The sequence below is a fragment of the Giraffa tippelskirchi genome, chromosome 5, assembly GCF_054371585.1.
Source record: "Giraffa tippelskirchi isolate mGirTip1 chromosome 5, T2T-mGirTip1v1.2.pri, whole genome shotgun sequence".
NCBI classification, from domain to species: domain Eukaryota; kingdom Metazoa; phylum Chordata; class Mammalia; order Artiodactyla; family Giraffidae; genus Giraffa; species Giraffa tippelskirchi.
Genome location: NC_137279.1, coordinates 177,118,938 through 177,191,026, shown reverse-complemented (window position 1 = coordinate 177,191,026; position 72,089 = coordinate 177,118,938). Strand labels below are relative to the sequence as shown.

Sequence of the window (72,089 nt, the reverse complement as noted above, 5' to 3'; positions counted from 1 at the left end):
GCATTGTACCTTTCTCAAGATTCAGCCACGGGTCATTCCCCAATGCTCATTCCTCTGTTTCAATCAAAGATTTTAATAGCTCAGATACCCTTCTTTTGTAAACCACCGAGACTAGAACAAGATGAAAATAAAAGACTGATATGCCTGGAAGACATTACATGGCAGGTTTGTCCCCCAAGGGCCTGAATAAAGTTGAGACTCTGGGCTGGGCGGGACGGGGGTGTACTGGTGCTGGTGGGTCATATGAATGAGTGTTTAGTGCATTGACTGTGTATCATGAGTCTTGTTCCTCTGACCCTCAGCACCTCTTTCACAGCCTCATTCTGGGCCCCTGTCCCAGCCCATCACCTTGAGGAAAGCCCTCTTCACGTCTTTGTTACGGAGGCTGTAGATGATGGGGTTGAGGAAGGCAGAGATGACATTGTAAAACAGGGCCAGCTTCTTGTCCTCTTCTGGGGAGGCCTCTGAGCCAGGCTTCATGTACATGACCATGGCTGGCACACAGAACATGGTGACCACAGCGATGTGGGAGGCACAGGTGGAGAAGGCCTTCAGCCGACCCTGAGCTGAATGAATCCTTAAGATGGCAACGAAGATGTTGATGTAAGTGACAAGGATAAGGGAAAGTGGAACCAGGATGACACTAAAGCCAAGAATGAAGTCTACCTGGTCATTGACTGAGGTGTCTGCACAAGCCAGCTTCAAGACAGCAGGGACTTCACAGAAGAAGTGGTTGATCTTGTTGGGACCACAGTAGGGCAGACGCATGGCAAAAACAGTGTAGACAAGAGCAGAGACGACACCCCAGAGTCCACAGAACAAGACCATTACCCTACACAGCCATGGACTCATGATGACCTTGTACCTGAGTGGGTGGCAGATGGCCACATACCTGTCTATAGACATGATGGCAAAGAGCCAGGACTCAGTAATGCCTAACACCAAGAAAATGTACATTTGGGCCACACAGCTGGCAAAAGAGATAGTCTTTTTCTGGCTTGCCAAATGTGCCAACATCTGGGGCATGGTTGTGGTGGTATAGCCCAGATCTAACATAGAAAGGATGACAATGAAGAAGTACATGGGTGGGTGGAGGTGCGAGTCCAGGGAGATGAGGATGATGATTAAACCATTGCCCAGAATGATCAACAGGTAGGTTGTCAGAAAAGCTGAGAAGAACAGAGGAGTGGTTCTGGGGCTGAAGGAGAAACCCAGAAGGATGAATTCAGTCACAGAAGATTGATTAGTCTCTTGCATTGTTTTCTACTTCTGAATGAAAAAGAAAGACACCAATTTAGACAGAAGATTAGCTAAACTATGTACCAGGATAAGGGTTGCCGATGGAGTTGGGGTAGTGGTCAGTGTCCAGTTATAATGAAACATCATGATCCCCCATGACAGGTTATTTTACCTCCCCTTGTCCACTGCCACCACTTTCAGGAAATTTATGAAGAGGAAAGGGCTTCCACATCTGGCCTGGCTCTGCCTCTGACCCACCAGCAATTGCCCATCTCAGCCTTACTTTACTCGGCTATGAAGTGAAAGCACTGGGTAGGTGATCTCTACCTCCTCTTAGCATCCTCTTCTCCTTAGTAAGGCAGCCAGGTGTTTAGAGATAAGCATTGTGATACAGATTATGCAAATTATGCAATTTGGCAAATTACAGTGAGAAAAACTACTTGCTCTTGTTGAGGACATCAATTTATTTTTTCATTTCAATTACACCCTCAGATTGCTCCTGGCAAGGACAGCTCTCTGACCATCACATACTCCATCACAAGTCATGGCGTGTTAGAAGGCACACTGAGTTCTAAGTCCGGGTTTTAAAGTTTATTAAGAGAATGACCTTGAGTAAGCCCTTTACCCTGCCCTCTAACCCTTTGAGGCCACTTCCTTGAGTACAAAATGAAAGTAATTATCTCTTTGTTACAAATTTGCTGCAAAGATTGAATGATGCATGAAAGCATCACACAGAGGACCTAATGTGATAGATACATAATAAATGTTAATTGCATTTCTGGATGGTTCTCTATATACAGGGACTGGAATTCAGGTCCAAGCTATGCAAGCAAACATCTCAAGAACTACTTCACCATATTTGATGCTCACAATCAATTTTCACTCCCCTAGATGCTTACTTTCTGTTTCTTCTCCTGACAAAAGCCAGCATTTCATTTTGTCCTTTAGCTTCTTACTGACTCTTAGCTCTTCCCCAACTTAATCTTCCTGAACCTTCATTTCTTCATGAAGAATAGGAAGAAGCCAGCATCACTGAAGAGGTGTCATGTGTATTGACTATACTCAGGGAATGAAGCAATCTTGATGCTGTCAGTATTATTCCTTCTCCTGGCACCGTTTTATTTGACTCAACCTACTTGTTCTCCAATCTGCTTGTTTTCCTTCAGATACCACGAATGAGTCTTCACAAGAACCTCTGTCTACATTCACTGCACTGGATGGTTTCTTGACTTTGTTTAAAGGACTGCACGCAGTTGGAACCTCCCATATGCTAGGCCCTTTTCTAAGACCTTCACAGATATTATCCAGTAGCTGACAGGTAATTATTCTTATTAAATCCCTTTCACCATAGAGACTTTGTAGGTCACATTGTACCCACAGTTGGCCTCAGTTTCCATATAAAGTATTATGTATTGCAGGCAGGTGGTCTCAAAGAAGAGAAACCACACAATAGTGTGGAAAGGGCAAAAGATTTAGAGACAGCAGGTTCTATTTGAATCCTGTCTCTGGCTTTACTCTTTATGTGAACTTGGGTAAACTAATGGTTTACTTCCTAGGCCTCAGTTACCTCAACTGTAAAATGGGAATAAAAATATCTACCTTACAAGCCACGTTCTTCCTTAGAGGAATTCCAAAGATATGAGAATATTCACTCTTGGGGCCAAGAGTTGGCAAATGTGCTGCCATTTCTAAGTTTTCAGTTTTCACATATAGTCAATGAATGTGTTTGCTGTTTAAGAGTCTGGTTTCAGCCCATTTTCTCTGCCCTGGCCTTCAGAGTACTCTTTCTAAAACAAAAATCTGACTACCCCCCACCCCCACCCCTTCAATCTTTTGGTGAATCCCTTGCCTACAGGGAAAAGTCTAAGAGAGGTAAACACCCTGGCTTCATTCCTTAAAGCAAGGCTCAGTTTTGTTCACCAGACTCCAAGGTAGATCAGACACTTTAAAGAGATCTCCAGCTGCTGCAAGGACTGAAACAGAGCATCACAGTGGCCCGAGATGCCACGTGCAAGGAGGAGACATAGAAAGGAGATGCATTCCAAGTCACAGTGGGGTTTTGTCACAGAGATGAGGACCCAGAACTCCAGGATGTCAGCTGGCCAGCTCTTTGGGTTCTGTCTTAACTTAAGGCAAGCCCAAAATAACTTGGAAGTTCTGCAGGTCAGATATATCCTCCATTAGCAGTTTGACTTCACTGTGCAAATTTTTATTTTTTTCCTGCAGTAACTTCATTACTTAATGCAGAGCCTTATAGATGGTAAGACCTGGTAAGTGCTTGTTGAATGATCTACAGACAGGGAGATGTGGAGAAGCCAGGGTAAAAAGAGAAAAGAAAGAATATAGACATTCTCTCGCTCCCTACACTTTTCGTTCCTGTTCCTCAGAGATGCAGAGACAATTACCTGTGTCTGGAGGTCACAGTCGCCCAGGAGAAATCAGGGCACAAGGTAGCTGAAGGAGGAAGATTGGGAGAGTTGGCACCAACTGTTCTGCAGTGTGGGAAGAAGAAAAGGAGCTGGGCAATATCACTAGACTGAAAAAGCTTGAAAACTGGAAACAGAATCCATGGGCCAGAGAGCCCCTGGAGCCTACCCCCAGGGAGCAGTGTTGGCTCTCAGGAGCCTCTGGCAGGAAGCCTGGGGCAGCTGCCACCTTCATCCACCCACTCTTGCCAGGGCACACTTTGCACAAATGCCAGAAACTTTCAGCCTCCCCATACACTGCAGGCAGAGGCTGCCTTCAGAGTATGACCCTGACCCAGCCCTGGTCTTCCCCTCCCAGTCAAATAGGGCTCACCCAGTCTTTCTCAGGTCTGTGTCTTGGAGGGGCCTGAGTCTACAGTGGCTGATGCTGAGCTCAGGATAGTTACAGGCCCAGGTCTAGAGCAAGCAGTCCAGAGCATCTTGCTTTGTTGTGTTCTGTGTTGCAGGTCTCTCCCTGAGTCCTCAGTGACATTCAACAGATCTATTCTGGGCAACTTCAGAGATTCATCAGACCTTGGGGCTGGAGGCAGTCTTGGAGGATCCAGCCCCTACCAGGGCACACATCTTCTCTGCAGCCTACCTGGCAAAAGATGCTCAGCTCCTGTTCACATTCTTCCAAGGACAGCAGGCTCATTACCTCCCAAGGAAGCTTCTGTAGCCTTGAATCTACCCTTCATAGAATACTTTCTCATTCTGAGCTAAAGCTAAGTACTGGTCCATTATGACCCTAGTGATGGGCTCTCTGAAGCACCCCTCTGTCTCATACTCTGCCCCTGCACTCTCCCACCTCTCCTCTGTTCTCCTGAGTCCCCAGTCTGCATTTCAATGCCATAGGCTTACCTGTCTCACCTCTCCTTATGAGGGTAAGTGGGGCTGTCTGGGTCATCCTCTTCCCCTTGATAAGCTCTCATGCCCAGATCCCGCCCTTTCTGCTTAAGCTGATCCCTATTCCCATCTCTTGCATCTAATGCCAGGCAGCAGCCCCAGCAGACTTCCCGCTGGCATCACAGGGATGGCCCCACCCCTCTGCTCAGCGGCTACGGGCTCTCAGGAACAACCTCTGGGGAGACATCTGATGCACAGGGATTTGTCGTCAGAGAGACCCGGTCACTGTGACCTGGCCAAGTCATTTAACTTCCTCTCTGTGAAATGGAGCTGTGTTCCCTGTAGTATAACAACACTTCTCATTGGGTTTCTTTGTGTTGAGTAGTGATTATGGGCCAGACATTTGATGTATACTAAATTCATGCAGCATTATTACCCTCATTTTATAGATACAGAAAAGGAAACTTGGAGCACTAAGTAGGCTGTGCGGAGCTGGGATTCTTGTCAGACCACCAGGCTCTGCTCCTAACCAGCACTGCACCCACTGTCATGATCCAGCACAAGTCAGACCAGAGGCAGGGAGCCTCACAGCCTCTTGGGTGGGAAGGACAGAGTCACACATACAGTGGAAAGTGGTTGACTAACTCACTCTAAATCAAGAGCAGCAACTTTTGAAGGCAGCAAGCTCTTTGGGGGCTTCTGGTGGATACATGTTCTCCTGGGGCTAGACAAGGAGGGGGGGAAGGGACCAACATTTACTGAACACCTTCTGTGTGCCCAGCACTTCAGAGGCATCATTCCATTTAGTCCTCCAACTACCCTGTACAGGAAGCACGTTATTTCCACTTTTGAGATGAGGACACTGAAGTTCAGAGCCATGCAATGCCATCTCCAAGGTCAAACAGCTGAGATCCCAATCTAGGTCTGCCTGATTGTAAAGGGCCTCAAGCACACTCTGCTTGAGGTGGGCAGTGGGTTTGGGACATCAGGACCACCCAAGTCTCTCACCTGCAGCCCTTCCCTCGGCTTTACTAACACCCCTCCCCGCAAGTTGGACGGCAGAATTTCCAGGGTCCTGAGTTGTTTCTGCGGCCTCTACCTGAGCTGCAAGGTGGTGGAGGCTAAACAGGAAATCGAGAAATTCTGATTCTCAGTCTGGAGGTCCTTCCCCCATGGATTCCTTCACACCCAGGATAACTCCTGAGAGAGTCTTCCCTTGTTTCTGAGTTACAACAGTGATCATGTTCATCGAGGAAAATTCACAGACCCAAGAAGGTAGAAAGGAGAAAATAATTACCTTCTAGTTCCTTCCACATGACAAAGAAAATTTTAGTTATGACTTGTGGATATTTCTCAATTTTTTTCCTATCCTTAAATGAAAGAGGATTTTTTTCTCACCTCAGTGATATCATGCTTTACATACATTTTATCATGGCAGACGCTAGCTGAATGACTATCCATTTCCTTCTTTGCTGAGAGAACCATCCTCTTGCTGACGACCCTTGTTAGGTGCAGTGAATACATCATGGACCAAGCCCAGACATTGGCTCCATTTCCCCCTTTCCCAGAATTCCTCAGTGAGGGCAGCGACATAACCTGGTCCTTTCCAGTAAGACTCCAGAGGAATTCAGCTGAGGAATGTTAGTGAAATATTTATTTTCCTACAAAAAGGGAATAGACTGACTATGATACAAACCCCTTCCCTCAAACCTCCTTTCTATCACCATGAATGAGACGCCATAAGTGGAAATAGGCACCTGTCTTGAGATCCTGAGGAAAGAGCTCAGAGAATTGCAGGGGTCCTCTCATCAACATTATCCATCTGGGAGCTATTACATGATGCCATTTACCTCAAGTTTTCTTCTTATGTGAAAAAATGAACTGTTGTATATCTGAACAACTGTTAGCTGGGTTTCCTGGGTTGTGCAGGCAAATCCTAATGAATCAAGTATTCTACCTTTTAAAAACTTAATATTATGTGATAAGCATTTTACCCTGATCTCCAACTTGCAGCTTCCAGAACTGCAAGAAATAAACGCTTGTTATTTAAACCACCAAGTCTGTGGTATTCTATTATAGCAGCTTGAGTTGACTAAGACAGAGGTCAAGGTGGCTAGAGTTCAGAGCAGAGGACTAGAGAGGAAAGCGTCACAGAGAGCAAGCCCAGGAGTCTGCAGAAGGCCCCTCTCCAGTCTTCAGATGAGGGCTGATCAGTGCATGCATATGAGGAAACACCAGAGGATCAGGGAAGCTAAAAGATTAATAAGACAATAGTATGAAGAACTTAATTCCAAAAATTTTATATCTTAGATAAAATGAAAAAATTCATTGAAAAGTATTAACTATCAAAGCTCATTTGAAAATACATAAGAAACCCAAATAGCCATACATCTATTTTTTAAATTGAATGTTGAGTAAAATCTTTTCACAGAGAAAACTTTAGACATAGATGGATTTACTTGTGAATTCTACCAGAGCTTTAAGGAAGAAATTCCATTGCCATACCAAACTTGGGTCTGCTCACCTGAGCAGTAAAGCCAATCTACTGACACTGGGTTGTGATAAAGGAAAGTGCAGTGTTTATTGCAGGGGCCAAGCAGGGGGTCCAGGCAGCTAGTGCTTAAAGACCTGAAGTTGGTTTGTGCAGACACATCCCTCAGTGACCGGTGGACTTTATTTGGGGTTTCATCCTGCTTTTGATCCCACTCTCCTTCATTCCGGGATCCTATGTTTGCATCTTTGCCTCCACCTTAAGCATCCATTCTCCTTAAGGAGAAGGCAATGGCACCCCACTCCAGTACTCTTGCCTGGCAAATTCCATGGATGGAGGAGCCTGGTAGGCTGCAGTCGATGGGGTCGCTAAGAGTCGGACACAACTGAGCGACTTCACTTTCACTTTTCCCTTTCATGCATTGGAGAAGGAAATGGCAACCCACTCCAGTGTTCTTGCCTGGAGAATCCCAGGGATGGGGGAGCCTGGTGGGCTTCCGTCTATGGGGTCACAGAGAGTTGGACACGACTGAAGTGACTTAGCAGTAGCAGTAAGCATCCATACATCCCAGGGGAGAGTCAAATCCTTTGCCACTTGTGCTTCCCACATAACTGTGGTCACCATGTTTTACAGGCCAGCCATGATCATGTACATGAGGTCTGGGTCCTGGTATGACCCAGAGAGAGACAAGAAGCTTGCCCTTTTCTACAATGTCATCTCTGCCTTCCTCAACCCCATCATCTACAGTCTCAGGAACAAAGATGTAAAGAGGGCCTTTCTGAAAGTACTGGACCGGAGAGGCACAGCTCAATGACCCAGGATGTTTCAGAGTTGTCCAGAATCATGGGCCGGCCTGATGGGGCTCATATGGTATCATTAAAGTACATAATTTCTGACCAATATGAACCTTTCTGTATCTATGAGATACCCAGAAGAGGTGAGGTCATTCTTACATTGAAGTCTTCTCTATTGGTTTAAAATTTTTCAACTGCTACCATTAATGGACTTGGTTGAGTATTGAAGGCAAAGAATTTCTGTTATAACAAGGATGTCCTTATGGTCCAACACCATTGATTTACTGGTTTTCCTGGGTTCTTGCCTCACCTCTGGAAAATTATTTATCAGTTCAATATAATCATAGTCAAACTTTCAACATGCATATATGCCTTTCTGCAATCTAAAGGGTTGGGGATGAAGATGACATAAAGAGTAGACAGATTACATAGGAACAGTCTTGTGTTTCTGTCTGACAAGTGCTCACAAGTAATATTAGCATTTCTTTTTGCACTTGGTGCTATAAAATGTAAGCTAGAATTATTTTTTAACACATCTGTGGAACAGTGTGGCTAATAATCTGGTCTGACTCAGGTTGTAAAAATGACTCTTACCTGGTTTTACATTTTAAATATTCACTTTTACTCTCAGAAAATAAAAATGTATATTTCATGAAAGAAAAATACATGTATGTTTATCTATCTGCATCTCTCTCTATGTATATTTATATAATGAGAGTCAGAAATATGCAGAAAGAATTTATAGAAAAGAGTATAGCAAAAACATGTTTACTATTTTGCCATATTAATTTGAGCCTTTTTTTTTCTTTAAAAAAGGATTAAATAATTACGGATGTTATGGCATCCAGTCGCAAAACACACCTTGGAGGACACTCAAGACAGTGAAGTACAGTTTATTATGCCAGTGGGCCCAAGGGGAATCCATTCCCAACAAGGACCCTAATGTTTCTGAGAAGCCCAGTTTTATATCCCCACTACATGACTGGTTACATGTTAGCAACCTCTTTGGTGTATATGATTCAGTTTTACAACAAGTAGGTGCTGGGAGAGCAAGCAATTAAGGTTAAAGGGGGGGTACAATGATTATACATCAAGGGGAAATGTCTCCATGGTTAATCTAACAGGGGTAGCCTGACCTCAGTTACAATCTCTGTTTGTCATTTGTAGGGAGGGAAGTCTCCAGGAGACCTGGTTTTCACTAGCAACGATTTCCTTACTCTTGGGCGGGGTTCAGGCCCAGTTCACATCCTGTCTTTAATATGGATAACAGGCTTCAAGATGGAGTCTCTCTTGCTTTCGTCACACTGGCCCCAACACAGATAAAGTTGAAGCGCTCTTTGACTATTCCCAACTGCTCTGAATCTACCAGTATCATTATATCGGTGTCTATTTAGTGTGTCTAAGTTTTTCCTTACATATAATTGTATCCATAAGCAATACACACAGTTGTTTTTGTATGAACTTAAAATTTTATAATGATATCAAGAAATCAGTACCACTCTGAAAATATTTAACTCCGCATCATGTTTCTGACATCTACTTACTGAACACATATAGGCCTAACCCTTTCTCTTTAACAAGCATTTAATGTATGTACCACATTTCATATATCTAATTATTATTGAATATTTGTTTATTTTCAGTTTTTCATTATCTAAACAATTCTGCCACAAATGTTTTAGACATTTCTCCCTATGTAAGTATTGTTTCCAGGACTTATGTGTAACAGTGAATGTGGCAGAGTTTAGAACTTTCAAATTTACTAGATATTCCTAAATTATTCTTCTAAGTAGTTATACAAGTCTAAAACTTTCATTCTCAACACTTGATAGTATTATCTATCTCCACCATTCTAAAGTTTCTATCTCATAGATAGACAGTGGTGACATAATTTCCCATTTTATTCAGAGTTCTCTCATTTTTGGTGAATTTCACATCTTTCCATAAGCTTGTTGGTATTATTGCATAGTGAATTCAGCCCTGGAGTCAGACTGCTGTATTTTGTCCTCAGCTCTACCCGTTACTAACTCAATGATGATGGGCAATTACCTAACTTCTCTAAGTTTCCTCATCTGTTAATGGGAAGAACATACTATAGATCACAGAGGGTTGTTAGAAAGATTAAATGAGATAATATGTGTGAAAGGTTGTTGCTGAGCTGTCAAAGACGCCAGGATTCTTAGTCTCTGAAGGAGAGGAATTGGATCTAGGGCCAGTGATGAGGCTTGATCTCAGAGCTTTTGTGTAGCAAATTTTTATTAAAGAATAAAAGAGAAAGCTTCTGACATAGACACCAAAAGGGGGCAGAAAGAGTGCCCCCCCCTCACCCCGCTAGTCTTCAGCCGATGTTATATAGCTACTAGCAGGCTGCTAATTAGAGAAAGGAAATGTCTCAAAACTCAGAGACTGGCACCAAGCCCCTCACCCACAACATGCATTTTGAGATAACATTGGCACAAGGTGAGTTGTCCGGGGCCATAAAACTATTGACATGAATCTTGAAGAAAGGCAGTTTTTCAAGCAAATACATAGTCTCATTAACATAGCTTAAAAGAATATTTGCAGGAATGAAACATACTGGTTTGTCAAGTCAGTTCTGAGTCTTAGGCAGAACTGACTTGAAGAGTCTAGGGTAAATACACAGTTCATTAACATAGCTTAAGAAAATCAAGGCAATGCCAAAGAATATTCAAACTACCTCACAATTGCACTCATATTACATGCTAGCAAAGCAAAGCTCAAAATTCTCCAAGGCAGGCTTCAACAGTACATGAACCATGAAATTCCAGATGTTCAAGATGGTTTTAGAAAACGTAGAGGAACCAGAGATCAAATTGCCAACATCCACTGGATCATGGGAAAAGCAAGAGAGTTCCAGAAAAACATCTATTTCTGCTTTATTGACTATGCCAAAGCCTTTGACGGTGTGGATCACAATAAACTCTGGAAAACTCTTAAAGAGATAAGAATACCAGATCACCTGACCTGCCTCCTGAGAAATCTGTATGCAGGTCAAGAAGCAACAGTTAGAACTGGACATGGAAAAACACAATGCTTCCAAATTGGAAAAGGAGTACGTCAAGGCTGTATATTGTCAACCTGCTTATTTAACTTATATGCAGAGTACATCATGAGAAATGCCGGGCTGGATGAAGCACAAGCTGAAATCAAGATTACTGGGAGAAATATCAATAACCTCAGATATGCAGATGACACCACTCTTATGGCAGAAAGTGAAGAAGAACTAAAGAGCCTCTTGATGAAAGTGAAAGAGGAGAGTGAAAAAGCTGGCTTAAAACTCAACATTCAGAAAACTAAGATCATGGCATCTGGTCCCATCACTTCATGGCAGATAGATGGGGAAACAGTGGAGACAGTGAGAGACTTTTTCTTGGGCTCCAAAATCACTGCAGATGGTGACAGCAGCCATGAAATTAAAAAATGCTTGCTCTTGGAAGAAAAGCTATGACCAACCTAGACAGCATATTAAAAGCAGAGACATTACTTTGTCAACAAAGGTCCATCTAGTCAAGGCTATGGTTTTTCCAGTAGTCATGTATGGATGTGAGAGTTGGACTATAAAGAAAGCTGAGCGCTGAAGAATTGGTGCTTTTGAACTGTGGTGTTGGAGAAGACTCTTGAGAGTCTCTTGGACTGCAAGGAGATCAAACCAGTCAATCCTAAAGGAAATCAGTCCTGAATATTCATTGGAAGGACTGACACTGAAGCTGACACTCTAATACTTTGGCCACCTGATGCAAAGAACTGACTCATTTGAAAAGACCCTGATGCTGGGAAAGATTGAAGGTGGGAGGAGAAGGGGACGACAGAGGATGAGATGGTTGGATGGCATCACCAACTCGATGGACATGAGTTTGAGTAAGCTCTGGGAGTTGCTGAAGGATAGGGAAGCCTGGCGTGCTGCAGTCCATGGGGTTGCAAAGAGTTGGACACGACTGAGCGACTGAACTGAACTGAAGAAAAGCATTTTCATAAGAAAAACGCATTGGTTAGCTCAAGGTTTGAGAAAAGTTAAGTTGAGGTGGAACCAGGTGTCGTTATGGAGACACAGAATTTTAAAAGAAATCTCCTTTTAAATTTGTATAGGGAAGGGGAAAAAATTCTGACACCTGTTTGTTTCCTCCTGCTGCTTAAGAGAGAGAGAAAAAATGTCTAACACTTGCAGCCTATTTCCTGTGTTTGTAGATCCCTAGCCTTCCAGCCTGTTACCCTCTCACGTGTAAAGCATTTATCATAATAAAAAACAAATAGTAAGTATTCAGTGAATGTGAGATACTGTTTACCTTTTCTTAATTAGTAATTTATTATATATTGGATAATATTCTTTGTCTGTTACATGTGCTGAAGATATCTTCTTTCAGTTTATTATTTGTTTTATTTATTGCAAAAGTCATACATGTTTATTCTTAAAATTTTATAATAGATGCAAACAAATACCCATTATTTTAGACTTGCAGATAACTATAGTTAAAAATTCAGGGTCTAAATTTTTTTAAATTGTCTTTATGAATATTTTTAAGAAACATAACACAATTCTTAAACAATTTATTTTTTGTTTCCATGATTTTTAACATTGAATTACACAGTATTTATTCTTCTGTCACATGATTTATTCACTCAGTACAGGTTTAAACATTTTTCCATTTTCATTTATTTTCACTGTTGAAAATTATTTTTTTCACTTTTTGATGGATAGAAAAGAATAATGACTTTGAATGAATAGAATTCTTAATGAACTTATGAGTCTATCCTTATGGTTTTTCTTAGATGAATGTATGTCAACGATTTCATTGCATTGCAAGAGGAGAGGCTGGGAGGTGGACAAGATTCAGGGCAGGAAGGGTTTTGGCCGCTGGACTAAGGAGCTGAGACTAAATTCCCCAGATGGAAACTTGTGAGGACTCTGAAAGAGGGGAACAAAGGCAGAGTTGCAGGATAGAAAGCCAGCTGTGGCAGCCATGGGAATGCTTATCGACCACACAGTCTGCTTGTTGAATCCAGGCCCTGCCACTTGAGGAGGGAAGTGAATAACAGACCTGGAAATCCTGGTTGCTTGGGGTGGGCAGCCTAGGAGACGAGTTCCAGGCTGGGCCAGGGGAGTGTGGGAGAGGAACAGCCCTCCACAGTTGTGAGGAGGCCCCTCGGGTGGGAAGCAGGCACAGATCTTCAGCCCTGAGGTTCTCAGAGGAGCTGAAGCCATATTCACCAAACTCTGAGCTCCCCTCCAGTGGAGGAAGAGGCCTCCAGGACCTGATCGGTGCTGCAGTGGACTCCACACTGGGATCAGGATCAGAATAGTGGGGAGCAGGAGAGCGACCATCACCCAGGAAGAAGGCTAGTAAGAAGGAGAAAGAAGGGACTTCATCTAGGGAGTGTAAGACACAGTGAGGGCTGGAATGTGCCTAGTGCCCCCGCCTAAGGAGACTGCCTTTCCCAGAAGCCAGGCTCTGCAGACGGGCTCTGCCCTCATCAGTCTCTCCCCTGTGTCTCCCGGCTTTCAGCCCAAGCCCCAGTCTGGCTCCTTTGGGGAAACACTGGGCCAAGAACCAAATGTAACTCCAGTCCCCCTGGGCTGTGCGTGGGCAGGGGACCTTCTCATGCTCAGGAAGAATGGAGCCTGAAGTTTCTTTCCCACCAGGCAGGACTGAACTCCTATGGGATGTTCCTGAGCAGGAACCTAGTGCTTCCTCCCCAGTAGGAAGGGGCTGCAGGAACTTAGCTCCTGGTTAGAGCCCTGGGGCCACATGTCACTAAGGAGTACCCTCCTGAGTCTGAGAGATCTCTGCTCACAGCCCCCTTCCCTGCAGAGTTATAATCTCAGGACAGCAGTGCCCACAGCCATTCTGGGGAGCAAGCCAGGCTGTGGCTGACCCCCCATGCCCAGTCTTGCCAGGAGCTCTGGGTAGGAGCTGGTTCACAGTTCCTGTTCATCTCAGTGTCTCTCCCCATGTCTATGTGAGAGTGTCCACGGTTGTCTCTGCCTCTTTCTCTCTGTGTGTCCATCCTTTCCTTCCTCTGTCTCTGGGTCTGTTATTATCTCTCCGTCTCTGCCTCTCCTTCTCTTTGTTACTCTCCATCCCTCTCCATTTGTTTCCTTCTGCCTCTTTTTCTGTTTGCTAACTCTGGGCTTCTCTGCCTCCAAAGATTTCATCCATCTCTCTGATCCACTTTCTGATTGTGTAGCTCTGGTGTTCTGTCTAACTGGGTCTTCAGCTCACTCTGTGACTTTCTTTCCCTCTTTATGTCTGTTTACTGCTTGCTATGGTCTGGATTGGCCTGCAGCATCGTCCTTTGACTCACAAGGATCTGCCCTTGCAGTGCTTCTCTGTACCTGCCATTGGAACTCTGTTCTCTGCCATCCTTCATCCACTGTCAGCAACTATCCCTCACCTTCCTGCTCCCTCTGCCGTCACCCCTCTGTCCAGCTCTCTCTTGTCTGCAGTTGCCCCATCTTCTTGTTCTTGGCCTCTCTTTCAGCTCCTCTCTCTCCCCTGGAGACTAGCCTTGCTTGGCTGTCTCTATCTGCCCTGTCAATTGCCTGTTTCTCTCTATCTGATTTTTGATGGCTCTTTGCTGCTCCTGTCGCGCCCTGCTCAACCCTCTGGTGCCCCTTTCTCACAGCCCTGGCTCATATCCTACTTTCCCGTCATCTGCGACATCCCTTTCTGTCTCTCCCTTATCTTCCTGCCTCTTTCCCCTTCAGTGTCTTTACCATGCTTTGTCCTTCTGACTCTTTCATTGGGTCTCCATGTCTCTGTGCCTCTTTTCTCTAGTCTTTTGTCTTCTACTTACACAAGAGAAGAAGAAATCTTCTTCCTTCTGCTGAGCCCTCTCCTTCTCTTCCTGTTGATGTTCATGACACTCCCAGCACCCGTTTCCTTCTCTCCTTGTGTGTGCCCCATTTCTCAAATTTTGGTTCTCTATGCCTCTCTCTGTCTTCTTGCCACATATGTTTGTGTCTCTTCCTCCCTTCTGGGGCCTCTCTATATTTTCCCATCATTTTCTCTGCTTCTGTTGCTTTCTAATTTTTATCTGTTTCTCTGGGTCATTCTTAGCCCCTGAAGGTTTGTGCTGATGCTGGGGGAGAGTGTTTGTGGTGGGAGAAGAGCTAAGGAAAAGGGAAGAGAGGAGAAAACATATTTTCAGCACTTGACAGAATCATATATTATTGTAATAAACCTCTCTCTCATTTTTTTTTTTTACAGATAAGAAATAGTTACCTACTCAGAATCATGGCAGTAAATGGCAAAAGTGAAAATTCAAAACTACACTGAGCCTTTTGTTTCTTCATCTGTGCTGCAGAAGGGTAGGTATGTAGTAGAAGATAAATATATGGGGCTTCCCTGGTGGCTCAGATGGTAAAGAATCCACCTGCAATGTGGGAGACCTGGGTTCGATCCCTGGGTTGGGAAGATCCCATGGTGAAGGGAATGGCTACCCACTCCAGTATTCTTGCTCAGAGAGTTTCATGAATAGAGGAGCTTGGTGGGCTATATACAGCCCATGGGGTCACAAAGTGTTGGACTTGACTGAATGATTTTCACTTACTCATGTGGTGCTAGTGGTAAAGAACCCACCTGCCAATGCAGGAGACATAAGAGACATGAGTTTGATCCCTGGGTCAGGAAGATCCCCTGGAGGATGGCATGGCAACCCACTCCAGTTTTCTTGCCTGGAGAATTCCATGGACAGAGGAGCCTGGTGGGCTACAGTCCATAGGGTCACACAGAGTCAGACATGACTGAAACAACTTAGCAGGCACAGCACAAAGTATAGAAGAAAAAAAATTAGGACAAATACACAAACTCATCTTAGGGCAAGGAGTCCTGGGGGGCAGAGGCCTGTCACCCACGTCCCCTTTGCTTTCACCCGAAGGTACAGTTCAGTTCAGTTCAGTCACTCACTCGTGTCCGACTCTTTATGACCCCATGAACCGCAGCACGCCAGGCCTCCCTGTCCATCACCAACTCCCGGAGTCCACCCAAACCCATGTCCATCGAGTCGGCGATGCCATCCAACCATCTCATCCTCTGTTGTCCCTTTCTCCTCCTGCCCTCAATCTTTCCCAGCATCAGGGGCTTTTCCAATGAGTCAGCTCTTCGCATCAGGTGGCCGAAGTATTGGAGTTTCAATTTCAACATCAGTCCTTCCAATGAACATCCAGGATTGATCTCCTTTAGGATGGACTGGTTGGATCTCCTTGCAGTCCAAGGGACTCTCAAGAGTCTTCTCCAACACCACAGTTCAAAAGCATCAATTCTTCGGCACTCAGCTTTCTTTATACTCCAACTCTCACATCCCTACATGACTACTGGAAAAACCATAGCCTTGACTAGACGGACCTTTGTTAACAAAGTAATGTCTCTGCTTTTAATATGCTATCTAGGTTGGTCATAACTTTCCTTCCAAGGAGTAAGCGTCTTTTAATTTTATGGCTGCAATCACCATCTGCAGTGATTTTGGAGCCCAAAAAAGTAAAGTCAGCCACTATTTCCACTGTGTCCCCATCTATTTCCCATGAAGTGATGGGACCAGATGCCATGATCTTAGTTTTCTGAATGTTGAGCTTTAAGCCACCTTTTTCACTCTCCTCTTTCACTTTCATCAAGAGGCTCTTTAGTTCTTCTTCACTTTCTGCCATAAGGGTGATGTCATCTGCATATCTGAGGTTATTGATATTTCTCCCGGCAATCTTGATTCCAGCTTGTGCTTCATCCAGCCCAGCATTTCTCATGATGTATTCTGCATATAAGTTAAATAAGCAGAGTGACAATATACAGCCTTTATGTCCTCCTTTCCCAATTTGGAACCAGTCTGTTGTTCCATGTCCAGTTCTAACTATTGCTTCCTGACCTGCATACAGATTTCTCAAGAGGCAGGTCAGGTAGTCTGGTATTTCCATCTCCTTCAGAATTTCCAGAGTTTATTGGGATCCACACAGTCAAGGCTTTAGCATAGTCAATAAAGCAGAAATAGATGCTTTTCTAGAACTCTCTTGCTTTTCCCATGATCCAGCGGATGTTGGCCATTTGATCTCTGGTTCCTCTGCCTTTACTAAAACCATCTTGAACATCTGGAAGTTCATGGTTCACATACTGCTGAAGCCTGCCTTGGAGAATTTTGAGCATTGCTTTACTAGTGTGTGAGATGAGTGCAATTGTGCGGTAGTTCGAGCATTCTTTGGCATTGCCTTTCTTTGAGATTGGAATGAAAACTGACCTTTTCCAGTCCTGTGGCCACAGCTGAGTTTTCCAAATTTGCTGACATATTGAGTGCAGCACTTTCACAGCATCATCTTAGGATTTGAAATAGCTCAACTGGATTCCATCACCTCCACTAGCTTTGTTTATAGTGATGCTTCCTAAGGCTCACTTGACTTCACATTCCAGGATATCTGGCTTTAGGTGAGTGTGAGTGATCACACCATCATGATTATCTGGGTCACGAAGATCTTTTTTGTATAGTTCTTCTGTGTATTCTTGCTATCTCTTCTTAATACCTTCTGTTTCTGTTAGGTCCATACCATTTCTGTCCTTTATTGAGCCCATCTTTGCATGAAATGTTCCCTTGGTATCTCTAGTTTTCTTGAAGAGATCTCTAGTCTTTCCCATTCTATTGTTTTCCTCTATTTCTTTGCATTGATCGCTGAGGAAGGCTTTCTTATCTCTCCTTGCTAGTCTTTGGAACTCTGCATTCAAATGGGTATATCTTTCTTTTTCTCCCTTGCTTTTCACTTCTCTTCTTTTCACAGCTATTTATAAGGCCTCTTCAGACAGCTGTGTTTTGCATTTTTGCATTTCTTTTTCTTGGGGATGGTCTTGATTCCTGTCTCCTGTACAATGTCACGAACCTCCGTCCATAGTTCATCAGGCACTCTGTCTATCACATCTAGTCCCTTAAATCTATTTCTCACTTCCAGGGCTTGAAACTGGGCTCTTGTCTAACGCTCTTAAATGAATTGTCCAAGGAGACACATATGCTGACAAAGCAAGAGATTTTATTTGGAAAGGGCACCCAAGTGGAGAGCAGTGGGGTAAAGGAACCCAGGAGAACGGCTCTGCCATATGGCTCGTAGGCTCCGGTTTTATGGTGATGGGATTAGTTACCGGGTTGTCTTTAGCCAATCACTCTGGCTCAGAATCCATCCTAGTGGTGCACGCCTTGTTCAACCAAGATGGATGCCAGACAGAATTCTGGGAGGTGGTCGGATGTGTGGTGTCTCCTTTGGACCTTTCCTGAACTCTTCCGGTTGGTGGTGGCTTATTAGTTCCGTGTTCCTTACCAGGACCTCCTGTCCTAAAACAACTCATGCAAATGGTTACTATGGTGCCTGGCCAGGGTGTGCGGTTTCAGTCAGTGTGCTTCCCCTAACAAAACTACTATGGGGATGTATTCGGTAGTGCCCCCATCTAATAATCCAAAATGAAAAATGAGTGAAAATTCGTTGGCACTAAAACCCCAAATACTATATATTCCCCAAACTCTTTAAACAGGCAGAGCACAATGCAGGAGCTCAACCATTCATCTGTGACAGAATTCATCCTGCTGGGCTTTGCCTCAAACCCTAGGACCAATCCTCTGCTCTTCACCTTCTTTCTAGTCTTCTACCTGCTGATCCTTGTGAGCAACAGCCTCCTCATCACCCTCATCCACCAGGACACACGCCTCCACACGCCCATGTACTTCTTCATCTGTGTCCTCTCCATGCTGGACATGTGCTACACCACCACGACTGTGCCCCAGATGCTCGTGCATGTTCTCAGCAAGAAGAGAGCCATCTCTTTCGCTAGATGTGTGGCCCAGATGTACATCTTCCTCCTCTTTGGGATCACTGAGTCCTGGCTTTTCTCCATCATGTCCGTGGACAGGTACATGGCCATCTGCCACCCTCTCCGGTACAAGGTCATCATGAGCCACTGGGTGTGCCTTCTCATGGTGGGCATCTGTGCAGCCTATGGTGTGGTGGGTGGTCTGTCCTATACCTTTTTTGCTATGCGCCTTCCCTATTGTGGCCCTGATGAAATTGACCATTACTTCTGTGAGGTTCCTGCGGTCCTGAAGCTGGCCTGTGCAGACACTTCCCTCAATGACTTGGTGGACTTCATCACCGGCTTCAATGTCATTGTGGTCCCACTCTCCTTGGTTGTCATTGTCTATATCAACATCTTTGCCACCATCATGAAGATCCGCTCAGCCCAGGGGCGGATCAAAGCCTTCTCCACCTGTGCCTCCCACATCACTGTGGTTACCATGTTTGCTATTCCGTGCATTATCATGTACATGAGCCCTGGCTCTGACTCCTTGTCAAACAGTGGCAAGAAAATGGCCCTTTTCTATAACATTGCCACAGCCTTCCTCAACCCTGTCATCTACAGCCTGAGGAACAAGGATGTGAACAGGGCCTTCCTCAAATTGGTGGGCAGGGGCAGGGCCCCAGAGTGACTTTCTAAAGATGAAGATGTGGGGAGCTGTAAAATACAGGATGCACATTCACCCCGAATACTCTTCTACCAGTCTGAAGAGATGGTCTTCATAAAGCTAACTCTTCACCCTGGCCCAGTGGGAGAACAAGGTGCTTGACCATCGGCATTTTCTATGGCATTGTGGTTTGAGACAAATATGATTGGGAAGATCCAACACAATTGTTAAGAGCCTGGACTCTAGCGCCAGAGAGACCAAGACGACAGACTTGGATTTACCAGTTACTAGGCATGTGAATTCTTGCAGCACATTTAACTCCTCAAAGATTTGTATTTCTCTTCAGAAGAGAAATTGCAATGATTAAATGAGATAATACACAAAATGTACAGAGCATGGCATAGATAATTTCTTTTAGCAAATGTTAGTTTTAATTTATGAAATTTTTTTACTAGGAATGACTTATCAATCCTTAAATGACAATGATCTTCCTGATCTGTGGAAGATGTAGATCCCTAAAGACAAAGAGGAAAAAAAGCTGGTGGAGGGGAAGAACGGAAGAAGAAGAAACTCAGAAACTGTAAAGTGGAGATTCATTAGAAAAAGGAAATTAACCTATATAACCCATCTACAAACTGTGCCAGTTAAAGCATCTGAGGTCAACTGAAGTTATCGTAGAAAGTTGAAAATTCTCTTTTATGACCATTTTTTCTGTTCTTTTGTAGTTTTATATCTCTTGATTTCCCTTTTCTCTTTGTCTCTAATAATGTCCATTTTTGAAAATGATAGCTTCTCTTAGGTAATCTCAAGGAAAAGGGATTCTGTCCACTTAAGGATGCAGGAAATTAGAGAGGAGAGGAATGACTATAATGTGACAATAAAAAAAAAGGGAGTTCAGTTAAAAATTAAGTGGGGAATTTTTTGCTCAGTTTCCATTTTTTTTGAACGGATTTTCTCTGAAAATCTGTTTATTTTTCATAGAATGTTTACAAACATGATTGCTTTTTTCACCAGTCTGGACATCACCCATATTTACTGACTACTTGCTGTCACAGGAACTTCACCACCCAACAAAGCAATTCCCATGAGGTTCTAGAAACATGTCCCATAAACTAACATGCAGACCCTCTGGGTTCTGTTTTCCTAGCTTCTTGTTGATGTACACTGCCTATGAAACTCTTTTCAACACAAATCAGCTGGGCTGGCCAAAAAATATAATATGAATGTCTGTCTCCTCCATGAGAGGCCAGGTTCCATGCCAAGGGTGCAGGTTCACAATGTCCCTAAAGATATTACCTAACCCTGCTATCCAGGAGCCAGAGTGTTGCATAAATAATAAAGCAAAATTATGGGAAGATAACAAGACAGGGCATATAGCTGCAAAATACTTACAGACATGTGAATAAAATCATTAACACAGAGGGGCTCTTACAAATCGGTAAAAAAGAGAAATACAAATGCTCAGGAAAATTGGCAACAGATATGAACATATTATTAAAAAGATACCCAAGTGACAATAAACATATGGGAAAATCACACCGCAGTAGACACCAAAGAAATGCAAATTAAAATACCAATGAGATACCACTTTTTCACCTTTACAAACTGGAAGAAATTTTTTTTTTTAAATAAATTTATTTATTTTAGTTGGGGGCTAATTACTTTACAATACTGTAATAGTTTTTGCCATACATTGACATGAATCAGCCATGGGTTTACATGTGTTCCCCTTCCTGGACCCCCCACCCACCTCCCTCCCCATCCCATCCCTCTGGGTCATCCCATTGCCCCGGCTCTGAGCCTTTGTCTCATGCATCGAACATGGAATGGTGTTCTGTTTCACATATGATAATATACATGTTTCAATGCTATTCTCCCAGAATGTCCCACCCTCACCTTCTCCCTCAGAGTCCATAAAATTGTTCTATGCATCTGTGTCTCTTATTCTGTCTTGCATATAGGGGTATCGTTACCATCTTTCAAATTCCATATATATGCATTAGTATACTGTATTGGTGTTTTACTTTCTGGCTTACTTCACTCTGTATAATGGGCTCCAGTTTCATCCATCTCAGTAGAACCGATTCAAATGTATTTTTTTAATGGCTGAGTAATATTCCATTGTGTATATGTACCATAGCTTCCTTATCCATTCGTCTGCTGATGGACATCTAGGTTGCTTCGATGTCCTGGCTATTGTAAACAGTGCTGCGATGAACATTGGGGTACACGCGTCTCTTTCAATTCTGGTTTCCTTGGTGTGTATGCCCAGCAGTGGGATTGCTGGGTCATATGGCAGTTCTATTCCCAGTTTTTTAAGGAATCTCCACACTGTTCTCCATAGTGGCTGTACTAGTTTGCATTCCCACCAACAGTGTAAGAGGATTCCCTTTTCTCCACACCCTCTCCAGCATTTATTGCTTGTAGACTTTTGGATAGCAGCCATTCTGACTGGTGTGAAATGATACCTCATTGTGGTTTTGATTTGCATTTCTCTAATAATGAGTGATGTTGAGCATCTTTTCATGTGTTTGTTAGCCATCTGTATATCTTCTTTGGAGAAATGTCTGTTTAGTTCTTTGGCCCATTTTTTGATTGGGTCGTTTATTTTTCTGGAATTCAGCTGCAGAAGTTGCTTGTATATTTTTGAGATTAATTGTTTGTCTGTTGCTTCGTTTGCTATTATTTTCTCCCATTCTGAAGGCTGTCTTTTCACCTTGCTTATAGTTTCCTTTGTTGTGCAAAAGCTTTTAATTTTAATTAGGTCCCATTTGTTTATTTTTGCTTTTATTTCCAATATTCTGGGAGGTGGGTCATGGAGGATCCTGCTGTGATTTATGTTGGAGAGTGTTTTGCCTATGTTTTCCTCTAGGAGTTTTATAGTTTCTGGTCTTACGTTTGGAAGAATTTTTAAAGAATAGCCAGAGATGGCCAGAAAACAACAAAACACTGGTTTTTATACATTGCTAATGGGAGTATGATCTTCCCTGATAGCTCAGTTGGTAAAGAATCCGCCTGCAATGCAGGAGACCTGGGTTTGAACTTGGGTTGGGAAGATCCACTGGAGAAGGGAAAGGCTACCCACTCCAGTATTCTGGCCTGGAGAATTCCATGGACTGTATAGTCCATGGGGTTGCAAAGAGTCAGACATGTCTGAGCGACTTCCATTTCACTTAAATAGGGCTTCCCAGGTGGCACAGTGGTATAGAATCTGCATGCCAATGCAGGAGACCCGAGAGACACAAGTTCAATCCCTGCTTAAGGAAGATCCCTTGGAGAAGGAAATGGCAACCCACTCCTCTATTCTTGCCTGGAAAATACCATGGACAGAGGAGCTTGGCAACTACAGTCTATGCAGTCGCAAAGAGTCAGAAACAACTGAGCAACTAATATAACACAATGGGAGTACAGATTGACCTAAAAAGCACATGCATATTTCACACAACCATGTGATAATAATTAGCTGAGTCCCTGATTGTATGGCAGCCAGGAATTTCCCAAGGCCCAGTCTGTGGCCAGAGCATTGTAGGAAAAAAAACAAAAACAGTTTATTTCTATGCAGTCAGCCATGTTTATATTCTAAGTTCAACTCAGTTTGAATGTGTAGTCAAACATAAAGTCAACCAACAGCTGAAAAATCTGCTAATTAGATTTCAGCTCAATCCCAGATATACTCATGCTCACCAGCAGACTACCACATGGAGCCATGGAAACAGTCATTCACTCTGTAGCTGGTCAAGAAGGCTGCAGAGATGAGGCCCAGAGCCCAGGAGACCTACCTGGATGACCTCTAACACTGTCTCCAGCTCTGAGGGTCATGATTACTAGAGATTTGCAGAGCAGGAGCACCAGGCACATGACCCCTTCCTCCATTACCTTCCTCTTACAGAGAGTCCTCACCTGTTCCCAGAGTGGTACCTATCAAAATTGGTTGCAGTTATAGATTACTCTGTGTCTCTAATGGGATGCACAATTATCTCCTGGCTACTAGCAGGTGATGGGAGTGGTGATCACAGAAAGTGCTAGTTCTGCTTCTGATGAACACAACGGATGCTGTCCTCACATTAAAGTGTCACTGGTACTGAGTAAGTGGTATCTGATAGCTAGACTCCAGTGACCTGCAAGGACCAGCTCCCAGCTCCTCTAGTTCAGAGTTCAAGAAGCTTTGCAATATCAGAGGTACTATCATTTTAGTTAAATTCAGGTGGTTCAAGGTTTGCACCAGGCAGAAGAGTGGCTGCTACAAGGCCATGCCAAGCAGGCTAGCCCTGCATAGGCTTGCTATATGTAGCAGTCAGTGTTCCCTTAAAAAAGATAGCCACTTCACATGTTATGGGTAAAAAAAAAAATCTATTTTAAGAATTAGACCTTATACAACTGTCCCAAGAACTGGGAAAGTAAAGACCTGGAAGGGGCATTGGATGCTCAGAGTCAAATCACTATTCATTCATCATCCATCACTGGGCAAAGGTACAGAAGTCAGAGCTTACAGGAAGATCTGAGAAGCCCCAGATCCAGTCATTTAACAGGCCATAACAGGGGAACTCTTAAAAAGCTCCTTGGGAACCTGTTGCCTTTGAGAGTCCACAGTCAAGTCCTCAGTTTAATTTAATCATTTTTTAAAAGGTCCTATTTCCAAATGTGGTTACATTCTGAGATACTAAAGGGCTAGGACTTCAACATATGAAGTTGGAGCAGTAGGGAGCAGACACAATTCAGTCCAAAACACGGATTAAGACAGTAAACCTTGAAAAGAAAATGCAGAAGAGATTTTTGGCCAAGAGTACCACAAGTAAGTGGAAACCAAGCAGAGAGAGGCAATCTCTATACTGGATGAAACAAAGGCCAGAACTGTGTGCTGTTGAGACAGTGAAGAATTTGTGAAACACAAGTTTGAGAGAAGAAGAAACTTGACAGAAAAGGAACTCCAGAAATTTACAGAGAGGTCTCCTTCAGCCATTAGCCAATCACTGACATGCATACACACAGGGTGAAACGAGACATGGAAGAAACGACTACTTGGGGCTGTGAAGTGAATGAAAGTTCAGGTGCTTGTACCACGCAGGGAGACACTGAAGTTGTCATCCAAAGTGGAGACACCTCACTATATACTCCAGGCTCCCAAAATAACTCTATCGTAGGAGTAGAGCTATTCAGTCCTTAAAGGAAGAGCTACTCCTGATTTACTGTGAGAGCCAAAAGCAAAGCCTCAGTAGGATCCAACTGATATCACAATAAGTTAGCCCTCTGTCAGACAGCCTTCAACATTTTTTGAAGGGAAATAACATAATGTAGACTATCAATCCTGTAGCATCTTGTAAGTTGAAATCATGTCCTACAAAAAATCAAATTTTACTAGACATATAAAGAAGCAGGAGAAAGAGACTCATATGAGAGAAAAAACAGTCAACAGAAACATACATAGAAATGATGTGGATGTTGAAATTAACAGAAAGACTTTAAAACAGCTTGTCTAATAAACACACTAAAGATTTGTTAAAGGAAAATATGGACATAATGAGTGGATAGATGGGGGATCACAACAGAGAATGGAAATAAATAAACATAAAGAAAGAATAGCCTTTGATGGGAGGAGATCGAGATGGCAAAGTAAGAGGGTGTGGAGTTCACATATCCCCATGAACACATCAAAAAATACATCTATACATGGAATAATTCTTTCTGAAAACGAACTGGAAACTGGCAGAAGGACTCCTGTACAACCAAGTCTTTAAGAAAGATACACATGTAACTGGGTGAAAATAGAAGAAAAGTGATTGGATCAGGACCTGTGCCCCTGAGAGGAGACTTGGGAAAAGGGAGATTGCAGATACCAACTCTGGGGAGTGAGCAGGTCAAGTCACAGACTGGATGTCCCAGTCCTGGGGTTCTACATGAGAGAAGACAAGCTCCCTTGGCTGGCTGGGTATTTGCTGGGTCAGGTAGAAAGACTGGGGAAACCCGGACTTTGCTCATGAGGCGTGCTTGCCCACAGGCTTGCCACTGAGACAGGGCAGAGAGAGGTCTGCTCTAGTGAGTGCCGGGTTTCCCAAGACTACCTCACAATGCCCCATCTGGAGCCAAGGGAAACCCCTGTCCCACTCACACCATGCTACAAGCACCAATGGATCTGGGATGGTCAGGACCGGGAAAAGGACTAGACCTTGGGATGCAAAGATGACCCAGTCTTGCAGCTGAGCCTTAATGGGGTGGTGGTGACCCTTGTTGGAGCTTACTCAAGGAGTACCTTAGAAGCAGCCCAGTTGCTGCCTGAGTTTCTAATAGAGATCAAATGGGGATATGAACCCAGATCAGGATTCAGTGAGGCAACAACACTAAACAGTTGACACAGCACTGCCTGTCACATTAGACAAACTTCCTTACTTGTTTATCTGTTTAAAGAGGTGCAGTCCCCTCTTGAACAGTAAATCTCTGCTTGAAATCCCAAGAATGTCACATTCATGAGGCCCACTCTCTTTAAGGGAAGAAGGAAATTACCACTACACAGGCAGTGTCTCCTCCCACTAGCTAGAGAAATGTGTGGCATGGGCAGGGGTCCTCCACTGTGGATGCAGGCTTCCAGACTCCTGTCCCTACCACAGGATGTCTGGGTGTCACACCAGAGATCAGGGCTGACTCTTAATATTGCTCACTTTTTGCTGTCAGGATAAGACATACTACTAGGTCCCTGTACTATACTGCTAAGCATCTTACAGGTAACATCTTAACACTCACAGCACTGCTTTCCATTCCAAATAGGATGAAAATGAGGCTCAGAGAGGGAAAGTGATTTGCACAAGGTCATATGGCTAGGAAGTAGTGGAGTCAGCATTCAGCCACCAGTCTGTCTGGTTGTCTCGTCTTTTGTTTTCTGTGTTGCCCAAGAAAGAGAGACATTGTATTTTCTGGGGTTTCAGAATCATATCCAGAGAAGGGGACAAATTTTCAAGAGACAAAGTATATCAAGATCTACGACTATATCTTAAATATTGTAAATAATGCTGCTATGAAAAATGGGGTTCATGTATCTTTCAGAATTAGTTTTTTTATCTTCTTCACATATAGTCTGAAGTTAGAGCGTGTGGTATCTCCATTTTTGGTCTTTTTTTTCAACATTACTTTGGCAATTCAGAGACTTTTGTGATTCCATATAAAGTTTTTGATTCTTTACTTCAATTAAAAAATTTTTAAATTTGTGACTATATTACACAACATCTACTGCATGTTTCCCAGGTAGGACTGCCCCGTATCAGGTGTCTACCAAATTCATGGCCTTCTAATCTAGGAAACCATACAATGTCCAAATTTAGACACATTTTGAGAGTGAAAGGGAGGGTTTTAACAAATTACAGGAGTTAATTGATCTACAATAGGCATAAAACATAACTGTCCCATGAAAACTAGGGTATGAGATCAACCTACCCAATCCCATCCGTGGCTAGCCTACTGTCTTCCCACAGTTGGGACCAAGCACCATGGCTGATGAGTTTGAGCAAGCTCTGGGAGTTGGTAGTGGACAGGGAAGACTGGCATGCTACAGTCCATGGGGTCACAAAGAGTTGGACACAACTGAGTGACTGAACTGAACTGAACTGATCTATGTCTGATACTTGTTAGCCCTAAAATTCATGTTACCTGGATGAATGTGCTATTTCTCTGGGGATGTAAGCATTCTGGCCCTTTACTCTGAGATAACATCCAGGCAGCTCAGCTGCTGACTTGTCCAGCTTCATGTTCCAGTTACATGGATACTAACAGGGCATTTTTGGTCTTTGCCTTGGGAACCAGTCCTTTAACGTGACACTTTCCAGGACCCCTTCCATACCAGGACTCATCCGGTTCTGTGCTCAGTTCCAATGCAGTGGCTCAGGCCATCCTCCTGCAGACAGATATCCTTTTACCACTAAGTGTCACTTGACCTGGATTCACCACTGACCTCTACCAAAGTAAAAGTATTGCCCATTGGCCTTAAGTCTTCCAGCGCCCAAGTGGTATTTCACCTTGCCCTGAATTTCACCTTCATCACCACACCCTTCAGAATTTGAATTCTACTTTGCAGGACTGGACTGTGTCTAACAGTGGATCATTGCCCCCCACCCACGAGATAAGCTTCTTCCCAGTGAGCTTGCTGTCCTGCAGCAGTTAATGAAGCCAAGCCAGGCTGCTGCCGTTTTCTCCCAGAATTCCAATAGGACACGAGAGGGTACTTTGTGGAGGAACACATCCTTCCAGTGGGTCCGAGGAAGTCTGTGCACCTATCCTGGCCTCTGACCACCTGACTCCTACACTCAGCCTTGCAGACACTCCACAGTCTGACTATACATACCCTATAAATCAGTACTACACTTTGGCCATAGACACTCTACAGAAGAATGACATGGAATCTAGCAGATTCAGGTTCAAATTCTGACTAGACAATTTATTTGCTATGTGGTGTGAACAAGCCCCTTAATTCTCTCAAACTCCCTGTGCCTCCTGACCTATCAAATAGCTTACCTACCTTCTTGTGAGGATCAATTATATTACATTAGTGCCCAGTGTAGCATCTTATAAGAGTAAGTGTTCAGTAGTACATGGTTGTCACTATAGTCATAGGTCTGATAACATTTATACTGCAGTGTAGAGTGTGGCCTTGGATAATAGTAGGTTTCAATAAATGAAAGTTATGAGGTCACTAATAAGTATTATAAGCATTTATATTTGTCTATATCCAAGCCTCTGTTTTATCTCTGTTCCATAAGTGGCCTTGGATAAGATGAATGTGGATTTAAAAGGCAAACAAAATTGCTTCAGAAGGAAACAAAACACACAGGTTTAGTATTGTCACTGTGTCACACAGGGATGTAGCCACTCAATCATAGGCCTCCTCCTTCCTTGAAGTCTCATTGGGAAGGAATTTCAGTCCCTACATGGAGATTTTGGAAGGATGCCCAGCTCACTGGCTCCAGAAGTTGAGCCCAAAATGTCTTGGGGGCATTAAGCTTCCTGCCTGTGCCTTTCACCCAGCCCAGCGGCTCTGTGCTGCATTTACCAGCATGGGCAGGAGATCTTCAGGGCTTTCAGGGACAGAAAATCTACTCTCCAACCCCATGCTGATATGAAGGAAGCCCCTGGGTCTGTCTGCTAGAATCCTCTCCCTCCAGGGATGCTATACATTTGACACACTTAATAATGTCACAGATCTCCCCAGCAGGGCCACCATGCAAAGGAGAAGGGGAGACTGCTTTCCACTGCACCACCGAGACCAAGGGACACCAGGCGAAGGCTGCCACGGGGGTGAAGGGAGTGAAGAACAGTGTGCTGTTCACTTGTCAGTAGGACTGAGGGATGATCTAGGTGAGTTTCGTTCTTAGGGCACCCCCAAGAATGGACAAGGGATCACCGTAGTGTTCTCTGTCCCACTCCCCGGGGGAGAGGGGCTGCTGCCCTCATAAACAGGAGTAGAATCTCCAGTGCAACTCCACGGCCATTTTCAAACTCAAACAGTGGCCCTCAGGAGCACCTCCTACCCCCATTCCCTAAATGGGTCCTGGGGCACTCTGGTGGACCCCGACAAGGGATCCTCTTTCTTCTTTTTCTAAAAAAAAAAATATTTTTTTTTATTTATTTGACTGCACCCAGACTTAGTTGCAGCATGTGGGATCTAGCTCCCCAACCAGGGACCAAACTTGGGCCCCCTCCATTAGGTGTGAGGAGTCTTAGCCATGGGACCACCAGGGAAGTCCCTCTTCTTTTTTACTTGTCTACTGGAAGAGCAGAGGCTGAGAAGGATAAGTGAAGAGTTGGCAGGAGGAGAGGAGGGCAGATATTAAAAATGGAGCTCTCACAGTTCAAAGGCCTGATGTAATTGTTCCTTCACAGGCGCCTTTGAGGGAGGCAGCAGAGAGAGTAGTGGCTAAGAACTTGGCGAGCTGTGCTCCCAGAGAATCTAGCATGAGGCCTGGGACACCATTCATTAGTTTGGAGGAAGGCAGAACAGAGTCTGGTCTTAGAGCAGAGGAAACTAGTCCTATAACAGGGCTCCAGAAGAAATCTGTTGATCCCACTTAAATTCCGTGGAGAGATAGATCTAATGGACACAGCCTCTGCCTGTAGCCTGCCTGGGAAGACAATACACAAACCCCACAAGGCTGACTGGTCAGGTGAGGAGGAGGGAACCCCAAACTGGGCTTTGAAGGCTGGTGAGATGTGAGGAGGAAGAAGAGATCATGGGAGACATTCCAACAGATAAACAGTTCAAGGAAAGAATGGTGAGATTTGCATGGCATATGTGGCAGGTGCTGAGAAAGGCAGGTAGCTTGGAGGATCTGTGGGTCAGAGAGGAGGGGACACCAAGATACTCAGATGAGGATGTTTTGGTGGTCATGCTCTTAGCATCATGTCTCAGAACTCTCACTGAGTCACAGAAAATCCTATAGACTTGAAAATTGGTCAGAACCAGAAGAGGAATGTCTTAGCATAGTCTAAGGAGGCATGAGAATGGGCATGAGAGATGAAGCAGCGTCTGCTGGTGGGTGGATCAGGAAGGCAGGCTAGTTAGGGGCTCCTGAGAAAGCCCAGATCTGGATGTGGATTAGTGAGAAGGAGGATGCGAGCCTCTCCCCATTCTCATCCCTCATCCTTCTGCCTTTCGAGTTTGCTGTTTGCACAGCTGACAGATCCTTTTCTCTTGAATGTGACCCCTCTCAAAGTCCAAGATGCTGAGCTTCCCTAGTTCTCTTCTCTTCATAAGCATTCCTGACCTGAATCATTTTCCTTCTTCATCCAGTTACTGGTGTTCCCTAAAGCTCAGCACAAAAACATCACACTATCTTCTTTTGCTCATAGCCTCAGACTTCTTCATCCCTCACCCTTCACCAGAATTCTGCAGCAAGCAGTCCACATAGTCTTGTTTTCAGTGCTGTCCTCTGGAACTTAGATGCTTGAAAATGTCACGATGGCTCCTCAATTCTCTCTCCATTCCTACTTCCACTAAGCCTCCCTTATATAAATTGCTACCATTTATTGAGCACTTTCAATGGACCAGATGTATTTCACACAAACTCCATTCTGGAGGCGGTATTACAGATAAAGCACAAGGGACCCTGAGAGGCTAAGTGACTTAGGAGTGGGTAAAGAGGATACAAGACGAAGGTGTGTTGACACCTGAGTCTATGCCCTGGTCTCATGTCTCCAACTCCTGAAAGGAATCTCCTGCTAACACAACCCTGTTCAGCTGACTGCTCGACTCAGCCCTCCCCTTGGTTCTCATGACACTGATGCAACCACAGGTCTCCAGCCAGGTGTTCCTTGGACCAAAGAATAGCAGACCCAGAAGTGTCCCTTGGAGTCATCAAGACCAACAGAGTTACCCAAAATCACACAGCAAATTAGGTGCAGATTTAGGACCAGCCCACACTCTTCTGATTTCCAGAGTCTTCCCACTTATACCAACCCTTTTACTTGTCTAATGTTGGTATTTTGAAAAATTTCTTGACATAGGGTATCTCATATGCTTCTTTCTATTACCCTGTGCCATGGATGTTTCATTTCTAACAGATGGGGAGATTGAGGCCAATGGGGGTGAAAGGACTTGCCCAAATTCACACAGATGGGTAATTGACAGCCTTGGGACATTTGGGAAGACCTGAATTTAAAATGTTATCATAGGGTGGTAATTATAAAGATTCGACAGAAAATTCCACAGATACCCAATCACAGACCTCAGGGCAAGTTAGGAATCAAAATCATTCTTTCCGTTTCTTGGGGCTGTGAGGTCTCTGCTCTCTCCTTTCCAGCATGTCAGCTCTCATCTCTGCAGGACCTCCACTCTTCTCTACAACTCCAGCTTCCCTGTGACTTCGGGTCACAAGCACAGCAGCTCTGGATTGACTGTACCTCAAGTACCAACAGCCCAGTGACACAGACTTTCAGTGTCATCATTTAAAATTTTCAGCAGAGAATTGTTCTCCAGACAGAGACAAGTATATGCTCTTGGAAGCATTCAGCAGTGACTAGAGGCCTGGCTGGGTTCCCCTGCTTCAGACACAGCTACCTAATGCCTTGCCTTCTATAGGTGAAGGTGGGTTCCAGAGAAGGGCCTGTGAGCACTCAGACATCTTATATTCTGTTACAGGCATGAATCCAGATCTTCCGATGGCTCTCCCAGTTCAGGAGCTGCCCTAGTTTACTACACCTTTTCACCCAACTCAACAAAGATTTGACTGAATCTCAAGCTACTGTGCAAGGGGCTGTGTGTGGCTCTGGTTCAGTCAGATGTGTCCTCCTTCCCCCAAGGCCGAGGACAGAACAGACTGGTCTTTGTCTCCTTAATAGGCAGACCACCATGCAGAGCCTCGGCAAGGAGAACCACAGTTCCGTCTCTGAGTTCATCCTCCTTGGCTTCTCCAGTGAGTCTCAGGTCAGAATGACTCTGTTCACGTTCTTCCTTCTCCTCTACTTTATCACCATTCTGGGCAATGGACTAATCATCACCCTGATCTACTTGGATACACACCTCCACACACCTATGTACTTCTTTCTCAGCATCCTCTCCCTGGTAGACATGAGCTATGTCACCACCACTGTGCCCCAGATGTTGGTTAACCTGGTATATCCAAGGAGGACCATTTCCTGGGGAGCTTGTGCAGCCCAGATGTTCATCTTCTTGATCCTGGGCATTGCTGAATGTGTCCTCTATGCCATTATGGCCTATGACAGGTATATGGCCATCTGCTTCCCCCTTCACTACACTCTACTGATGAGTCGTCCCATTTGTATCAAGATGGTCACAGTCTGTTGGTTCATTAGCATAGCTGGGGCCCTGATCTATACTGTCTTCACCATGCGTCTGCCTTACTGTGGCCCCCACAAGATAAACCACTTCTTCTGTGAGGTCCCTGCTGTCCTGAAGTTGGCTTGTGCAGACACATCCCTCAATGACCAGTTGGACTTCATCTTGGGTTTCATCTTGCTTTTGATACCACTTTCCTTCATCCTGGTCTCTTATGTTCGCATCTTTGTCTCCATCTTAAGCATCCGCTCACCCCAGGGGAGACTCAAGTCCTTCTCCACGTGTGCGTCCCACATCACTGTGGTCACCATGTTCTATGGGCCAGCCATGATCATGTACATGAGGCCTGGGTCCTGGTATGACCCAGAGAGGGGCAAGAAGCTGGCCCTTTTCTACAATGTCATCTCTGCCTTCCTCAACCCCATCATCTACAGTCTCAGGAACAAAGATGTAAAGAGGGCCTTTCTGAAAGTACTTAGCCAGAAAGGGACAGCTCAATGACTCAGGATGTTTCAGAGTTGTCCACAATCATGGGCCAACTTGATGAGGCTCATGTGGTATCATGAAAGTACATCAGGTTCTGGCCAGCATTTCTAGGTCTTTGAGCTACCCAAAAAGAGTGAGGTCACCCTGAAGTTTTCCCCACTGGTTGGAAAATTTTCAGCTGCTACCGCCCACAGACTCAGTCGAGGATTTAAGGTGAAGGATTTGATTTACAATAAGTATGTCCTTATGGTCCAAGGTTATTACTTTATTGTTTTTCCTTGGTTCTCTCCTCAACTCTGGAAAATTATGTCAGTTCAATATATCATAGCCAAATGTTTGACATGCATATGTGCTTTTCAATGGTGTAAAGGACTGGGGGGGAAGATGACAAAAAGAGTAGACAGATTATGTAGCAACAGTCTTGCGTTACTCTCTGTAGAACAGATATCTGTAGAACAATATGGCTAATAATATTCTTCAATTCGTGAAACTGACTCTTAGCTGAGTTTATATTTTAAATATCACTTTTATTTTCAGAAAAATAAATATAAATTTCATAAGAGAAAATACATGTATATATATCTGCATCTTTTTTTTTTTTGGCTCTTCTTCATTGTGTGTCTTTGGTTGAGTCTTCGCTGTGGCACAAGCACTTCTCTAGTTGTGGCACACGGGTTCTGTAGTTGATGCCCGGGTCTTAGTTGCCCCATGGCACGTGGGATATTACATCCCTGATCAGAGGTAGAACCTGGGTCCCCTGCACTGGAAGCATGGATTCTTAACCAGGACCAGCAGGAAAATTTCCTATGTATCTCTCTTTTTATGTTTATGTATATAATGAGATATCAGACAGAGTGAGAAATATGCAGAAAGAAATTATAGAAAAGAATATAGCGAAGACACTGTTTTCTCACACCCAAAATAAATGTTAATATTTTGCCATATTTAGTCTGAGTCTTTTTTTTTACATTGGAAAAGGATTAAATAATTACAGATAAAATTGAAGTGCTCTTTGACTATTTCCAACTTCTCTGAATCAACCACTTTTATTAGTTTGAAGTCTGTTCTCTGTGTTTCAAAGCTTTTGCTTACATGTAATCACATCCATAACCAATAGACAAAATTGTTTTTGTATAAACTTAAAATTTTATAATGGTATCAAAATATCAGTGCCACTCTGAAAAAATTTAACTCAACATCATGGTTCTGACATCCCCCACTGGATACTTAAAGGTCTAAATCATTCTCTTTAGAAGAATTTTAAGCATTTTACCACATCTCATTTATCTAGTTCTTTATCACTGGACATTTGTTTACTTCTATATTTTTGCTATTTAAACAATATTGTGATAAATTTCTTTGGACATTTCTCCCCATGTAAAAATTTTTCCCAAGACATATGTATAGCAGTGAATGTAGCAGATTTTAGAACTTTCCAATTTACTAGATACCTTTAAATTATTCTTCTAAGTACTGATAACAATCCACAACTTTCATTCTCATCAACCCTTGATAATGTTATTTATCTAAAGCATTCTAAAAGAGTCTATCTCATAGATGGAAAGAGGTGACTTTTTTTTTTTCACTTATAATCCCCTGATTGCTAATGACTTTAAATCTTTTCATAAGACTGTTGGTAGTATTGTGTAGTGAAGTCACCCCTGGAGTCAGACTTCTGTATTCTAACCTCAGCTAACTCTTTACTAACTCAGTGATGATGGGCAAGTTACCTAACTTCTGTGAGTCTCAGTTTCCTCATCTGTAAATGGGAAGAATATATTATAGATCTCAGAGGGGTGTTAGAAGGATTAACTGAGATTATACATGTAAAGCATTTAGCATAATAAAAAATAGTAAGTGTTCAATGAATACGAGATATGTTTTTTTTTCTTATTTATAGTTTGTTACATATTTTGGCTATTATTCTTTGTCTATTACATGCACGGAAAATATCTTCTTGGGAACTTTCATGATGGTTCAGTGACTGGACCTCCGTACTCCTAACGCAAGCAGCCTGCGTCCAATTCCTGGACCCAGGAATTGGATCTGAGGAACTAGATTCCACAGATCACAATTAAGAGTTCACATGCCTAAGACCTGGCACAGCCAAATATATAAAAATTTAAAAAAAGAAAATATCTTGTCTGAGTCTATTACTTGTTTTCATTGTTGCAAAAGTAGTATATATTTATTCTGAAAACTTTGCATTTATAAACACAAACAAACAACTGTTACCTTAGATTTGGAGATAACTACAATTAACATTTATTTATTTTCTGCTTCTTTCTTTTTTATTTTTTATACTATGAAAGTATGATAACACACTTATAGGAGACTTAGAAAATACAGAACAAAGCTACATATATTTCCACTATATATTACAATCATTTTTAAGTAGATAAATTAAAATTTTTAGTTGGAGTAAATAACAAACTGTCAAAAATTAAAAGAATGAATACACAAAGAAGTAGAAGGATATAGTAGACCTGAAAATCACTATGAGCCAATTCAACATGATTAAGATTTAAACAATTTTCACACAACAGCAGGATACAAATTCTATTCAAGTTCCCTTAGACCAAACTAGGAGACACTGGAACATATCCAGGGACATAAAACAAGATGCAAACATTTCATGGCCTAAAGGTATTGAAATTATACGGTCTGTTCTCTTATCGCTATGGAACTATGTTAGAAATCAACATCAAAAGATATTTGAAAATAACCCACATAATTTCAAGTGCAATGTGACACTTGCCAAGAGAGATCTTTGACTTAGCCATTGAAAGCCTCAATAAAGTTAAAAGATTGAAAAAACATAAAGGGTGATTGCAAAGAAGAAAGCATTTAAATAAGAAATTAATATCAAAATGAGAAATTAATATTAAAGATACTTAAAAAACATGTATTTGGAAATTAAATGTCTGTTTTTAAATGTTGTGTGTATCTAAGAAGACATAACAAGAAAAATTAGAAGATATTTGTAAGAAAATAAAAATGAAAAGAGAATTTATCAGAATTTGTTGCATGCAGCTGAAGCTACTCAATGCAACTAAATACAATGTGAATTTGAAAAAGATATGAAAACAAACAATGGACACTAGCATAAAATTTCGTACAATGTGAATAAAATCTGTACTTTAGTTAATAATACTGTATCACATGCTAATTTCCTGGGTTTTTTTTTTTTTAACTTAATTTATCTATTTTAATTGGAGGCTAATTACTTTACAATATTGTGGTGGTTTTTGCCATACATTGACATGAATCAGTCATGGGTGTACATGTGTTCCCCATCCTGAACCCCCTCCCACCTCCCTCCCCATCCCATCCCTCAGGGTCATCCCAGTGCACCAGCCCTGAGCACCCTGTCTCATGCATCGAACTTGGACTGGCGATCTATTTCACACATGGTAATATACATGTTTCAATGCTATTCTCTCAAATCATTCCACCCTCGCCTTCTCCCACAGAGTCCAAAAGTCTGTTCTTTACATCTGTGTCTCTTTTGCTGTCTTGCATATAGGGTCATCATTACCATCTTTCTAAATTCCATATATATGCGTTAATATACTATATTGGTGTTTTCCTTTCTGACTTATTTCACTCTGCATAATAGGCTCCAGTTTCATCCACCTCATTAGAACTTTTTCAAATGCATTCTTTTTAATAGCTGAGTAATATACCATTGGATATACATGCCACAGCTTTCTTATCCATTCATCTGCTGATGGACATCTAGGTTACTTCCATGTCCTAGCTATTGTAAACAGTGCTGTGATGAATATTGGGGTACACGTGTCTCTTTCAATTCTGGTTTCCTTGGTGTGTATGCCCAGTAGTGGGATTGCTGGGTCATATGGCAGTTCTATTTCCAGTTTTTTTAAGGAATCTCCACACTGTTCTCCATAGTGGCTATGCTACTTTGCATTCCCACTAATGGTGTAAGAGGATTCCCTTTTCTCCACACCCTCTCCAGCATTTATTGTTTGTAGACTTTTTGATGGCAGCCATTCTGACTAGGGTGAGATGGTACCTTATTGTGGTTTTGATTTACATTTTTCTGATAATAAGTGATGTTGAGCATCTTTCATGTGTTTGTTAGCCATCTGTATGTCTTCTTTGGAGAAATGTCTGTTTAGTTCTTTGGCCCATTTTTTGATTGCGTCGTTTATTTTTCTGGAATTGAGCTACATGAGCTGCTTGTATATATTTGAGATTAATTCTTTGTCAGTTGCTTCGTTTGCTATTATTTTCTCCCATTCTGAAGGCTGTCTTTTCACCTTGCTTATAGTTTCCTTTGTTGTGCAAAAGCTTTTAATTTTAATTGGGTCCCATTTGTTTATTTTTGCTTTTATTTCCATTACTCTGGGAGGTGGGTCATAGAGGATCCTGCTATGATTTACATTAGAGAGTGTTTTGCCTATGTTTTTCTCTAGGAGTTTTATAGTTTCTGGTCTTACATTTAGATCGTTCATCCATTTTGAGTTTGTTTTTGTGTATGGTGTTAGAAAGTGTTCTAGTTTCATTCTTTTACAAGTGGTTGACCAGTTTTCCCAGCACCACTTGTTAAAGAGATTGTCTTTTCTCCATTGTATATTCTTGCCTCCTTTGTCAAAGATAAGGTGTCCATAGGTGCCCATAGGTGGATTTATCTCTGGGCTTTCTATCTTGTTCCACTGATCTTCTTTTCTGTCTTTGTGCCAGCACCATACTCTCTTGATGACTGTAGCTTTGTAGTATAGTCTGAAGTCAGGTAGGTTGATTCCTCCAGTTCCATTCTTCTTTCTCAAGATTGCTTTGGCCATTTGAGGTTTTTTGTATTTCCAAACAAATTGTGAAATTATTTGCTCTAGTTCTCCGAAAAATACCATTGGTAGCTTGATAAGGATTGCATTGAATCTATAGATTGCTTTGGGTAGTATACTCATTTTCTCTATATTGAGTCTTCTAATCCATGAACATGGTATATTTCTCCATCTATTTGTGTCATTTTTGATTTCTTTCATCAGTGTTTTATAGTTTTCTATATATAGGTCTTTTGTTTCTTTAGGTAGATTTATTCCTAAGTATTTTATTCTTATCGTTGCAATGGTGAATGGAATTGTTTCCTTAATTTCTCTGTTTTCTCATTGTTAGTGTATAGGAATGCAAGGGATTTCTGTGTGTTAATTTTATATCCTGCAACTTTACTATATTCATTGATTAGCTCTAGTAATTTTCTGGTGGATTCTTTAGGATTTTCTAGGTAGAGGATCATGTCATCTGCAAACAGTGAGAGTTTTACTTCTTTTCCAATCTAGATTCCTTTTCTTTTCTGATTTCTGTGCCTAAAACTTCCAAAACTATGTTGAACAGTAGTGGTGAGAGTGGGCACCCTTGTCTTGTTCCTGACTTTAGGGGGAAATGCTTTCAATTTTTCACCATTGAGAATAATGTTTGCTGTGGGTTTATCATATATATGGCTTTTATTATGTTGAGGTATATTCCTTCTATGCCTACTGTCTGGAGGGTTTTTATCATAAATGGATGTTGAATTTTGTCAAAGGCTTTCTCTGCATCTATTGAGATAATCATATGGTTTTTATCTTTCAATTTGTTAATGTAGTGTATCACATTGATTGATTTGTGAATATTGAAGAATCCTTGCATCCCTGGGATAAAGCCCACTTTGTCGTGATGTATGATCTTTTTAATATGTTGTTGGATTCTGTTTGCTAGAATTTTGTTGAAATTTTTGCATCTATGTTCATCAGTGATATTGGCCTGTAGTTTTGTTTTTTTGTGGCATCTTTGTCTGGTTTTGGGGGGCTGGTGGCCTCATAGAATGAGTTTGGCAGTTTACCTTCCTCTACAATTTTCTGGAAGAGTTTGAGTAGGATAGGTGTTAGCTCTTCTCTCAATTTTTGGTAGAATTCACCTGTGAAGCCATCTGGTCCTGGGCTTTTGTTAGTTTGAAGATTTTTTACTACAGTTTCGATTTCCATGCTTGTGATGGGTCTGTTAAGATTTTCTATTTCTTCTTGGTTCAGTTTTGGGAGGTTATACTTTTCTAAGAATCCTCCATTTGAGATCAGCCCCCCAGAGGAGACACACTGCACACCTGAGACGGCGCTCTTGCGGCGCACCCAGGAAATTGAACGGCTGGGACTGGGGAGGTGATAAGACGCACCGCACACCTGGAATAGTGCCCTCGCCAAGCACCTGGTTGCCTGAGCTCCTCGGACCTGGGAAGGGCACAAAACGCAGGTCCAACCCAGTCTGTGTCTTTGTGGGGTGCCTGAGAACCTGAACCTGAGCAGCTTAGACCTGGGAAGTGCACGCGACCCAGGGCCCACTTTGGATAGTTTCCCTTCAGAGCATCCTGGAGCCTGAGCAGTGTAGACCAGGAAAGCACAGGCTCCGTGAGCTGGGGCACACCCAGTGTGGTCCATACACTGCGAGTACTCCTCACACAAGCCAGTGATATTTGTTTTTGCAGTGTTCCTCCCTCCCCACAGCACAACTGAACAAGTAAGCCTAAATAAGTGACCACCTTCACCTCTTTGTGTCAGGATGGAAATTAGACACTGAAGAGACTCGCAAACAGAGGAAGTCAAAATAAAGAAGAGGGAGCCACTCTGGAAGTGACAGTACAACAGATTAAAACCCTGTAGTTAGCATTGACTGTTTTTTTCCTTTTAACAACATAGTATTTCTTTATATTTTCAGAATTGGATCAGAAGTTTCAAGCCTCATTCAAATTTTTTTTAAAAAATCACTAAGATAATAAGCTTTCTAGACTTTTAGCAGTAATGCATGCGTGCTCAGTCACTCAGTCGTGTTTCTTTACGACCCCATGGACTGCAGCCCGCCAGGCTCCTCTGTCCGTGGGATTCTCCAGGCAAGAATACTGGAGTGGGTTGCCATGCCCTTCGCCATTAGCAGCAATACTAGATGCCAGAATAAATGGAACTACATCAAAGTATTGAGTGAATATAAATTAGAAATCTAGCATTCTATTCATCTTAGTCAAACAAATGAAACCAAAAAGTCACAAAACTTTTAGCCAGGCAAAAATTTGTAAGTTTTCTAAAATATATGTTAAATGTATATGTTTAGTTAATATTTAATATTAATTATTATTAAATTTAATATTAATTAATATTAAATGTACTATTTAGTAATATATGTATATAATAGCTTTTCTACTACACTTGATAAAGTTTTGAGAAAGAACAACAAAAAATGAGAGAGAAATTAGGAAACATAAACTAAATGAAATGGGAGCACTGAATATGAAATAGAAAAAAGTGAAACAAATTAGATAAAAGTGAAAGATATATAGTCCTGTTGTTTTTAAACATGGCTGCTCATTAGACTCACATCTGGAGCTTTGGAGAAAGAAAACAATACCTGGGCATTTGTATTTTTCAAAAGACCCCAAAATAATTCTAATGTGCATCTGGATTTTAAAAAGTGATTACAGGTTTTTCTATTAAATGGTAGTTTTAGTGATATAGAATTCTATTATCTTCTGCTGACCAATTATGATACAATTGTATTAAAACGAGTAATAATTACACAGGGCTTTTCCTGGTGGCTAAGAAGGTAAAGAATCTGCCCACAAAGTGGGAGGCCTGGATTCGATCCTGGGGTTGAGAAGATCCCCTGGAAAAGGAAATGGCTACGCACTCCAGTAATCTTGCCCGGAGAATTCCATGAACTGAGGGGACTGGTGGACTATAGCCCACAGGGTCACAATGAGTTGGACACAACTGAGCATCTAAAACACACATCCAATCACAATAGTAAAAGAGGTTTATCAGTTTTCACAATCAATAGCCAGACAAAAAACTAAAAGATAATAACAATTGCAAGCCATAATGGAAACATGATTAACCTAACAGTATAAAATAATTACGTACAATTTGGGGGTTAAGTAGAGTGATGTGGTAAGTGGAAATGCATACATACACATATTTTCATCCACCCAGCCAGTCTATGTCTTTTGGTTGGTGCATTTAATCTATTTACATTTAAGGTAATTATCAATATGTATGATCCTATGGACATGAATTTGAACAAACTCTGGGAGATAGTGAAGGACAGGAAAGCCTGGCATGCTGCAGTCCATGGGGTCTCAAAGAGTTGGACACAAGTTAGTGACTGAACAACAACAAATGACCCTATTACAGTTTCCTTAATTGTTTTTGGTTTATTTTTTGTAGGTCTTTTTCTTCTCTTGTGTTTCCTGCCTAGGGAAGTTCCTTTTTTTTTTTTTTTTAATAAATTTATTCATTTTAGTTGGGGGCTAATTACTTTACAATATTGTAGTAGTTTTTGCCATACATTGACATGAATCAGCCATGGGTTTACATGTGTTCCCCATCCTGAACCCCCCACCCACCTCCCTCCCCATCCCATCCCTCTGGGTCATCCCATTGCCCCGGCCCTGAGCCCTTGTCTCATGCATCGAACCTGGAATGGTGTTCTGCTTCACACATGATAATATACATGTTTCAATGCTATTCTCCCAGAACGTCCCACCCTCACCTTCTCCCTCAGAGTCCATAAGACTGTTCTATGCATCTGTGTCTCTTATTCTGTCTCGCATATAGGGTTATCGTTACCATCTTCCCTTAAGCATTTGCTATAAAGCTGATTTGGTGGTACTAAATTCTCTTAACTTTTGCTTGTCTGTAAAGCCTTTGATTTTTTCATCAAATCTGAACAAGAGTCTTGCTGGGTAGAGTATTCTTGGTTGCAGAGTCTTCTCTTTCATCACTTTAAATATATTGTGCCATCCCCTTCTGGCCTGTAGAGTTTTGATTGAGAAATCAGCTTATAGTCTTCTGTGTGTTTCCTTGTATGTTATTTGTTGTTTTTCCCTTGTTGCTTTTAATCTTTTATCTTTATCTTTAATTTTTGTCAGTTTGATTACTATGTGTCTCAGTGTCTTCCTCCCTGGGTTTATCCTGCCTGAGACTCTCTGTGCTTCCTGGACTTGGCTGAATATTTCCTTTCCCATGTTAGGGAAGTTTTCAGCTATAATCGCTTCAAATATTTTCTCAGGTCCTTTCTCTCTTCTCCTTCATGCCTATAATGCGAATGTTGGTGCATTTAATGTTGTCCCAGAGGTCTCTTAGGCTGCCTTCACTTTTTTTCAGTTTTCCTTCTGTTTTTCAGCAGTGATTTCCATCATTCTGTCTTCCAGTCATTTATCTGTTCTTCCACCTCAGTTATTCTACTATTGATTCCTTCTAGTGTATTATTCATCTCTGTTTGTTTGTTCTTTAGTTCTTCTGGGTCTTTGGTAAACATTTGTTGCATCTTCTCCATTGCTTTTCCTGGGTCCTGGATAGCTTCACTATAATTATTCTGAATTCTTTTTCTGAAAGGTTGCCTATCTCCACTTCATTTAGTTGTTTTTCTGGAATTTTAGCTTGTTCCTAAATCTGGGACATAACACTCTGTCGTTTTCATTTTGATTAACATTCTGTGATGTGGTTTTCATTAGGCAGCTGCCAGATTGTAGTTCTTCTACAATCAACAATCTTCTACAAGCCTCTTAGCCTCATTCACCAGAGAGCAGACAGAAGAAGCAAGAAGAACTACAGTTAACATTTCAAGGTCTAATTTTATTAATTGCTTTCATTAATATTTTTGAAGAAACATATCACAATTCTTAGACAATTTATTATTTGTTTCCATAATTTTTAAAATTGAGTTACACAGTATAGATGTTCTTTTGTAGCTTGATTTTTTCACTCAATATAGGTTTTAATATTTTTCCATGTTCATTATCTTCACTCCTGAGAAGTATTCCTTTCATTTTTTGATGAACAGAATAATGACTTTGAAAGAATCAAATTCTTAATGAACTTATGAGTCTTTTACTTATGATTTTTCTTAGATGAACATACGTCAGAGGTTTCACTGAGCTGCAAGAAGGAAGGCTGGAGTGATGGACAAGATTCAGAGCAAGAAGGATTTTGGCATCTGAACTAAGGAGTTGAGACTAAATTCCACACATGGGAACCAGTGAGGCCTCTAGGACAGGGGGAACAAAATCAGAGCTGCAGATTAGAAAGATGGCTACAGCCGCCATGTGAATGTCACAGAACTGGAAACTCTCATTGCTTGAGGTAGATGGCTTGGGAGAGGGCTTTTCAGGCTGGTCCAGTGGAATGTGAAGAAAGAAACAGCCCTCCAGAGGTGTGAGGAGTCCCCTGGGCTGGTGCTTCCCTTTGGAGCAGGTAAAGGCCTTCATCCCTGAGGGTCTCAGAGGGAGCTGAAGTCAGAATTACCTGGACATGGATGCCACGAAACCCTGAGCTCCCTTTGAGTGGAAGAGGGGATGGCTTGGTCAGGGCTGCAGTGGACTCTGTTCTGGGGTCAGGATCAGGATAGTAGGGAGCAGGAGAGAGACCATCACCCAGGTGGAAGTGCTCAGCACCCTGTGTGGTCACAGGTGTGACCAGTAAGGAGGAGACGGGAGAGACTTCATCTGGGGAGTACAGAGTGCAGTTGGGGCTAGAATGAGTCAAGCGGCCCAGCCTAAGGAGCCTGCTGTCCCAGAAGCTAACCTCTTGAACTCCACTCTCATCAGCTCTCCCCTGTTGGCTCCCAGCTTTCACCTCAAGTCCCAGTCTGACTCCTGTGGGGAAATACCTGGCCGAGAAACAAATGTAACTCCAGTCCCTCTGGGGTTTGTGTGGGCAGGGGACTCTCAGGCTCAGGAAGGATGGAGCCTGGATTTTCTTTTGCCCTCTAGGCAGGACTGAAATCCTCCCTACCCCTTGGTCAGAGACATCACAAAGGGCGCTCCAAAAGGTTTCACCACTGCCTCACTCAAAATTGCAGGAGGCAAGTTCCTCCTGTTACCTGTCTGAAGTCCTTGGTGCTACAGACCTTGTGAAGTGAGGGGCCACACTGGGAGCCTGGTCTCTTCTCTCCTTTCTGAGAAGACCTTCTCACCAAATACTTGAAATGACAGAACACACCCTCATAGGGCTGAAATCCAAGAGGCACTGGGTAGTTTCAACCCTTCATGGGCACTGTAGTTTACTAGATACAAAAAAATGTACCATGTCCCACATCAAATATAATTAATATATCACTTCCAATATGATTAGATGTGGATTAGATGAGTTGCCACTGACTAACTGATAAAATGTTGTATTTAATAGCGAACACTTTTTATTCTGTGGGGTCCCTATCTTTGAGTCAATAATATCTTTTGTGACTCTAACATGTCTGTAGACTAAAGCTCCAGGACCCTAGAAACTTTGCTTACAGTTTTTAATGGATGAAACAGCCCTCGGGATGCACCTGGCAGAAGGAGAGGACAATTTCATGGCCTTCATCACCTTACACCTCCCAGAGGGCCTCATTTTTTTTTTCCCTGGGGAAGGAGGAGCAGCTGAGAAAAGATCCAGCCCTCAGGGTCCTTCCTGAGTCCCCAAACGTGCCTCCTTTCCAGCATCCACATTCCTGTCCAAGGTGAGCCTTATATTCCCCCTGCCCTCCCTGGGCCTGCTGAAGGGCCTGGTCTGAGCAGGGGTGATGCTCCTGAGTGGGAGCCTGGGGCTTCCTCCCCAGTAGGAAGGGACTGCAGGAACTTAGCTCCTGGCTAGAGTCCTGGGGCCACATGTCACCCAGGAGTGGTCCCCTAAGACTGAGGGAGCTTTGCCCACAGCTCCCTTCCCTGTAGGGTCATAAGCTCAGGACAGCAGTGCACACAAACATTCTTGGGAGCAAGCCAGGCTGCAACTGTCCCCCATCCCCAGACTTGCAGGAAGCTCCAGGTAGGACCTGGCCCATTGTTCCTGCTCAGCTTGGTTTCTCTCCCCACATCTATGTGAGTATCTCCTTGCCTGAGTTTGCCTCTTTCTCTCTTTACGTCTATCTATTCCTTCCTCTGTCTCTGGGTCTATTATTATCTCTCTCTCTCTCTGCCTCTCCTTCTCTTTCTTACTTCCCATCCCTCTCCATGTGTGTCCTCCTGCCTCTTTTTCTGTTTGCTGTCTCTGGGCTTCTCCACCTCCAAAGATTTCATCCATCTCTCTGATCCTCTTTCTGAGTGTGTAGCTTTGGTGTTCCGCCTGACTGGGTCTTCAGCTCACTCTGGGCCTTTCTTTCCCTCTTGACATCGGTTTACTGCTTGCTATGCCACTGGATTTGCCTGTAGCTCAGTCATCTCCAGCCTCCCTGCTTCTCTCCTCTTCTCCTCGCTCTGTACCTGCCCCTTTGACTCACGAGGATCGTCCCTGCAGGGTATCTCTGGGTCTCCCCCTGGAGCCCAGTTCTCTGCCCTCATCCTCCACTGTCTGGGAATCTCCCTCACCTTCCGGCTCCCTCTGCTTCCACCCTTCTGTTCAGCTCTCCCTTGCCTGCAGTCACCCCATCTTCTTGCTCTTGCCCTCTCCTCCATCTCCTTCTCTCTCCCTGAGAGACTGGTCTTGCCCCTGCCTCTCTCCACCTGCCCTGTAGATTGCCTGTCTCTCTTTGCCTGTCTGGCCTCTGCAGGCTCTTTGCTGCTCCAGTTGCCCTGCTCTGCCCTCTGATGCCTTTTTCTCACAGGCCTGGCTCACACACCACCTTTCCAGCTTTTCTGATACTCCCTCCTGTGTTCTCCCTTGTCTCCCTGTATCCTTCTTCATCTGTGTCTTCACCATGTTTTGTCCCTCTGGCTCTCCCACTGGGTCTCCATGTCTTTGGCCCCTTTCCTCTAGTCTTTTACTTCTTCTTTCACAAAGAGAAGAAGAAACAATCTCCCACTCCTGCTGAGCCCCCTCCTTCTCCTCCCACTGATGTCGATTATACTCCCAGCATTAATTTTCCTCTCTCCCTGTCTGTAGCCCACTTGCAGATTCTGGTTCTCTGTGCCTCTCTCCACCGTCTTCCCAATTGTGTTTGTGTCTCTCCCTCCCTTCTGGGGCCTCTCTATCTTTTTCCATCATTCTCTGTGCTGTTGTTGCTTTCTAGTTTTGTCTGTTTATTGGACATAACTGAGTGACTGGGCATGCACACACTGAGCATGCACTGGGTCATTTTTAGACCCTGCATGTCTGTGATGATGCTGGAGGAGGGTATGGGCAGGGAGAGCTGGAGAAAGGGGAAGGGAGGAAAAACCTATCTTCAGAACTTGACAGAACCATGTATTATTGCAATGAACCTCCATTTTTTATTTCACAGATGAGAAACAATTACTTGCTCAGAGTGACAGCAGTAAACAACAAAAATGAAAATTGAAAACTACTTTGAGTCTTTTGTCTCTTAGCTTGTGCTGCAAGAGAGTTGGTATTTGAGTAAAAGATAAATATAAGGGTTCAAAATGAAAACAAAAACACATTTTCTGTGATTTCTATTACATCCTAACAAGAAACCAAGGCTGGCATCTCTAGCCCCAGATCCAGCCAATTTGGAATCTGGAGGTTTATCCCTACAAGCTCTTGGCAATCACATAATTCATTTCTGCTTTTTCATTGGTCACAGGTCATCATCACACCTGGAGTGGCAGGGTCAGAACCTGAGGTTCAGAGAGTTCGAGCAACTGGCCCTTAAGACCCACAGCAAGTCAGCCAAGGAAAGTAAAGGTAAAACCCAGTCCCCAGGTTCTACTTAGGGCAAAGACCCAAACTCATCAATGGTCAAGGTGTCCTGGGGAGCAGAGTCCTGTCACCCACATCTCCTCTACCCTCACCCTGAAAGGACAAGCTGGAGGTAAAAACTGGGCAGTTTCTCACCAACCAGGACCCTGTCAATTATCTCTCTCTTAGAACCTATTTCCTATGCAAAACACTTTTATCTTAAGCAGTAAATGTACTTGCATTGAGCCATATAAGCTGATTCCCAAGTGTAACTCAATAGAGGAAATGAGCTCAGACAGAAGGAGAAGCTCTCCCTTCCGTCCTCTTCCAATCTTGTCTACATCCAGCATGTCTTTCTCCATCTCTGATCTTTCACTCTCATATCCACCCTTTTACCTAATTAGTCTGAATGGTGAAGTTAAATCCCTATATATTCCATCTTCACAGTATCATGGGGGCTTCCCTGGTGGCCCAGTGGTTAAGACTGGGCCTTCCAATGCAACTCTCTCCTCACATGTCTCATTTTTCCCTAGGCAAAATTCTTAATGGTGAAGTTACATATTGTCAAATTTTCTTGCAGAAAGATGACAGTCATTTATTTACCATATGAATTTTCAAATCAATAAACAAGAATGTCTCCTTTACTGTAAACTGGATGCCAGGCACTATCATTTTAAAAGAAGTTTTTGCCAGTGTATAGGTTCAAGGCTCTTTCATTGATATTTTAACAGGCAGTCTTTAAACTTTTGTGGGTTCATTATTCATGAATCTCTTCTTTTGTGAATTGATTATTCATATCTCAGTTTTGGTTATTAGTCTTTTCTTTGTGCAGAAATGACCTTTATATTCTAATCATTTTAATAACTTGTATGCCACATTGTTGTTGATGTTCAGTCACTAAGTCATGTCCAGCTCTTTGAAATTCCATGAATGTCAGTATGCCAGGCTTCCCTGTCCTACACTGTCTCCTGGAGTTTACTCAAATTCATGTCCATTGAGTCAGTGATGCCATCCAACCATCTCATCTTCTGTCATCTCCTTCTCCTCTTGCCCTCAATCTTTCCCAACATTAGGATCTTTTCCAATGAGTCAGCTCTTCACATCAAGTGGCCAAAGTATTGCAGCTTCAGCTTCAGCATCAGTCTTTCCAATGAAAATTCAGGGTTGTTTTCCTTTTGGATTGACTGGTTTGATCTCCCTGCTGTCCAAGAGACTCTCAAGAGTCTTATGCAGCACCAAAATTCAAAAGCTTCAATTCTTTGGCACTCAGCCTTCTTTATGGTCCAACTCTCACATCCATACATTACTAATGGAAAAACCATACTTTGCCTATACAGACTTTTGTTGGCAAAGTGATGTTTCTACTTTTTAATATGGTTTGTCATAGCTTTTCTTCCAAGAAGCAAGTGTCTTTCCATTTTGTGGCTGCAGTCACCATTTGCATTGATTTTGTAGCCCAAGAAAACAAAATCTGTCACTGCTTCCACTTTTTCCCCATCTACTTGCCATGAAATGATGGGATCAATGCAACAATCTTAGTTTTTTTAATGTTGAGTTTTAACCCAGCTTTTTCATTCTCCTTTTTCACCCTCATTAAGGCTATTTAGTTCCTCTTCACTTTCTGCATTAGAGTGGTGTCATCTGCATGTCTGAGGTTGTTGATATTTCTCCTGTCAATCTTGATTCCAGCTTGTGATTCATCCAGCCCAGCATTTAGCATGATGTACTCTGCAGAGAAGTTAAATAAGCAGAGTGACAATATACAGCCTTGATGTACTCCTTTCACAATTTGAAACTAGTCCATTATTCCATGTCTGGTTCTAACTGTTACTTCTTGACCTGCATACAGGTTAATCGGGAAGCAGGTAAGGTGGCCTTGTATTCCCATCTCTTTAAGAATTTTCCACAGTTTGTTGTGATCCACAGAAGGCTTTAGTGTTGTCAATGAAGCAGAAGTAGATGTTTTTGTGGAGTTCTCTTGCTTTTTCTTGTATCCCACATATACAACTATTATTCTTTTTTTAACTTAAAGAAAAATTCTTTTTTATATTTATATCATCAAAAATATTTATTTTTTTCTTTTTTATTTTTCTTCCTTTATTCTTATGCTTAAATGATAGCATGAAAATACTAAATAGTGGCATTCAAGTAGGGGATATGCAATGAGCATAATGCAATTGAGCATAATGTGGAGACAGGGAAATTCAGAAAGAACCAACTTTCACTTTACCATTAAGTAGATCAGTTTTCAAACTGTGACCCCAGCATGTGAAGAACCTGGGAAGTTGTTAGAAATGCAAATTCTCACGCTCCAACCCCATCTTCCAATTCAAATCTCCTTATGACGCACAGCAGCAGCATCTGACATGCCTTCCAGGTAATTCTGAAGCACGGTGAAGTTTGAAAGCAGTGATTTGGAAGCATTGGATTCATGGCTCATGGCCCAGGTAACAGGAGTAAGGAGAGTCCTAGAACAGGGAGACAAGGGGGATGGGAGGAGGTTCCAAGAAGTAGACCAGCCTCCAGTCACCTGCCAGCTGGCTGGGAGCTAGAGAGGAACAAATGCTGCACAGATAACTTAGGAACAATACAGCATTAAATGTTCATTAAAAAAGAATTTTCTGTTCTGTGCTGCATTATAAGTCTTTCCTTTTACCCATTCCTTTAGGACAAATCTAACATCCTTGTGTTAGTGAGGTTTGGGGACATGAAGGAGAAAGAGCATAGGGATGAACCACTGAAGAGTTCAGTACCCACACAAGCAAGGCAGCAAGATGAATCAAAGATTCAAAGAGACCAAGGATTTTAGAGCAAAATGACCTGGGATCCACAAGGAACCTCAAAACTACTGAGTAAATAGACAGCAGGTCAGATGAGGAGCTGTGTTGCTTTGTTTGGTTATTAGAGGAAAAGGGTCAACACCAAGAGGCTGAGGACTTAATCAGCTGATGCTTAAAGGCATCTCTCCCACCATAAAATAAATATTCACCCATATATTTTTCCAAGATGGTCTTACTATATTATTTCTTGCATTTCACTCTTTAACATAGAATTTATCTCAGTAGATTGTGTGAAATCATTTTCCTACCCATATCATTTATAACTCTTCCTTGCCACCCTGATTTACAACAAACAGTAAGCATTTGGCAAAAATCATGTTGAGTCAATAACATAATTAATGAACTATGGTAAAGTTTCATTCACCAGAAAAAGTCTAACATTAATGATAATCCTAACAGTGATGAAAAGCTTAACCCAAATTATGAGTGTAATAGTTCTAATCCTGATCCTTAAACCAAGGTTTAGCAACCTCTGTTGTCCCAAGAGAAATCATAAAATGGAATGAATAAGTCTGAGAAAAGCAAAGCTGTCTCTGGAAAGGGAGAGACAGAATTGAACACAGCACACAGCATTTCTTTGACTTGGCCTTCACCATTTCATCACCATGACAGTAACTTAATCCAGAACCAAATGCTGACACCACTCATACTACTACAGGGACCTCTCCAGTAGTGCCCCATCTGCTAGCCCAAACTTCCTGTTAAGAAACATAAATGAAAAAATGAGTGTGAAAGTTCCTTGGTACCAAAACCCGATAAATTACGTATCCCTCAAAATCTTTAAACAGGCAGATCACAATGCAGGAGCTCAACCATTCATCTGTGACAGAATTCATCCTGTTGGGCTTTGCCTCAAACCCCAGGACCAATCCTCTGCTCTTCACCTTCTTTCTAGCCTTTTACCTGCTGATCCTCGTGAGCAACAGCCTCCTCATCACCCTCATCCACCAGGACACACGCCTCCACACGCCCATGTACTTCTTCATCAGTGTCCTCTCCATGCTGGACATGTGCTACACCACCACGACTGTGCCCCAGATGCTTGTGCATGTTCTCAGCAAGAAGAGAGCCATCTCTTTCGCTAGATGTGTGGCCCAGATGTACATCTTCCTCTTCTGTGGAATCACTGAGTACTGGCTTTTCACCATCATGTCCGTGGACAGGTACGTGGCCATCTGCCACCCTCTCCGGTATAAGGTCATCATGAGCCACTGGGTGTGCCTTCTCATGGTGGGCATCTGTGCAGCCTATGGTGTGGTGGGTGGTCTGTTCTATACCTTCTTTGCTATGCGCCTTTCCTACTGTGGTCCTAATGAAATTGACCACTATTTCTGTGAGGTTCCTGCGGTCCTGAAGCTGGCCTGTGCAGACATTTCCCTCAATGACTTGGTGGACTTCATCACAGGCTTCAATGTCATTGTGGTCCCACTTTCCTTGATTGTCCTTGTCTATGTCAATATCTTTGCCACCATCATGAAGATCCACTCAGCCCAAGGACAGATCAAGGCCTTCTCCACCTGTGCCTCCCATATCACTGTGGTTACCATGTTTGCTATTCCGTGCATCATCACGTACATGAGCCCTGGCTCTGACTCCTTGTCAAACAGTGGCAAGAAAATGGCCCTTTTCTATAACATTGCCACAGCCTTCCTCAACCCTGTCATCTACAGCCTGAGGAACAAGGATGTGAAAAGTGCTTTCCTCAAACTGATGGGAAGGGGCAGGGCCCCAGAGTGACACTTTAAAGATGAAGATCTGGAAAGTCTTACAATGCAGAATGCACACTCGTCAACTCCTCAAACACACTTTCGTGAGACCTGAAGTGATGGTCTTCATATAGCTAACTGTTCACCCTGGGCCTGTGGGAGAGAACAGGGTGCTTGGTCATCAGCATTATGTATGGTGGTGTGGTTTGAGACAAAGAGGATCCAGATCTAACACCGTGGTCAAGAGCCTGAAGTCTAGGGCCAGGCAGACCAGGATGAGAGACTTAGCTTTACCAATCACTAGGCATGTGAATTCTTGCAGCTCATTTAACTTAATTCTAAGGTTTAGATCTCTTCCTCACCGGGAAGTTGTAATGATTAAATGTGATAATACACTAAAGGTACAGAATTGGCATACAGTAATTTTTTAGCAAATGTTAGTTTTAATTTATAAAATTTTCTACTCAGGGATGAATTACTAACTCTTATACGGCCATGATCTTCCTGGCCTGTGCAAGTGACTGGATCTCTAGAGAGAAAGGGAAAAATGGGTGGTGGAGGGGGAGAGAGAGGAAGGAGAAACTCAGAAACTGTTAAGTGGAGATTCTAAGGTGCAGAAGGGACTTGAGAAGGAGGAAATGAACCTGTATATCCCATTCACAAACTGTCAATTAGATCATCTAGGGTCAATTGAAGTTGTCTGAGAAAGCTGAAAATTCTCTTTTACCACCATTTTTTTCTGTTCTTTTGTAGTTTTATACTCTTGATTTCCCTTTTCTCCTTGTTTCTATTAATAATAGTGTCCATTTTTTGAAAACTATAGCTTCTCTTGGGTAATCTCAAGGAGAAGGGACTTTGTCCACTTAAGGATGAGAGAAACTGGGGGGGGTGGTGGTGGTGAATACAACCCCTGGATGCAAAAATTAGAGAATTAAGAGAGAGAGGTTAAATATTCAATGGAGAGTTTTTGCTCTATTCTCTCTTGTTTGAAGGGACTTTCCCTGAAACAATGTTTACTTCTCATAGAATCTTTACAAATATGAATCGCTTTTTCCCATGTTTTGTAGATCTGCAGGGTTATGTAATGAGCATCACCCATATTTACTGACTGCTAGGTGCCACAGGAACTTCAGCACTCATCAAAGCAATTCCCACGAGTTTCTGGAAACTTGTCCCATAAGCTAACATGCAGCCCCCTTGGGTTCATCTTTCCCAGCCTCTTGCTGATGTTCATTGCCTACGAAACTCCTTGCAAAATAATCAGCTGGGCTGACCAAAAAATATAACATGAATGTCTGTCCCCTCCATGAGAGGACATGGGCCATGCCAAGGGTGCAGGTTCAAAACGTCCTCAAACATATTATCCAATCCTACCATCCAGGTGCCAGAATGTTTTATAAATAATGAAACAAAATTAAAGGCAAATAACAACACAGGGCACATAACAGCAACATACGTACAGACATATGAATAAAATCATTAACACAGAGGGAGCTTTGACACATTGGAAACAAAAATATAAACAATCAGGAGAACTGACAACAGTTCTTTTTTAAAAAAATCATATAATTAATAAACATATGGGAAAATCACACCACAGTAGGCACCAAAGAAATGCAAATAAAATATCAGTGAGATAACACTTGTTCATGTTCAGAAACTGGCAGAGTTTTTAAGACAATATGTCAGAGTTTGCCAGTATACAATAAAACATGGATTTCATACATTGCTAGTGGGAGCACAGATTTACCTAAAAGTAATATTCATATTTTGTACAACCAAGCAATAGTAATTAGTCTAAGCCCTGACTGTATGGCAGTTAGGACTTTCTCAAATCTTCAGTTCAGTTCAGTTTAGTCTCTCAGTCGTATCCGACTCTGCGAACCCATGGACTACAACACGCCAAGCCTCCCTGTCCATCACCAACTTCTGGAGTCTACCCAAACTCATGTCCACTGAGTCGGTGATGCTATCCAACCATCTCATCCTCTGTCATCCCTTTTTCCGCCTGCCCTCAATCTTCCCCAACATCTGGGTCTTTTCAAATGAGTCAGCTCTTCGCATCACATAGCCAAAGTACTGGAGTTTTACCTTCACTATCAGTCCTTCCAATGAACAACCAAGGCTGGCCTCCTTTAGGAGGGACTGGTTGGATCTCCTTGTAGTCCAAGGGACACTAAAGAATCTTCTGCAACACTACACTTCAAAAGCATCAATTCTTCAGTGCTCAGCTTTCTTTACAGTCCAACTCTCACATCCGTACATGACTACTGGAAAAACCATAGCCTTGAATAGACGGACCTTTGTTGGCAAAGTAATGTCTCTGCTTTTTAATAGGCTATCTAGGTTGATCATAACTTTCCTTCCAAGGAGTAAGCGTCTTTTAATTTCATAGCTGCAGTCACCATCAGCAGTGATTTTGGAGCCCCCCAAAATAAAGTCAGCCACTGTTTCCACTGTTTGGCCATCCATTTGCCATGAAGTGATGGGACTGGATGCCATGATCTTAGTTTTCTGAATGTTGAGCTTTAAGCCACCTTTTTCACTCTCCTCTTTCACTTTCATCAAGAGGCTCTTTAGTTCTTCTTCACTTGCTGCCGTAATGATGGTATCATCTGAATATCTGAGGTTATTGATATTTCTCCCGGCAATCTTGATTCCAGCTTGTGCTTCCTCCAGCCCAGCATTTCTCATGATGTACTCTGCATATAAGTTAAATAAGCAGGGTGACAATATATAGCCTTGACGTACTCCTTTTCCTATTTGGAACCAGTCTGTTGTTCCGTGCCCAGTTCTAACTGTTGCTTCCTGACCTGCACACAGATTTCTCAAGAGGCAGGCCAGGTGGTCTGGCATTCCCATCTCTTTCAGAATTTTCCACAGTTTACTGTGATCCACAGAGTCAAAGGCTTTGGCATAGTCAATAAGCAGAAATAGATGATTTTCTGGAACTCTCTTCCTTTTCAATGATCCCGTGGATGTTGGCAATTTGATCTCTGGTTCCTCTGCCTTTTCTAAAACCAGCTTGGACATGTGGAAGTACACGGTTCACATATTGCTAAAACCTGGCTTGGAGAATTTTGAGCATTACTTTGCTAGCATGTGAGATGAGTGCAGTTGTGCAGTAGTTTGAACATTCTTTGGCATTGCTTTTCTTTGGGATTGGAATGAAAACTGACCTTTTCCAGGCCTGTGGCCACTACTGAGTTTTCCAAATTTGCTGGCATATTGAGTGCAGCACTTTCACAGCCTCATCTTTTAGGATTTGAAATAGCTCAACTGGAATCCCATCACCTCCACTAGCTTTGCTTGTAGTGATGCTTCCTAAGGCCCACTTGACTTCACATTTCAGGATGTCTGACTCTAGGTAAGTGATCATACCATCGTGATTATCTGGGTCATGAAGACCTTTTTTGTACAGTTCTTCTGTGTATTCTTGCCACTTCTTCTTAATATCTTTTGCTTCTGTTAGGTCAATACCATTTCTGTCCTTTATTGAGCCCATCTTTGTATGAAATATTCCCTTGGTATCTCTAATTTTCTTATAGGGGACTGGAATGCAAAAGTAGGAAGTCAAGAAACACCTGGAGTAACAGGCAAATTTGGCCTTGGAGTACAGAATGAAGCAGGGCAAGGGCTAATAGAGTTTTGCCAAGAGAACACACTGGTCATAGCAAACACCCTCTTCCAACAACAAGAGAAGACTCTACACATGGACATCACCAGATGGCCAACACCGAAATCAGATTGATTAGGTTCTTTGCAGCCAAATTTGGAGAAGCTCTATACAGTCATCAAAAACAAGACCAGGACCTGACTGTGGCTCAGATTATGAACTCCTAATTGCCAAATACAGACTTAAATTGAAGAAAGTGGGGAAAATCACTAGACCATTCAGGTATGACCTAAATCAAATCCCTTGTGATTATACACTGGAAGTGAGAAATAGATTTAAGGGACTAGATCTGATAGACAGAGTGCCTGATGAACTATGGACGGGGGTTCGTGACATTGTACAGGAGACTGGGAGCAAGACCATCCCCAAGAAAAAGAAATGCAAAAAACCAAAATGGCTGTCTGAGGAGGCCTTACAAATAGCTGTGAAAAGAAGACAAGCTAAAAGCAAAGGAGAAAAGGAACGATATACTCATTTGAATGCAGAGTTCCAAAGAATAGCAAGGAGAGATAAGAAAGCCTTCCTCAGTGATCAGTGCAAAGAAATAGAGGAAAATAATAGAATGGGAAAGACCAGAGATCTCTTCAAGAAAATTAGAGATACCAAGGGAACATTTCATGCAAAGATGGGCTCAATAAAGGACAGAAATGGTAGGGACCTAACAGAAGCAGAAGATATTAAGAAGAGGTGGCAAGAATACACAGAAGAACTGTACAAAAAAGATCTTTTCATGACCCAGATAATCATGATGGTGTGATCACTTACCTAGAGCCAGACATCCTGGAATGTGAAGTCAAGTGGGCCTTAGGAAGCATCACTACAAACAAATCTAGTGGAGGTGATGGAATTCCAGTTGAGCTATTTCAAATCCTAAAAGATGAGGCTGTGAAAGTGCTGCACTCAATATGCCAGCAAATTTGGAAAACTCAGCAGTCGCCACAGGACTGGAAAAGGTCAGTTTTCATTCCAATCCCAAAGAAAAGCAATGCCAAAGAATGTTCAAACTACTGCACAACTGCACTCATCTCACATGCTAGCAAAGTAATGCTCAAAATTCTCCAAGCCAGGCTTCAGCAATATGTGAACCGTGAACTTCCAGATGTCCAAGCTGGTTTTAGAAAAGGCAGAGGAACCAGAGATCAAATTGCCAATATCCACGGGATCACCGAAAAAACAAGAGAGTTCCAGAAAATCGTCTATTTCTGCTTTATTGATTATGTCAAAGCCTTTGACTCTGTGGATCACAGTAAACTGTGGAAAATTCTGAAAGAGATGGGAATACCAGACCTCCTGGCCTGCCTCTTGAGAAATCTGTGTGCAGGTCAGGAAGCAACAGTTAGAACTGGGCACGGAACAACAGACTGGTTCCAAATAGGAAAAGGAGAACGTCAAGGCTGTATATTGTCACCCTGCTTATTTAACTTATATGCAGAGTGCATCATGAGAAATGCTGGGCTGGAGGAAGCACAAGCTGGAATCAAGATTGCCGGGAGAAATATCAATAACCTTAGATATTCAGATGACACCATCATTACGGCAGCAAGTGAAGACGAACTAAAGAGCCTCTTGATGAAAGTGAAAGAGGAGAGTGAAAAAGGTGGCTTAAAGCTCAACATTCAGAAAACTAAGATCATGGCATCCAGTCCCATCACTTCATGGCAAATGGATGGCCAAACAGTGGAAACAGTGGTTGACTTCATTTTTTGGGGCTACAAAATCACTGCAGATGGTGACTGCACCCAATTAAAAGACGCTTACTCCTTGGAAGGAAAGTTATGACCAACCTAGATAGCATATTAAAAAGCAGAGACATTACTTTGCCAACAAAGGTCCGTCTATTCAAGGCTATGGTTTTTCCAGTAGTCATGTACGGATGTGAGAGTTGGACTGTAAAGAAAGCTGAGCACTGAAGAATTGATGCTTTTGAAGTGTGGTATTGGAGAAGACTCTTGAGAGTTCCTTGGACTGCAAAGAGGTCCAACCAGTCTATCCTAAAGAAGGTCAGTCCTGGTTGTTCATTGGAAGGACTGATATGAAGCTGAAGCTCCAATACTTTGGCCACGTGATGTGAAGAGCTGATTGATTTGAAAAGACCCTGATGCTGAGAAAGGTTGAGGGCAGGCAGAGAAGGAGATGACAGAGGATGAGATGGTTGGATGGCATCACCGACTCAGTGGACATGAGTTTGAGTAGACTCCAGAAGTTGGTGATGGACAGGGAGGCCTGGCGTGTTGCAGTCCATGGGTTCGCAAAGAGTCAGATAAGATTGAGCAACTGAACTGAACTGAACTGAGGTAGTGGTGAAGGAAGTGTTAATGGTGTGAATAAGAGTCAAGCTTAACTGGTGTGTTTCAGAGAAGATTGTAGGACAGAAATTAGAGTATGGACAACTCTTTCTAGAAAATTATTTCCACAGAAAAATGAAGATATGGATAGTAGCTGGCAGGGAAATAGGACACAAAAAGTTGCCTTTCTTTGAGATAAGATAATAAACTGTCAATACTCTAGCCCCTTTCTTTCTGCCAATTCCAGATAACCATACGCTACTCTTTTTTATTCTTCTCAACAAAATAAAGTGATAGTTACAAACAAGGTAGCCAGAAGCCAAATTCAGGTTTTTCTCAAGATAATTACAGTGTCAGATAACTGACTCGATATAAATGACAAATAAAGCCTCAGAGACAAGAGAATGTAAGATCAGTCTTACCTAAAACCCTGGAGCCAAACCTGTGTCAAGGAAGTTTAGGTTTCTCCTCTTAGTTTTTAAAAAGCTTTATTCACTTCTGAGCTTAAATTTTCACAAACATTTTTTAACAAAAAAAGCTGTAGTTATACTATAGGTCTACTGACCCAGGTTGTGTGACACTGTCCTTGCAGTGTCGGCTAAATCATTGTTATCAAACTTGAATGTGCATAAGAATCACCCGAAATATCTTTTCAAGTGAAATTCTGATCCCATATGTGTGTAGGGTGCCAAGATTCTGTACTTCTTAACAACTCCTAGATGATGCTGGTGACACTAAACCATAGACCCCTCCTTGAGTAGCAGCAAGAGTCTGAGTCACAAGGGAGAAGTTTGCATGAACCAATGACCCCTGTATTCCTGTATTCATGTCTAAGGTAATCCCCTCCCCTTGAATCTGGGCTAAACCCATTAGTTTGCTATTCATGAATATCCCAAAAGTGATTGGAAGTCACATTCAAGATTAGGCTACAAAAGACCCTGGCTTCCACATTTCTCACAGTTTCTCTCTTGCTCTCTTGCTTGCTTGCTCAGATAAAGCCAACTGCCACATGGACAGCTGCTGTAGGGAGAGGTCCACATGAAAGGAAGTGATGAATGAACTGAACAACAGTCAGGAAGAAAATGAGACCCTCAATCCAATAGCCTGGCAGGACTTAACCCAGGCAACAGTCATATGTGCTTAGAAGTAGATTCTTCCCCAGTTGAACTTTAGAAGATCTACTCTTCCAGCTGATACTTTTATTGCAGTCTTCTGAGAGCCCCTAATCCAGAGGACCCAGCAAACTTTCATTCAAATTCTTGACCCACAGAAAGTATAAAAAAATAAAATAAATGTTTGTTGTTTTAAGACACAAAATTGGGGGGAGGTGATTTGTTACACAGCAATAGATAGATAACTAATACAGATGAATTGCAAAGATCACAAGAAAACTTGGGGGAATGGTGGTTATGATGATTTTGATTATGGTGATGGTTTCACAGCTATATTCATGTTTCAGAACTCAACAAAATATTTACTTCTAATATCTACAGCTCATTATATGTCAGTGTACTTCAATAAAGTTGAAAATACATTATAAAAGTGTCTGGATGGGAGGAGATTTTCCCCTCTACAAATATCACCTCACTAAAACAGAGTTCCTTTCTTTAGTGACATGAGGGTTTCTGTGCCCTAAATTCATTCTCTCTTAATAGTAGTACTAAATGAAAACTGACCTTTATTACGTCCCTGAACTCTATTTTATATGACAATCATCTATTTCTCTTAAATTAGTCTTACTTCAGAACTTGTCAAACCCCTGATTAAGCTATAGTTGGGTCACTGATCTGGGAATCTGGAAGTCATCTTGTCCCCACCAATTTGAACTTATTTCATGAGTCAAGAGCTTAAGCACCCAGTCTTGTGTTCATTTAGTAATAAAAATAAAAATAATAATATTTTTATTATTTTGATAAAATAATATTTTATTAAAAATAAAAACTGATGCCATTTCTTTGCTAGATCTTATAAACTGGTGATATGGACATGAGTCAAACATGGGACTTGCCTACATGGAGTCCACTGTCTGGTGTCTTTGTGCTTGAGGGACACCCACTGCCTTAGCCCTTCAGGTGTTCTGATATGCAGTCCCACTGAATCTAGCCAATTGATATATCAGGTGTGCCCAGGGACGTTCAAAAGAATTTGGATGGAGAGGTCATGTAGGCTGTGTCCTGGGTTTGTTGCTGGTGCCCCAGCTTCTGTGACTTCATTCTGGTGCGTTGCCCCAGCCTGTCACTTTGAGGAAAGCCCTCTTCACATCTTTCTTCCTCAGGCTATAGATGATGGGGTTGAGGAAGGCAGAGATGACATTGTAGAAGAGAGCCAGCTTCTTGTCCTCTTCCGGGGAGGCCTCCGATCCAGATTTCATGTACATAACCATACATGGAATAGAGAACATGGTGACCACAGTGATGTGGCAGGCACAGGTAGAAAAGGCCTTGAGCCACCCTTGGGATGAGCAGATTCTCACAATGGCAGCAAATATATTGATGTAGACAATGATGATGAGGGAGAGTGGGACCAACAGGAGGATGAAGCCCAAGATGAAGTCCACCTGGTCATTGAGAGACGTGTCTGCACAGGCTAACTTCAAGACTGCAGGTACTTCACAAAAGAAGTGATTTATCTCATTGGGTCCACAATAGGGAAGAATCATAGCAGAGACGGTGTATATCAGGGCACAACTAGTACCCCAGAAGCCACAGAAGGCCATCATTAACCCACACAGCAAAGGGCTCATGATAGCATTATATCTCAGGGGGTGGCAAATAGCTCCATACCTGTCGTAAGCCATGATTGCAAAAAGCCAAGACTCAGTGATACCTAGCATCAGAAAGATATACATCTGTTCCACACATCCAACATAAGAAATGGTCTTTTTCTTGGAAACCAGATGTACCAGCATCTGGGGCACTGTGGTGGTGACATACCCCATATCCAGAATGGATAGGACACTAAGGAAAAAATACATGGGTGTGTGGAGGCGGGAGTCCTTGCGTATCAAGGTGATAATGAGCCCATTGCCCAGAAGGGTGACAAGGTAGAGGAAAAGGAAAACGCTGAATAGAATAACATTTATCTTTGTGTTGCCAGAGAATCCTAAAAGAATAAACTCAGTAAGGCAGCTGCGGTTTCCCAAAAGGAAGTCCTGCATCCTTCTCCTGGTGTAGAGAAATAACAGAGTCATGATCCATAAAGTGGAATCTCCAGGTTCAAATTCTGCTGTTATTCAAATTAGGAGTGCCAGATACCAGTAGCAAAGTAAGTGCGTATCAGGACGATTGCAAAGCCAAATTTTTAAAAGAATTTCCACTTGATATGAAACAGCATGTCAATATTGTATTATTTAATCCTAATTTATCTTGAGATCCCAAATAACAAATTCTGCTTTTCAAAATGTAGAACTTGCAAAAGGAGAATCTAAACCTATTTGTTTTACTTCATGAACATGTGTAGTTCATGCAACTTATAAAATATTTTAAAGTGGCCAAGGAAAGAATTAGATAACTGTGGATACAGAATTTGCTTTGTTTCATATCAAATGGGGATGTCTGCCCTTCCTTTGAAGCTTCCCCAAAAATGGGCTTCAGCAGAACTTTAGAACTAGAACTCTAGAAACACAGTTGTTAGGTGTCTGACTCAAGTCTGTAGTATCAAGAAAAGAACTGTTATTTGGAAATAAACTGTGCCCCATGGAGAGTCAAAGTCATGGTTCCAGTGAGCCACAGGTGGGTCACATAGAAAAGAGAGGGAGAGGCAGAGGAGGCACGAGGATTAAAAGAAGAAAAAAGAAGGAAATGGGAGAGGTACGTTTGGGAAAGGAGCTGAGGAGGAAACATGATAAGTCTAGCCTTGGATTCAAGGAGCTTGTGGGACTCCTAGTATCTGTTGGACTGATGGATCAAAAGCTAAAGAAAATGCTCTGGAGGTAGGAATCTGCGTGTTATCAGCACTTCTGGAGGAACTGAAGCCATCAGAAGGGATGAGACCACTCAAAGAGAGTATGTAGAAGAAGAAAACAAACACCAGAACCCTGAAAAGCTCCAATATTTAAGGACAGGCTTAGAGGAGGCTCCAGAGAAGGCAATATTGAGTGACCAAAGAGGGATGATACAACACAGAAACCCAAGATGAGACAAGGTCTCCAAGGAGAAGGTGGTCTTTGTGGTCAAATGTGTGAAGACATCAAGTAAGACAAGAATCTTAAAAGTTGTCTGTCACTTTTAGCAACAAAGAGGCTTTGGGAGAATAGTTGCAACAGATGTCTGTTAATACATGAAGTAGGTTAAAAGAAGCCAAGTGTAGGCGGGATTTCTAAGATTTTTGAACCAGGAGGAAAGGAGGTGTAAGTCACGAACTAGATGGTGAAATACAGTATTTTACGTTGTAAGGATTTTGGCTTGTTCATATGGTAAAGGAAAAGGCCAGTTAATAGAGAAGTCTAAAATTACAGGGCTATGACAAACTAAATCATGGACCAAGTGTTTAATGAAACAGGAAAACGCGGGATCCAGGCTACAAAAGGAAGGATTGGGCTCAATTTGAGGGAGTGATCCTCTTTCTATTGTGGTTGGTGGGATGGAGTTAAGAATTTATGTGGACACAGAATATTTGAAAGGTCAACATGTAGCAGAAATTCTGAACTATGTCTGTGTCAGTTCTGTTGGATAACATCAAGGATTTTTTCCTTTTTAACATATCTCATACCCAAGGTATGATCTATCAGAATTAGTCACAGAATCAGGATGCAAACCATCTCACCCAACAAGAAAAATACAGTCTGTGTCTTAAATACATCTTCATATTTTTGTCACTTTGCCCAGACCCTTCCCTGAACTCCACATATCCAGATGACTGACTACTTGAACTCTGCCTTGGATGTTTAATAGGCACCTGAAACTCATCATGTCCAAAACTGGACTCCTAATTTTCACTATATGATCTAGCTCTTGGATCTCATCTCCCATTACTGTCTCCTTTGCTCAGTCCACCAAAACCACATTGTAATTCTTCTATTCTGTCAACTTGGCTTTCACCTAAATTCTTTTGCCACAATATCTAGTACTACACGCTCTTTTACCAGATATTTTCAGGATGAGCTCTTTCACCTACTTTGCTTTTCTGTCCTATTGTCACTTCACCAGAGAGCTCTTTCTTCACCATCCTCTGTAAAGTACAACTATCCTTCACTGGCTCTTTAGCCTGCTTCACTTTTCTTCATTGTATCTCACTTCTCTAAAAAAATGTACCTATTATTTATCTGATTGTTGTATGGTGCCCCCAAATAGATTGTTAAAGCAAAGACTTTGCTCACTACTATTACTCCAGTGGCAATCATTATGCCTGGCACATGGAAGGCACTTAAATAATAAATATTTATTAAGTTATTAAATCAAGGATGTTAGTTTTGCACTCCATCCCAGATGCTGTGTTGGCAAGACAAGGAGAAGTGATTGACATCTATCCTCTCCTGTGGAGCAAAAACAAGTGAGAATATAGAATTTACTCCCATGACCCCTGTTCTAGTAGGGTGTGTGGACAAGTTGCTGCATGTAGGAAGATATATGGCAATGGTGAAAAAATAAATCTAAGCAAGTGATAATATTTTCTCTGAAAAAATTTAAGCTAGGGAAGATGCTATCTACAGAAGTATCTAAAGGGCTGTGTTAGGAAAGGTTAATAAGATTGCTCTGCATAGCCCCGGTTTTAGAATTATATGTAAATTTTACCAGGATAACAAGTTTCAATTTGACTAGAGAAAATGTTCTGGCTCTCAGAATTGTCCATAGATGGAAGAATTGTCCTGAAAAGCAATGAGCTCCCTATTGTGGGTTGAGCAGTTCAGGCTGAACCTAGCTGACTGAATGTCTGGGATGCTCTGGGATCAACCCAGACTTAGAGAAAGGTGGGACAGGAAGACTCTTGCTGTTCATTCCACGTGGAAGAGTTAAGAACTTTCTCATCTTCTCTGTTCTCTTTGTTATATAACTTTGTTTGTTCCTAATGCCTACTGCCTGGAGCACTGCAGTAACTTCTCACTTGTGACTTCCATCCCCTATTTCTACGGCATTTGCTAGAAGCAATTTTTCACTCACTGTGACCTCCATTCTCTTCAAGTCTCTTCAAGTATGGTGCAGAATATGTGTGGGAAAGAGCACGGGATGCTTAGAGGAGAAGAAATAAGAGGAGTGGGAATAGGGGATAGATGAGCAGGCTCCAAAAGCCCACTCAGTCCCCAATCCCTGCTGAGTATGACAGAGAGCATCAGTGGACTGCAGGTATCTTGCGGTAGGTGGCTGTCTTACTCCCCACTCCTCAATAAGAGATCCTTAGAGAAACATCCAATTTCAAGGCGGTCCCCAAATCCCCGCCTCCCCTGAGATCTCCTTGCAGCTCCCTTCCTTCTTTCCCATATCCTAAAAATCCTGATTGCTTCAGTCTCCCCAACAACACTTCCTCCTCCTCCTCTTTGTTTTTATTGGCAGCAGGGAGCCAGATGCCTTGAGAGAGCTGTGCAACTAAGATAAAGACAGAGAGTGAAAGAAGGGCAGTTGGACAGAGAAAAGAAAACAAAAAAGCAAATCAGAGAGACAGGGAAGAAGAGATGTACGGAGAAGCAAAGGACAGCAAGAAGCACAGACATGAAAGGACATGCAGGTGTGAAGATCTGTAGACAGTAGAGAAAACTAGGGCAGACAGAAGATAGGATGCTCCAAACCTTGGGCCCCCCTGCTGCACCCCCACCATTCTTTACCTGCTGCTGCGCTCTTTGTGAGGGATGGATCAGTAGTATGAGGATATTTCCTTCAAAACTCTCCTCCTGGGGGCCTTAATTCCTATGAGGAAAACCCAGTGCCTTCCTAATGAGCTCTCTGTGCCTTTGAATCCCCCAAGGTGTGAACATCAACTTCAATCTCCAACATCTAGTACTCAAGACTGTGATTAGCCAGTTCCCTGACCCCTCCAGTCTGAGTCTCTACCACTCCCTAAAAGTCTTCCTTTTTCTGTTTTCTTATGATGCCAAAGCTCAGTTTTTTTGTACACCAGTACTGAATCATATATGGAAGACAGAGCTTTGGGTGAAGTAGAAAAGGGTAGCTTTATTATTTTGCCAGGCAAAGGGGGATATAGTGGGCTTCTGACTTGAAAATACATTTATCTCAACTTAGAGAGGATTGTGAGAGCTTTTATAGTAATGGTCCAAAGAGTTCACGGACATTCTTCTGATGGGTTGGTCGTGAGGTAAGTAGGAGTCAAGCATCAGCAACATTCAGATTCCACCTGGTGTGTGGTCTACAAGCTTGTGGGCGGCATACCACTGTTGATCACTAACTTCTCCCTTCTGGAGGGTGTTTCAGTATCTGCAAAACAACTTAAAGATACTTTCGTGTGTATCCCTTGATGGAGAAACAGGACTTTGCTCCAAGGCTGCACTATTGTTTCTCTTGACTATTTCTTCCTGGTCTTGCATCTCTTCCCTTTCCTAAATAGCAACTGCTTGATCTGCCCGTTGGAACTCAGGAAAGGTTATGACCTTTCCTGAAAGAAGGCTGTTTTCAGTAACCAAAAAAATGGGGGACACAGAAAATCTTTGTGCCCAGGAGCCCCACTGTGTCCAGTAAAACTATCATCCAAAAATGAAGAATAAATTGAGGCATTCACAAACAAACAAGAACCGAAAGAATCTGTTGCTAGCAAGCACTACATGAAATATTAAGGGAGACTTTAAGGTTGAAATGAGAAGCTATTAGACAGTAAATCAAATCATCATGAAATAATAAAGAGTACTGGTAGAGATAATTATAGAAGTAAATATAAAAGAGACTATATGTATTTTTGTTAGTAATTTTTTCTCATGTAATTTAGAAGACAACTGCATAAATTAATAATTATAAATCTGTGTTAATGGGTACACAACGTATAAAGAGGCAATCTGTATGACAATAGGAAAACAAATATGCAGGAGGGAATGAAGACAAACAAGAGCAAAGTTTCTGTATACTCTTAGAATTGTTTCAGTAGATTCAGTTCAATTCAGTCGCTCAGTCGTGTCCGACTCTTTGTGACCCCATGAATCGCAGCATGCCAGGCCTCCCTGTCCATCACCAACTCCCAGAGTTTATCCAAACTCATGTCCATCAAGTCAGTGATGCCATCCAGCCACCTCATCCTCTGTCGTCCCCTTCTTCTCCTGCCCCCAATCCTTCCCAGCATCAGGGTCTTTACCAATGAGTCAACTCTTCGCATGAGATGGCCAAAGTATTGGAGTTTCAGCTTCAACATCATTCCTCCCAATGAACAACCAGGACTGATCTCCTTTAGGATGGACTAGTTGAATCTCCTTGCAGTCCAAGGGACTCTCAAGAGTCTTCTCCAACACCACAGTTCAAAAGCATCAATTCTGCAGCGCTCAGCTTTCTTCACAGTCCAACTCTCACATTCATACATGACTACTGGAAAAACCATAGCCTTGACTAGACGGACATTCGTTGGCAAAGTAATGTCTCTGCTTTTTAATATGCTATCTAGGTTGGTCATAACTTTCCTTCCAAGGAGTAAGCGTCTTTTAATTTCACGGCTGCAATCACCATCTGCAGTGATTTGGGAGCCCCAAAAAATAAAGTCTGACACTGTTTCCCCTGTTTCCCCATCTATTTCCCATGAAGTGATGGGACCAGATGCCAGGATCTTAGTTTCCTGAATGTTGAGTTTTAAGCCAACTTTTTCACTCTCCTCTTTCACTTTCATCAAGAGGCTTTTTGGTTCCTCTTCACTTTCTGCCATAAGGGTGGTGTCATCTGCATATCTGAGGTTTTTGATATTTCTCCCGGCAATCTTGATTCCAGCTTGTGCTTCTTCCGGCCCAGCATTTCTCATGATGTACTCTGCATATAAGCTAAATAAGCAGGGTGACAATGGCTATAAATCAAGATATCAATTATAATTTTCAGGGAAACCAAACATTTACAGAAGAGTTAGCGCATAACTTTCTGAAATCACTGCTAAAAACTGCAGAGGAAGGAAAACTTTCTGAACTCATTCTATGAGATCACAATCCCCTGATACCAAAACCAAAGATACCACAAAAAAAAAAAAGAGAGAGAGAGAAAATTATAGGCTAATATCACTGACAAACATAGATGTGAAAATCCTCAACAAAATGCTAGCAAATAAAATCCAAAAGTACATTAAAAGGATCATACACCATGATCAAGTGGGATTCACTCCACGGATGCAGGGATTTTTTAATATCTACAAATCAATCAGTGTGATACACCACATTAGCAAACTGAAGAATCTTCTCAATAGATGCAGAAAAAAATTTTGATAAAAGTCAGTATCCACTTATGATAAAACTCCCCAGAAAGAGGGTATAGAGGGAATATACCTCAACATAATAAAGGCCATATATGACAAAGCTACAGCTAACATCATGCTTAACAGTGAAAAGCTGGCATTCAAACCGGGAAAGAAGTAGAACTGTCACTGTTTGCAGATGACATGATATTCTACATAGAAAATCCTAAAGACATTACCAGAGTGCAACCAAATACCACCAAAAATAAACAAGTAAAACTAAATTGTGAGGGAAAGGAGGGAAGGATATAGTTTTATTTAGCAGAGGTGTTCCAATGTTTTAGCCAACACTTGGTTGAATCTTAGGAATGGACAGTGTCTTAAACTCACTCCCACTTCATGACCAAATTGTAACTGGTACTGAAAAACTTTCTAGGGCTGGAACTGTGCAACTGGTTGTTCTAGTTGTACATGGTTGTACTGGTTGTACATGACTCTATGTAAAACATAATGTTCATAAGGAGTCAATATGTAGTTTAAGAGATAATCATCTTATATAAATGGTATATCTGTGGTTTTTAATCTGTACTAGACTTCGAAACTGTGATCTCCTGTTATCGTATGCAACCTTGAACTCCAATTCTGCAGGAGTTCTTCTGTGATTAAATAGGCTATAATTATAAGTAAATTTAGAGTAATTGAGTTCTTATCTAAAGAGATTACCTTCGTCTTGAGGTGAGCTGCACTGAAACTTCACAACGAAATGTCTCTGGGCATGGAGAGAGAGAGAAAAGAAACACAGGACACGAATTCATCTGTAATTTACTGTTGGCAAGCACAGCAGTAAATAAACATTGGTCAGTTCTCTGATCTTGATGAATTTTTGACTTGCAGATGTTAACTGGAAAAGTTATATATGTATAAATCTTTCTTCCTGGATTTGGCAGATATGTATAATTATATTAAAATGGTTCTAAAACAAACACACACAAGATAGTATCAGATAACTAGTAGAACTCTTCAATGAATTCAGTAAACTTGCAGGATATAAAATTAATACATAGAAATCTCTTGCATTTTTATACACTAACAACAAAAGATCAGAAAGGGAAATTAAGGAAACAATCCCATTTACCACCACATCAAAAAGAACAAAATACCTAGGAATAAACCTATCCAGGTGACAAAAAACCTGTGCTCTGAAAACCATGAGACTGTTGGAAAAATCAAAGATGACACAAACAGATGGAAAGCTATACCATATTATTAGATTAGAAGAATCAATATTGTCAAAATGACTATACTACTCAAGGCAATCTACAGATTTGATGCAATTACTACCAAATTACCAATGGTAGTTTTACAGAACTAGAACAAAAAATTTTACAATTTTTACAGAAACACAAAAGACTCTGAATAGCCAAAGCACTCCTGATAGAGGAAAACAGAGCTGAAGGAATTAGGATCCTTGACTTCAGACTATACTACAAAGCTACAGTAAACACAACAGTATGGAATTGACAAACAAATAGAAATATAGATCAATGGAACAGGATAGAAGGCCCAGAAATAAACCCACACACCTGGTCAAAAGAGGCAAGAATATACAATGGAGAAAAGAAAGTCTCTTCAATAAGTGGTGCTGGAAAAACTGGACAGCTACTTGTAAAAAAATGAAATTGCAACATTCTCTAACACTGTATACAAAAATAAGCTCCAAATGGATTAAAGACCTAAATGTAAGTCTGGATACTATAAGACTCCTAGAGGAAAACATAGAACACTTTTTTACATAAATCATAGCAATATCTTTTTGGATCTGTTTCCTAGAATAATAGAAATAAAAGCAAAAATAAACAAACGGGACCCAATTAAACTTAAAAGCTTTTGCACAGTAAAGGATACCATAAACAAAACAAAAAGATAATCTACAGAATGGAAGAAAATATTTGCATACAATGTGACTGACAAGGGGTTAATTTCCAAAATATACGAAGAGCTCATACAGCTCAATATCAAAAAACAAACAAACAAACAAATCAAAAAATGGGGGGAAGATCTAAACAGACATTTCTCCAAAGAAGACATACAGATCACCAACAAGCACATGTAAAAATGCTCAATATCACTAATTATTAGAGAAATGTAAATCAAAACTACAATGAGATATCTCCGCACACTGGTCAGAATGTCCATCATCAAAAAGTCTACAAATAATAAACAGTGGAGAGGGTGTGGAGAAAAAAGAACATTGGTACACTATTGGTGGGAATGTAAATTGGTGCAGTGACCATGGAGAATAACATGGGTGTTCCTTAAAAAACTAAAACTACAGTTACCACATGATATATCTGAATCACTTTGCTATATGACTGAAACTAACACAACATTGTAAATCAACTATACTTCAATTTAAAAAAAGAAAAAGATACAACAATTATAAATATATATTCACTCAACATCAGAGCATCTAAATATATAAAGGAAATATTGAGAGATCCAAAGTCAGAAATAGATAACGATATAATAATAGTAAGAGACTTCAATACCTCATTTTCAACAATGGCTAGAATATCCAGACTAATTACTAAGGAGATATTTGACTAGAACTACATTTTAACACTTTTTGCCAAATGAACCTAACATATTAAGAGAACATTCAATTCAACAGCAACAGAATATGCATTCTGCTCAAGCACACATGAAACATTTTCTATGATAGATCATATATTAGGTCACAAAGTAAGTCTTAACAAAATTAATAAGATTGAAATGATACCAAATACCTTTCCAATCACAGTGGTATGAAACTAGAGATTTATAACAAGTGAAAATCTGGAAAATTCACAAATATGTGAAAATTAAACCACATATTTACGAACAACCAATGGACTGAAGAAGAAATCAAATGGAAAAAATTTTTAAATATATCGAAACAAGTGAAATGAAAACACAACATACCAAAATTTACGGGATACAGTGAAGGCAGTTCTAAAAAGTTTATAGCAATAATAAATGCCTACATAAAGAAAGCAATCTGAAATAAACAACCTAAATTTACACTCTAAGGAACAAAGTAAGCCCAAAGTGAACAGAAGGAGGGAAATAAAAAATATTAGAGCAGAAATAAATCAAACACATATCAGAAAAACAATAGGGAAGATTAACAGAACTAATGGCTATTTTTTAAGATAGACAGAAATGACCAAACTTTAGCTAAATTACCTAAGAAAAAAGAGAGAAGACAAAATGATTAATGAATGAGGAGACACTTCAATTAGTAGAACAAATACACAAAGGATTATAAGAAACTACTATAAGCAATTATATACCAAGAAACTAGATAACCTAAAAGAAATGGATAAATTCCTAACAACATATAACCTCCCAAGAATTAATCATGAAGAAATAGGAAATCCAAACAGACCAATAAGAAGAGTATGTTGAATCAGTATCAAACATTTCCAAACACAGAAAATCCCAGGACCAGATGGCCTTGTGGGTGAATGATACCAAATATCAAAGAAGGATTAATACCAATCCTTCACAATCTCTTTAAAAAACAAAAACAGACGAGTAGGAAACACTTCCAAACTTATTTTATGAGGTCTGCAGTATCTTGCCAAAATCAGATAAGGATGTCACAAGAAGATTACACGCTAATATCCCTGATGAACATAGACTCAAAAATACTAGCAAATCAAATTCAACAGCATATTGTAAGGATCATATACCATAACCAAGTGAGATTTATTCCAGGATGCAAGAATAGTTCAATATACACAAATTAATAAATGTGATATATCACATTAACAGAATGAAGGTTAAAAAATCATATGATCATCTCAATAGATGTATAAAAAGCTTTTGACAAAATTCAACATCTTCCATGATAACAATTCTCAACAAAGTAGATATAGGTGGAATGTACCTCAATATAACAAAGGTCATACAGGATAAGCCCACAGCTAATATACTCAATAGTAAGAAGCTGAAAGATTTCTCCTCTAAGATCAGGACAAGTATGCCTACTCTCCCTACTCCTATTCAACAGAGTACTAGAAGTTTTAGCCTGAACAATTAGGCAAGAAAAACAAATAATGAAATAAAAGACAAGGAAATGAGGAAAGAAAGAGTAAAAACTGTATCTGTTTGCAGATTATATGTATATAATGTAGATATAATCTATATCTGTATCTACAAAACTAAAGACTTCACCCAAAAATCTGTTAAAACTAATTCAGTAGAATTAAGTACTGTGTAAAATTTCATACCCATAAATTTTAAAATATAGATTCAATGAATAGTTTTTTAGAACAACTTACTGATCAAATCTCTCAAGAAGAAGTAAGATCTCAGAATAGACCAAGAAAACAAGTTATTATGTTAATCAAGTATATATACTTTCTAAAAAGTTTTGGGGTGCAGATGTTTTGTAAATGAATTCTACTAATCATTTTACAGAACAGATTCTTCCCATGTTAACACAAGCTATCTCTGAGTATAGGAAAAGATGACTGCTTCCTAGATTACAAGACTGTTACTGTAATAGGCAAAGAAAGAAGGACCATACAAAATGTGAAAGTTAAAGGCCAATCTTTCCCTTACAAATAGATATAAACAAACTTAAACAAATATTAACTGAAATGTAGCAGTACATTAAAATAATAATGTATCATAACCAAGTAGGGTTTACCTATTGAATGCAAAATAATTCCAAATTAAAAAATATACTAATGTATGTCCTATGTTTTTAGATTTAAGAAATAAAACTACATATAAGATGAACAAAGAAAACAAAGATAAAGTACCTTCCAATTATTACCAATGTAAAGGAAAAATAATATTTATTATTGCTATAAAATTATAGTTTTAAAAAATTTTATTTAACATTTAAGATATATATAAGAAAGCTGTATAATTTTACCAATAAATAAAGGCAGAATATATATGAATGGGAAACTTCAATATTGTAAATATGTCACTTCTGCAATTTATTAACTCAAAACCCAGACTAAGTCCCAAAAATGTATTTATGGAAATCAGCTGATTCTAAAGTTCCTGTGGAACATAAAATATGTAAAAATAGCAAAAAGAGAAAATGACAAAACAAAACTTGTCCTGCTAGGAAAGATAGGAAAACATATTAATTGATCAATAAAAGAGTAGAGTTTAAATTAAAGTCATAATTCCTTGGATCATTAGAATATAGTAATGATGGAATTTCAGATCAGTTGGGTAAAGAATATACTATTCAGTAAACATTATTTGTACAATTGGCTCTCAAACTGGAGAAAATATTAGATCTCTTTCCCATCCCACAACAAAAAAAAAATAATTCTTGATAAATTAAAGAGCTAAAAGTATATAAGGAAAATGTAAAATATTTTTTATAGTTTTAAGATGTAGATTAATTCCTAGGTAAGATCTCATACACAGCCATAAGGGAAAAGACTGATTGATTTAACAACAAAAAAATACCAAAAACCTCAAAAGAAAAAATGAATAAAATGGGAGAAAATAATTATAACATGGGTTTCCCTGGTGGTTCAGATAGTAAAGAATCTGCCTGCAATGATGCAGGAGATCCGAGTTCAATCCCCGGGTCAGGAAGATCCCCTGGAGAAGGGAATGGCAACCCACTCTAGTATTCTTGCCTGGAGAATTCTATGGACAGAGGAGCCTGTCAGGCTACAGTTCATGGGGTCACAAAGAGCTGGACGTGACTGAGCGACTACCACACATACTTATACATATTTAATACAGAAAAGAGATATATATGCATAACATGTAAGAGTATATACAATATACACAATGCATAAAGAATATTTTCTCAGAATATATACATTTAAAAACAAAACTAATTTTAAAAAGTGGACCAATTATATGATAAGTAATTTATAAAAAATAAAAATAACATTGTAATTTTTAAATGTCCATCTCATTAGTAATTAGTGACATTCAAATTAAACAAGATGTCAATTCACTCAACAAGCTGGCAAAAAAGAAAAGTTTTAAGTAATTGGTAAACAAGACAAGGGTGCCCTCTCTTACCACTCCTATTGAACATAGTACTGGAATTCCTAGCCAGAGCAATCAGGCGAGAAAAAGAAATAAAAGATATCGGAATTGGAGAGAGAGAAGTAAAACTGCATCTATTTGTGGATGACATAATT

General features: G+C 41.4%; 5 protein-coding genes across 5 annotated transcripts; 3 read left to right on the top strand and 2 right to left on the bottom strand.

Annotated features, from left to right (window-relative positions):
* Positions 1-318: 318 nt before the first annotated feature.
* On the bottom strand, positions 319-1,257 carry LOC145505148 (olfactory receptor 2A12-like). The gene has a single exon (XM_081486952.1). The coding sequence runs from the start codon at positions 1,255-1,257 to the stop codon at positions 319-321; it is 939 nt and encodes a 312-aa protein (XP_081343078.1).
* Positions 1,258-18,359: 17,102 nt separating this feature from the next.
* On the top strand, positions 18,360-19,298 carry LOC145504559 (olfactory receptor 2D2-like). The gene has a single exon (XM_081485624.1). It carries the CDS (start codon positions 18,360-18,362, stop codon positions 19,296-19,298), a length of 939 nt encoding a protein of 312 aa, XP_081341750.1.
* Positions 19,299-31,599: 12,301 nt separating this feature from the next.
* LOC145504590 (olfactory receptor 2G3-like) lies at positions 31,600-32,547 on the top strand. Its single transcript, XM_081485683.1, has one exon. It carries the CDS (start codon positions 31,600-31,602, stop codon positions 32,545-32,547), a length of 948 nt encoding a protein of 315 aa, XP_081341809.1.
* Positions 32,548-49,744: 17,197 nt separating this feature from the next.
* LOC145504420 (olfactory receptor 2D2-like) lies at positions 49,745-50,683 on the top strand. The gene has a single exon (XM_081485183.1). It carries the CDS (start codon positions 49,745-49,747, stop codon positions 50,681-50,683), a length of 939 nt encoding a protein of 312 aa, XP_081341309.1.
* An 8,139-nt stretch (positions 50,684-58,822) lies between these two features.
* Positions 58,823-59,770, bottom strand: LOC145504557 (olfactory receptor 2A12-like). Its single transcript, XM_081485623.1, has one exon. The coding sequence runs from the start codon at positions 59,768-59,770 to the stop codon at positions 58,823-58,825; it is 948 nt and encodes a 315-aa protein (XP_081341749.1).
* Between the last annotated feature and the right edge of the window lie 12,319 nt (positions 59,771-72,089).

Excerpts from the sequence above, each read along its gene's own strand:
- LOC145504590 (XM_081485683.1), top strand. The coding sequence starts at position 31,600 with ATGCAGAGCCTCGGCAAGGAGAACCACAGTTCCGTCTCTGAGTTCATC.
- LOC145504557 (XM_081485623.1), bottom strand. The coding sequence starts at position 59,770 with ATGCAGGACTTCCTTTTGGGAAACCGCAGCTGCCTTACTGAGTTTATT.
- LOC145505148 (XM_081486952.1), bottom strand. The coding sequence starts at position 1,257 with ATGCAAGAGACTAATCAATCTTCTGTGACTGAATTCATCCTTCTGGGT.
- LOC145504559 (XM_081485624.1), top strand. The coding sequence starts at position 18,360 with ATGCAGGAGCTCAACCATTCATCTGTGACAGAATTCATCCTGCTGGGC.
- LOC145504420 (XM_081485183.1), top strand. The coding sequence starts at position 49,745 with ATGCAGGAGCTCAACCATTCATCTGTGACAGAATTCATCCTGTTGGGC.